Below are 72089 nucleotides of genomic sequence, written 5' to 3'. Positions count from 1 at the left end.
CCTGGGACCAAGCCCTTTGTCAGGCTCTGTACGCGGGGAGGAGAATGCTTGTCCCTCTCCCTCTTTCTCTGCCCCTCCCCGACTTGTGCACTCTCTGTCAAATAAAGTCCTTAAAGTAATAATTCTAGTAACAATAATAGTGGACAGATTTTGAGCGTTTAGTGTATCCCAGGAAATATGTTAAATTCTTCACATGACTCAGTTTACTAAATACTTGAAATTGCAGTCTGAGGTGAGTTACAGGCAGTGTCTTACAGCTCAATTCTCAATTCTCTCAAGTCTTTATTCTGTCCTTTGTTCTTCTCTTTGATTCCATATACCCAGGCTGTTCCTTCTGGAACATCTTTAACATTGGCCCCACAGTCCATACATCATTTATAGATTAACTCTCTGTGACCCGAATGTGATATTCGGACTACAGCAGAGCAAGACTTTGGTACTACTAGTTATATTAGTATGAACTCTGGTGCTAGATGGAATACAACCCTGGATCACCAACCAGTAGCTCTGGGAACTCTGATAAATGGCTTTTCTTTGTACCAGTTTTCCCATATGTTAAATGGGGGTAAAATCATATCTAGTTTATAGTATAGTTTTAAGGAATAAATAAATCAGTTCATAGTTAGACAAAGTGCCAGATGTATGGTGAACAGTCATTAAATTAGCTATTTCAATCCACAGTTTCAGTACCTCTTCAACTGATCACGCTCTGGCCTTGTTAACACTTTCTTTTCCTTAGTGACATCATTTTATGAGTTTAAATATTTTGGTCAATGCCCTTCCAAGAGTACAACACATGGACTTCATATAGCTTAAAGAAAATAATGACCCATTATCAGGGATTGACTTCTCCCAAAACAATAACATCAACAACAATAAATTTTCAAAACAAAACCCTGAGCATCTAATATTGGAGATTAACATTAAGTATCATTCTCACATGGACCTTTTTTTTTTTAAATTTTTTAATTTTGTTATAAACATATAATGTATTTTTAGCCCCAGGGGTACAGGTCTGTGAATCGCCAGGTTTACACACTTCACAGCACTCACCACAGCACACACCCACCCCAATGTCCATAACCCCACCACCCTCTCACGACCTCCTTCCCCCCAGCAACCCTCAGTTTGTTCTGCGAGATTAAGAGTTTCTTATGGTTTGTCTCCCTCCCGAACCCATCTTGTTTCATTTATTCTTTTCCTACCCCTCAAGCCCCGCACATTGCATCTCCACTTCCTCATATCAGGGAGATCATATGATAGTTGTTTTTCTCCAATTGATTAATTTCGCTGAGCATAATACCCTCTAGTTCCATCCATGTTGTTGCAAATGGCAAGATTTCGGGGTTTTTTGATGGCTGCATAGTATTCCATTGTGTATATATATACCACCTCTTCTTTATCCATTCATCTGTTGATGGACATCTAGGTTCTTTCCATAGTTTGGCTATTGTGGACATTGCTGCTATAAACATTCGGGTGCACGTGCCCCTTCGGATCACTACATTTGTATCTTTAGGGTAAATACCCAGTAGTGCAATTGCTGGGTCATAGGGGAGCTCTATTTTCAACTTTTTGAGGAAGCTCCATGCTGTTTTCCAGAGCGGTTGCACCAGCTTGCTTTCCCACCAAAAGTGTAGGAGGGTTCCCTTTTCTCCGCATCCTCGCCAGCATCTGTCCATGTCCTGACTTGTTAATTTTAGCCATTCTGACTGGTGTGAGGTGGTATCTCCTTGTGGTTTTAATTTGTATTTCCCTGATGCTGAGTGATGTGGAGCACTTTTTCATGTGTCTGTTGGCCATCTGGATGTCTACTTTGCAGAAATGTCTGTTCATGTCCTCTGCCCATTTCTTGATTGGATTATTTGTTCTTTGGGTGTTGAGTTTGCTAAGTTCTTTATAGATTTTGGATACTAGCCCTTTATCTGATATGTCGTTTGCAAATATCTTCTCCCTTTCTGTCAGTTGTCTTTTGGTTTTGTTAACTCTTTACTTTGCTGTACAAAAACTTTTGATATTGATGAAATCCTAATAGTTCATTTTTGCCCTTGCTTCCCTTGTCTTTCTGTGGACCTTTTTTTATCTAGAAAGCAACAGTAGAATGTCTCTGTCTCTGGCTGTGATCTGCCATTTATGCATTTCTTCTTAAAAGTTCTTTTTAATACTCATTTTAAACTGATTTTACTTCTCTAATATCTTAGGGTTTATATTGCTCAACACAGAGTGCTTTACTATTGAATTCACCCTTTGGGGAGAGGAAGGGGAAATAATTCTGGCCTTATTCTTACAATTGGCATTCTTTTTTAAAGATTTTATTTATTTATTTGACAGACAGAGATCACAAGTAGGCAGAGAGGCAGGCAGAGAGAGAGAGGAGAAAGCAGGCTCCCTGCTGAGCAGAGAGCCCGATGTGGGGCTCGATCCCAGGACCCCGGGATCATGACCAGAGCTGAAGGCAGAGGCTTTAACCCACTGAGCCACCCAGGCGCCCCTACAATTAGCATTTTTAACTAACCACCTTAAAAAAATTATTAAGAGCCTACAATTTGCTCCTCCCTGGGCAAGGTTGTGGTTATTTAGAATTGAAAATAATTCTTGCAATGTAATAAAAGTTCAAGAAAGAATGATACCAAGTTCAGTTTGTTGATAAAAAGAACAAGTCATCTGGATTATAATTTAAAATATGTTGCCTAGAGAACAGGAAGAGGTTTCTATATATGGTTTGATTGTTTATTTAAATATAATTGCATTGGATTATAACAGATTGATTCAGTTTGTTTTTTATGTTTGAAAAATATGCTATAATTATTTTAATTGTTTTGATTAATTAATTCTTAAATTAGATGGTTCTTGATCACTATTGTGGGTGAAAAAAGCAGGACATCAGAGAAATAGCAAATACTTAATGTTGGCTAGATAAAACTATGTGATTACATACATATATATAAAGCCCAAAGGGAATGCTTGTGGTTGGGATATGTTGTGTGGACCAATAAGTCTATGATACTTTAGGGAGCCATAAATAAAACAAAAGATTTTGCAAAGATTAATCATACAACAGCAGATGAAAATATACCTCTGACTTAAGAGAATTCAACTTCTAAAAAATATTTTTAATTAGAATTTTTAATAACTTGCATTTATCTCATTCATGTGAACATATTTTAGGTGGACATAAAACTTTAATCATTTTTTAATTATGTTAGTCACCATACATAATCATTGTTTGATAAAGATATATGCACATTGCTCCCCTAGATTAAACTTTCCTTTTCTGGAATGCCTCTTTTCCTTTAGAATTAGTCAAAATTATACCTCTGCTGCGTTTTAGGCAGTGACAGTTAAATTATTGCTTCCCCAGTATCCACATGCTGCTCTGCACTTCAGCCCTATGGATCTATATAACTCAGGTGGTATTTCACATGATATCACATGTGGTATATCACATGATTTCTTCCCATCAGAAGTAAGAGATAAAAAATGATGTGTCACTTCTGGTTAAAAATAGGAGTGTTAAAAAAAAATAGGAGTGTTAGAAACCTTCCCCTTGCTCATTCGGGCAACTAATAAAGGAAGGCTCCAGGATCACAGACTTGCAAGATGGAAACATAACTGGTCCCTTCACTGTTAAGGAAGAGCCACCAAGTTTCTGTGTGGTATGGTTAGAAAGAAACTTTTATTATGTTGACTTATTGGGATTTCATGATCTATTTGTTATTATTATTATTATTTACTATTAGAGCATGATCTTATTTAAGTAATATACAGGCATACTGTTACATTACTAGTGAGCATTAAAATGGATTTACCTGTTCCTTTTTTATCTTGAAAATCTACTCCTGGCACTATATCCCAAGAAGATATATAAAATGATGTGTATGCTACTTTCAGCCACTAAAACTATATTTATTGTATGATACCAGTTTTATTCTTAAAAACAGACTACACATCTCTACCCATAATTACATTTGCAAGTGTATATTTCAAAAGTTGGGACAAAATATACCAAATTACTCATTGTAATTTTGTTACTGGGACAGAAGATGGCAATAGAAATTACAGCATATTGTGTAATTTTCAAATTCCATTTAAAAAGATAACTTTTGTAATTAGAAAATAAAAAAAAACAAGTGTCACAAATGAAACATTTTAAAAGCTAAATTAAAATATAAACCAAAGAAGATGTAGATATGCCACTGCAGATGTATTCAACAACATTACTTATTAGGGAAATGCAAATTAAAACTATGACACAATACCACTATATACCTATTAAAATGGCTAAATTAAAAAATATATGTTGACAGTACTAATGTTGACTTTGTAGAACAGTTGGAATTCTCATCTATTGCTGGTGGAAATGTAAAATGGTACAGGCATTCTGGAAAAATGTTGGGCAGTTTCCCATAAAGTTAATGTTGGGTTACTAACTGTATGACCCAACTATCCCACTTCTAGGTATTTACCTTAAAAATAAAAAGCTGTATTCACACAAAAACCTCTACACAAACTTCTATGCCTACTTTAGTCACAAAACCTGAAAGTGATCCAGTGGACGAATGGATAAATTTTGGCATATCCATAAAGCACAATACTTCTCAGCAATAAAAATGAATGATACATTGGTACATGCAGCAATGCAGATTTATGGAAGGCATTGCACTGAGTAAAGGAGGTTCTAAAAGAAGGTTTTTGCATTTTAAAAAGTGCAAAAGGTTGCATACTGCATGATGCCATTTATATGACATTCTTGAAAAGACAAAGCTATGTCACAAAGCTACTGACAGATATGGGTTGTTGTCTGACGTTAGAGGTGGGAGAAGGGTGTGACTCCAAAGCGACAGTACTAGGAGGTGTTTTGGGGTGATGGAACTCTTTAGTATGCTGATTGTGGTGGAGGTAACACACATGTACATGAGTACATTGATAAAACTCTATCTGAAACAAGTTAATTTTATTCCATGTTAATTACCCATAAAACAAAAATAAATCAGAAAGAAAGTGCATAACTCCTATCCTTCAAGTTCTGCTGGCCTTCCCACACCCACTTTTGAAGTTCAGTGCAGTCCACATTGAGTTACCCTTTTCTTCCTCTGTTACTGAGGACATCATTTATCATTTGGTTCTTATCAACAATAGAACTCACTTTGTTGTTCAATAATAATACTTAGAATAACAGTATTTACTCCCTACATCATTTATCACTGGGCACTTATCAGTAATTGCTTTTGCACTCTTGCTCACCTCTCTCAGGTCGGCACATCTTATTTTTCCAGGAAAATTAAGGAAACTTACATTTATTGTTATGTATAATACTATTTATTCTATGTATATAACTCACCTTTTATGCAAAACAAGCCAGTGAGCCACTACTAGTATTGCCATTTTTTTTTTTTTTTTTTTTTTTTTTTTTGGTAAGAGGAAGCTAAATTTGGTAAAATTGCAGGAAGTGCCTGGAGTCACACAAACATTAAGAGGCAAAGCTGTCAATGAAGAATAGGCCTTGCTGACTCCCAAGCACATGGTCTTTTCTGTATGTCAGTGTGCTGTGCCACAACCAGTTGGCACAGTACCATAGGTGGAAACTGTGGCTTACACTTCAGAATCCCCATCATTCATCCAGAACTTCTGGACATTTGAATGGGGGGAAAATTATATTTAGTTCTGTTCTGTCGGATAGTTTTTGGTGCTTGAACATTCTAGTTGGGCTCCCCCAACTTACACCTCCAGTTCTGTTGGACTTATGTTGCCAGATGTGAGGTGGTTAAACTTGTGTGAGTAGTTGGGAAAATGATGTCTAGGTTCAGATGCAAAGGCTAGGCTTGCTTCGTAGTAATTTCATCAGAAACTGAGAATGAATAGAAGAACAAAGAATAGAAAAAAAAGACCTGAGAGCTATGAGAATTGAGCTTTAATGTCATATGGTATTTATTGTATGTAATTAATTAATTCTCTCCTATGCTTTTGGAGTGTTACTAGTTGGTAGTGTCCGTGGAAAAACTGAAAAAATAGTGAACTCTAATTATTTTTCTCTTTTTTATAGTTCAAATGAGGATCCCCAGTTGAGAAATACCCGTGTTTGGGAATGTAGGGTCGTAGGAGAGAGGTTCGTGCCCTTATGTGCAAGAAAGGGAGTTTGGGATAGATGGAAGGGGAAAGTTGGATGAGTGACTCAGGAGACCAGTACTACCCTTAGACCTGTGTTGGTGAATGGTGGTGAACAGTGCTTTCATCTTGCTCTTTATTTCTGCTCATGGTATGTCATTATTAGATGAGGACAACCTGAGTTCAGTCAGTATCTAAGGCTTAAATCTAAGGCAAAGTATTTAGGTCTCAAAGTGCTGCTCCATTTGCTGAGATATTCACTGAGACAAAGATACAGCTAAGTAAAACTGCCCAGAAAGTTGTGCTTCTGTTAATAAACCAAAGTGTAAAGTCAGGGGTTTTATGTGAAATCTCTCCTCTTAATTATTTTGCTGCTGCTCAAGTATTCCAAAATCCAAAATAGTAGACTTTGTGATTTGGTGTTTCCTAGACACTTCACTGTCACTTTTAGAGGCTTTGGTCTCCTCTCCCACTTTGATGATATTTCATTCACATTGCAAGTGGCTGCTTTATTATCACTTTTCCTTCTTTCCCCTCAGCATCTGCCTTTGCATGCTAAGTTTTCCCAGATTTCCTTTATACAGCATATTTATATTTTATACAATGTGGTGATTTGTTTATAGTGGTCCCACAGCCCATTTTCTTTTTCTACACATAATTTCAAACTAGAAAGTTTACATTTTTTTTCTGTCTTCATGCCACTAGTGCCACATCTTAATTTTGTATCATTGGCACATGTAATTAATTTGCTGCTTACATTTTTTGGTTCATTAACAAAAAGACATTAAATAAATGTACCATATGTTACAAGTTATTCTATAACTTTCCACTTTTTTCTTTTTGAGTCTTCTTGATGTTTTCTGTTTTAAACATTCACTCTTAAAGACTCTGGACACTCGTATCAGCTGTAAGTATGTGGCTGGCTTTATGAGGTAGATTCCTATCTGTGTTATTTATGGAATATGGGGAGAAATCCCTAGCTTCAAAATAGCATTCCCTTTAGTATGAGTTTTGCTTTGGAAAATTACCTTGAATTCTGTCAACTTGGGAGCTGGATATACACGGAAAATGTTCTTTATATATTTGGAGCACTAATGTGGCTACAACCTTGATTAACCAAGTTAGATAATAACTTAATCCTTTTAATAAGCTGCTGGATTCTGTTTATTCATATTTGGTGAAGGATTTTTGCATTAAGGTTCATTAAAGATACTGATCTGTAGTTTTCTGGTAGCGTCTTTGGCTTTGGCATTAGGATTATGCTAGCTTTATAGAGTGAGTTATGAAGTATTCCCTTTTCTTTGACATTTTGCACAAGTTTGAGCAGGATTAGAATTAGTTCTTTAAATGTTTTGTAGAATTCACCAATAAAATCATCAAGCTCAGGGCTTTTTTCGTTGTTGTAAAATTTTTGAATACTGATTCAATCTCATTATTACCTTTAAGTCCAGTCAGATTCCACTTCTTCATAATTTAGTCTTGGTAGATTATGTGTTGTTAAGAATTTGTCCATTTCATCTACCTTACCCAATTTTTTGGCATATAGTTGTTCATAGTATCTCATATAATCCTTTTATTTCTGTAGCTTTGCTAATAATAACTCCATTTTTGTTTCAGATTTTTGCAATTTGGATTCTTCTGTTTTTTCTTAGTTCATTTAACTCATAGTTTGTCAATTTGTTGACCTTTTCAAAGAATCAAGTTTTGGTTTCCTTATTTTCTCTTTTTTTCTGTTGTCTCTTATCACTGCTTTCATCTTTATTATATCATTTCTTCTGCTAGCTTTAGGTTTAGTTTCTCTTATTTTGTGACTCCATAATTTGTAAACCTAGGTTCTTGATTTGACAACTTTTTTTTTTTTAATGTAAGCATTTATAGCTATAAATTTTTCTCTCAGCACCATTTTCGCTGAGTCCCACAAATTTTGGTATATTTCATTTTCATCCATCCTAAGTACTTTCTAATTTCCCCTGAGATTTTTCTTTGATCCACTGGTCATTTAAAAGTATATTGTTTAGGTGACCTGGATGGCTCAGTCAGTTAAGTGGCTGCCTTCAGCTCAGGTCATGATCCCAGGGTCCTGGGATTGAGTCCCACACTGGGCTTCCTGCTCAACAGGGAGCCTTTTTGAGGAGGAAGTCTTTTTCTCCCTCTGCCTGCTTCTCCCTCTGCATGCTATTCCCCCTGTTTGTACTTTCTCTCTCTGTCAAATAAATAAAAATCTTTTTTTTTAAGTATATTGTTTAATATTTACATACTTGTAAGTTTTTCAATTTTACTTTTTTTATTGATTTTTTAACTTCATCTCACTGTGGTCAGAGAAATACTTCATAGCACTTTTAAAATCTATTAAGACTTAATTTGTGACCTAATATATGGTCTATCCTGTGAAATGTTTCATGTGCACTTGAGAGGAATGTGACTACTGTTAATGGTTGGATAAAGTATTCTTTACCTGTTTCTTAGATCTAGTTGGCTTTTTGTGTTGTTTAAGTCCTCTACTTTCTTATTTTTCTTTTCTCTGACATTTCTATCCATCGCTGAGACAGGAGTATTGAAGTCTCTTACTATTGTTGTAGAATTATCTATTTCACCCTTCAGTTGTGTCAGTTTTTGTTTCATATGGTTTTTTGTTTGTTTTTAGATGCATAAGTGTTTTTCGTTGATATATCTTCTGACTATATTTGACACAGTATAGGAAAAGTGAGAGGGACTTAACTGCTGTAAAGCCACAGGTCTGGGGCAAGGTTTAAAAGTTTCCATATGCTTAGAGAAAAATACCTCCTTCTAGGAAAGCAAACAAACAAGAGTAATGGTTATCTAGGCAAAATTAGAAGTAACAATTTAAAACCTGCTTGCACAAGTATTGCTATTTTCCAAGAACCCAAAAAGAATATCAACCATTGAAAAAGACATTCTATGATTGTCTTGTGCCATTGAGAAGTAACAACCACAAGATAATGACCATGAAACTGAGGGACACTTCTCTCTTCCCAGCCCCTTACCCTTCAGAAAAGTGCCTTTATAAAACCTTGCATTCTGTGCCTGTCAGCTCCCTTGTACACAACTATCTCTGATAAACTCCACCTAGTTTCTATTTCTCAGGTTCAGTATTCATTTCTATAACACTGAGACATAAGAACCTGTTACGGGGGTATGGTAGCATATCGAACCTTTTATTAATATTTAATGTCCTTTTTTGTCTCTTATAAAAAGTTTTTTACAGTTTGTATTATTTGATATTACTCTAGACACCCCTGCTTGTTTCTCGATACTCTTTTTGTGGGATCTTTTCATGGGATATCTTTTTCCATCCTTTACTTTCAGTCTGTTTGTGTCTGGATCTAAAGTGAGTCCTTTGTAGATAACTTGTAGTTGGATCTTTTTTAATCCTTTCTGCCAATCTCTGTCTTTTGTTTGAGAAGTTTAATCCATTTACATTTAAAATAATGAGGGATTTATTTGTTCCTTTACTATTTGTTTTCTGTATGCCTTATAGCTTTTTCTGTTTCTCATTTCATGCATTATTGCCTTCTCTTGAGTTTAGTTAATTTTATGTAATGGAACATTTAAGTTTCTTTCTCATTTCCTTTTACATATTTTCTTTGTGATTACCATAGGCATTACATTTAACAGTGGCCAGTGGCCCCTTTGTCTTTGCTTCTGTGATCAGAAGCAGTAATCAGCTATTGGAGGACAGATCCCCTAAGTATTTGGAGTATATGGCCCTTTTTGCTTATCTTTGCTCCCACAACCTGTGTGCAAGCTATTTCAAGCATACATGCATAGCTGCCTGCCATGGGATTTGGGTTCTTAGCAGCTTCTGTACTAAGAGGTGAAATTGACTGAAATTAACCACAATTTATTATTCAATCCTTCCCCTGGAAATTGCAAACTGTCAATAGACTCCAGAGTTCCAAAATAGTTATATCAGAGGCTGCTGGTATAATTGTTGTCTGGATGGAGAGACAGATTTCCTTATGCTTCAAACTCTGTCGTCTTCCCTGAATAATTTCTTCATACGGACTTAAAAGGAAGAAGTCATGTCCACACTTAAAAGTTTATTCATACTTTAGTGCATTTCTAGACAGAGGCACTTACTTTTTTCTCACTCTTCTATCCCATCCCTGCTACCTTCTACTAGATTATTTTGATTTAAGATAGTTAGGGAAACAAAGAGAATATGGTAGGATATTTAATGTACTTGGGGGAATTAAAGAGAGAGAATGCTAATCACAAATATAGGAAACATTTTTAGAATAGTCTACACAACTTTATGCAATATGGCCTCTATTTGCTCACACTGATTTCTTGCCAATGATATTTTTGTTAGGTATTGAATATATTTTGGAGTATTCCTCCTTGTACACTGTGATTTCACACTATCAAACTACTTGCATTTAAATTAACACACTTTACTTTTTCCATTTCTTCCTGCTTATGGATTTGTTATTCCCTATGTTTGTCATGTTCCTCTTTAAATAACCATTCAACACATTCCTGTGTATCCTTCAAGACTTAGCATAAACATTGTAATTTATATGAGTTTATATCTCCTTTCTTCTTTGTACAAGTAGAGATAGTATTCCTTTCTTCTGCTTTTATTTTCCAACATTTGTTCATGCTTCTCTTACCTCATTATCATCCTGCAGAGGTGATTATTTGCCCATCTGTTTCCCATTTAGACCGAGAGACTATCCTTGAGGGAAAGGTTCTGTTTTACTCATATCAGCTCCCTAATCAGAAAGAGACAGCTCAATAAATGGTGAAAAAGAGGAAATTGGTAAGTAACTTCCTTTTCTGTGTAATGAAGGAGCCAGGACCTTTAGAAAATATAGACATCATGAAAATAAAATTAGAAATATAGACTTGTGAAGAAACTAGAAATTAAAAAATAATAACCACATTTAGAAAGGACTCTGAATTATAGGAGTTAAGAGATAAAATTATTTTCTGTGTAATTCTAAATTAACCAAAATATAAAATAAGTTGAACTCCCCTTGCCAAACTCACTGTGTGCTTTTCACAAAAATACGCATTACAGGACTCTCTTTTCTCACTCATAAAATTAGGGAATCAAGTTAAGGCCTCTGCTAGATGAAAATCCTGTTAGCTAGACGTTTTCCCAAACTTTCAGGAAACTTAGCTGGTCTCTGCTGTCCTTTCAGATAGCAGATGACAGCAGAGATTTACAGATGCGCTTTGAATTCCCAAATGATCTGAAATGAGAAGGGGAGAGCACACTGAGTGTTGCCATATTGAACAAAACAATTGCTTTTTGTTACTATTGCACCTTAGGGAGGGATGATTCTCTCTGGAGGATCTTTAGACTACTCATGTAAAATAGTTTATGAAATCAGTTTATTACTATTTTTTAGAAGCAACTCTTATGGAGTGACAATGGAAGAGAAGTTAACTTATTGTGGGTAAAATTTAATAACTGAGGCCACAGTGACAGGTATGAAAGGACACCTGGCCAGTGATTTATTAACATCTTCACATTGTGTGGAAGCAGATGGTGGTAATAAATCTGGAAAAAGACTTGGGATTGGAGATGAGAAATTTCCCTAAGTTTGGAGAAAATAAAAGGGTGAGACAAAGACATGATTTTTCTTAAACTGATCAGGGATTAAAGAGATGGAAAACTCTGTCTTTCTAATTGTGTGAATAGGGGTGTGTGACAATAAGTAATCCAGAGCCTCAGGTTATGGAAGAGGGGAGAAAAGCATGTATCATTGGGGTTTCTTGAAGTTTTTAGTTTTAGGTACCACAGGGTGAGTTATTAACCCTTTATATTTTATGACATGATGGTTTTGCAAGTTTTATTTTTGCCTTTTGGCCACAGGAATGGTTTCATTGTCAGGGAAGAATTTTTAGTAAGAAATACTTTTCTTAATTCTTAAAAGTGACATCTTAACAGTAAGGGGTTAGATAATGAAGCAACTTAGAGAAGAGGCTGATAGTATGAATTATCTGGCACTGTGAAAGGAGGCAGGTAAAGGTTTCCAGGGCCTTTAGTTTCTCAGCAATAAATTTTGGTACCACCTCTCCTGATAAAGCGAATGCACTCCAGAGACAGACTTCTTGTTTAAAAGTCTTTTGCCCCAAGCAGAAAGTCAAGCTCTGGTATACATATCTCACTAATTACTAATTAACAATATGAATGTTCTTGGGCTATAGAAAATATACTTCTGGAGGTCTTGGTCCTAGGAGATTGTTAAAGAGATAGGGAAGCAGACCCCCAACTATGATTGGTGTTCAAGTAATTTAAGTAAATCAGTAAAAATAAGACCTATAGGGAAGATTACAGATGAGCAAGAAGTAGTAATAGGAGCCTACTTTGCTTCACTCTAAGTAATGATAACTATAGAGAGAAACCCAGAAGGTTAGAATTTAGACATTCTTTTCTGGTTCTCCGTACAGTCTTTTTTACTCTATGTCATCCACCCAAATTAGGAAGATGAAGTAGGTTTCTCCTGAAATTTATCCAGCCATTTTTACAGTTTCACCCATTTGCTAGGTGAAATTCATTTGACATTTGACAACATATAAGGCCTTAACTGTTACATAACTGGAGGAAAGACTACACACCTCACCAGTTGGGAAAAACTTCAACTGAATATTTTTTCCTAAGATTATATTTGTTTTTACATGTATGGATAAATTTGGTACTTTTCCTCATTACCTCCCCAATCTTTTAGTCATATTGCTACTGAAATTTTTTTGATTGGTGACAATTTATATTTCAGAGCTTAGGATTTCTAGGAATCACTCTTGATAAGATAAGAGAAGAAAGTTGTTTTAGCAAACCCTGAAGGATCCTTATGTTGATGTGTGTATTTGTGTCTCTGTGTGTGTGTATCTGTGTGTTTACTAATTTTTTTCTTGAAAATACAACTTATTTTTTTGCTATTAGATGCAATTCTTTAAGGCTGTCAAGGTGTTTGAGTTGTTTGGAATGGATATCCATAAATGATATCATCAGCAGTTATTAAACTTTTTTTAAGTTTGTATTTTATTTAAGTTTTATTTTAGTTACGTTTGTATTTTATTTGAGTTTGTATTAGAACATTTGAGTATCTTTTTCACTAGGGTTGAAAGTCCTCTTATCTTACCATTCATTACATGAGCACCAGTGCTTATTTTGATATAAAGAGGGCCAGGTGTTACCTACATACTCAGTAGAGTTGTATTACAGAGAGAAATCCTAAACTTAGAGAACCCAAGTCTTTCATAATGGCCAGTGAGCCTTCCTACCCTTTACTTTGAAGCAGATTAGTGTCTCTTAATTTTCAGACTTTCCTATGTTCTTGTTGATGGTCCTGACTGGCACGGTGGCAAAACCACTGAATCTCACATGGGTTGATCTCATAGCCTACGTGCACTGAATTCAAATCACATGGTATAAAATTCTCGGACCTGATTATGGTAGTATTTATCTCCCACCTAGGTAGCTGTATCACCAGTTTGAATTTTGCATTCTTTTGACTTACAAGATATATAATATCTTCCTGCCAAATCTAAAACAACTTTGAACTTGACAGAATCTTATATTTTCCTCTCATGCATTTCCTATTTGTTTGAGGCACATAATTTTGCATAATAAATAATATCTTAAATCTGGAGATTCATCATAGTTCTATTTGACTTACCTTCATATCTTTCTAGGATATTTGACTGGCACTAATAAAATATGTTTGTTGTCAGAGAGCCTATCGCTATAAACTTCAGGAAATAATTTCTTTTTCAAGTTCAAGTAGCTGAGTAAAATGTACATAAAAAGGAATAATATTCATTGAGTTTGATTTCTTTACATGAGTGACAGCTTTTTTCTCCCATCTTTCTTAAGAATATAAATCTAAAGTGTAGTTAGTTACTTCATTGAGTGCTGAGCTTGTATTTCCCATTTTATCTTTTATCTGCTTTGTGGCAGATAGCTTATAAAATTTGTTTAATATGGTTTCACAAATTCCATGGTTTCGCTGGCAGGTGTCTCTAAATCACTTACTGTTACCTCAAGTTGTAATAAATCTAAAAGGAGCTTTTAAAAAAAATTATTTTTCAGGGTGCCTGGGTGGCTCAGTGGGTTAAGCCTCTGCCTTTGGCCTGAGTTGTGATCTCAGGGTTTTGGGATAAAGCCCCACATCTGGCTCTCTGTTCAGCACGGAGCCCACTTCCTTCTCTCTCTCTGCCTGCCTCTCTGCCTACTTGTGATCTCTCTCTCTCTCTGTGTCAAATTAAGAAAAAATTACTTTTCAGTAACAGAACTGTCTCGGGTTGATAGCATCTATTGCTTTACACACAGTAAAACATTTAAATAGAACACAAAGGATAAGGTGAAAAACAAGTCTCCCTCCTGTACTGGGTCCCATGCTTTCTTTTTTATCAAGTACCACTTAGATAAAAGAATTCTGTATATTCTTTCAGAAATTTCACACACACACACACACACACACACACACTTTTATATAAGGACTGTAAGAATTTTGAACACATACCCTTTGCTTTTTATACTTTATTATAATGATTTTGATTATCATTTATATACAATATGATGCATGGATCTTGAGTTTTTAGTTGTGACTTTTGAGAATTGTGTGCACTTATGAAATCACTGAACAAATAATGATTAAAAGAACAATTCCATAACTCCAGAAAATTCTTATATGCTCTTGTGACATTCTTCTGATTATTTGATTCTTCAAATACTATTTTCTATCACCACAGATTGATTTACTTGTTCTTAGAGTTATAAATAAAATCATACTCATCAAGAGATAATATTTTTTCTGTTTTTTAAAAAGATTTTATTTTATTAATTAGAGAGAGAGAGAAAATAAGCAGGGGGAGGGGCAGGAGGAGGGGGAGAATCAGACTCCTCACTGAACAGGGAGCCTGATGTGTCTGAACCCAGGACCCTAAGGTCATGACCTAAGCCGAAGGCAGATGCTTAACCAACTGAGTACCCAGGTGCCCCTATTTCTTGTTATTTATAATATTAAGTCCTCTTGAATTATTTGTGTCTATGAAGGGAAGTAGGTACATATATCAATATATGACATATGTAAGATAAGCTTTCTCTTATTCTGTTGATCATATTTGTTAGAAGTTTTGTCTATTACAGTTATCTTTTCAAAGAACCAGGTTTTATATTTCTTATTTCCTCCATTTTTTTCTTTGTTTTTTAATTTGTTAATTTCTCAATTTTCTTTAGTTTCTGTATTTATTTCTGTATTTTATTACTCTGTAAAATTACAAACTGAATGGGAAATATACATACAAATACCCTATAACATGCAATAATCAATGTTTTCCTTACATACTGGCAATAATCAAATAGAAAATTTGAAATTATAAGAGAAATAGAGACATAAGTACTTATGGAAGTGTATATTAGTTCCCTTTGTATCACAACCTTGTGTCTTAACACAATGCAACTTGCTGTCTTACAGTTCTTCAGGTTTTAAGTCCAGCATGGATTTCACTGGGCAAAAATCAAGGTGATAAACTGGGCTGGATTCCTCTCTGGAGGCTCCAGGGGAAAATTTATTTCCTTGACTTTCCCATTTTTAGAAACTGCTCACATTCCTTAGTTAATGCTCTTCTCCATTATCACAGGCAGAAACAACGTGGGTCCTTCTCATGTTAACCATTTGAACTGCTTTTATCATCACCTCCCTGTCTCTGATTCTGACCCCTCTTCTACTTCCCTCTTCCACTTCTAAAATTCCTTATGATTATATTAGGTCCATCCCAGATAACCCAGGATAATCTCACCATTTTAAGATCAGCTGATCAGCAATCTTAATTCCATCTGCAACCTTAAGTCCACTTTACCCTGTAACTTAACTTGTTCAAAGGTTCTGGAGAATAGATATGGCTATTTGGGGAGACCTTTATTCTGCCTACCAATACAAAATATTAAGGAACACATCTAACAAAATATATGTAATACTTTTGAGGAGCAGAATGCTTTTAAAGGTCTATGATCTTTAAAAGACCTGGATGAATGAACAGCTATACCACATTCAGATATGGGAAACTTAGCAATGTAAAGTTGTTAAATTCTTCAAATAATCTATGTTTAAAAAATTGTTTTACATAAAATTCAGCAAGCTGTCACCAAAAATCCAGTGGAGTATAAAAAGTAAAGAATATTGAAGATAATTTTGAAGTAAAAGGTGATGGGATTTGTCTTAGTGTACATAAAGACCTGTTTCAAACTGTAATAATAATGGTACTATGGCATGAGTGCAATGACAATCACAATAGAGGATCCAGAAAAAGAAGTGCTTTTTATGAAGACTTAGAATAAAACCTGGGTAACGTGTCTTAATAAATTAGTAGGAAAAGGATAGAGTATTCTAAAATACCTATTTGTTAAGTTGTTAGAAGATTTTAAACATCCTTACCACATGCCATGCACAAAACTAAAATTCAAAAGCTTAAAACAACAAATGTTAAGGAAAATATTATCAGCACCCCTGGGTGACTCAGTCAGTTGAGTGTCTGCCTTCAGCTCAGGTCATGATCCACTCATGCTCTCTCTTTCTCTCTCTTGCTCAAATAAATAAGTAAAACCTTAAGAAAGAAAAAAGAAATATATGTATATTACATAACATAAATATGTATATATAAATATGCAGAGTAGAAAGGTAACTAAGATTTGGCTATATAATAATTTACATATTGTAATTATCATATGATATCTCTGATATGAGGGATTTGAGAGGCAGGGCCGGGGGACGTGGGGGAGGGAAGAGAGGGAAAATTGAAACAAGGTGGGACTGGGGAGGGAGACAAACTTTAAGAGACTCTTAATCTAAGAAAATGAGGGTTGCTGGGTGGGGGGTGGGGAGGGAAATGGTGGCTGGGTTGTGGACATTGGGGAGGGTATGTGCTATGAATTGTGTAAGACTGATGATTCACAGACCTGTATCCCTGAAACAAATAATACATTATATGTTAATAAAAAATTTTTTTAAAGGAATTTACATGTTGTATTGCAAAAGACATTATAGAAATCATCAAAATATAAATGATTGTCCAATAAAAAAAAACCTGTAATACTGTATGACTGGAAGATGGTGGTGGAATAGGAGGACCCTAGACTTGTCTCATCCCATGAACACAGCTAGGTAACTACCAGATCATTCTAAATATCTTAGAAATCAAGCTGAAGACTGACAGAACAAACTTCACAACTAAAAGGAGAGAAGAGGCCACATCGAAGAAGGAAGAAAGTGTAGAGACTAGGTTTAGGGGAGAAACAGATTGTGATTACTGCAGAGGGGAGCAAGCCATGGTCACAGAAAGGGCAAGAGAGAAGAAGGGGGTAAGGGGGAGCACACAAGAAGAACATTTCCCCAAAGACATTGCTGGGAAAATACGAGGAGGTGATTTCCATGAGTTCTTGAAACCGGCAGGGAATGAAGTCTAGAGTTTTAGAGGTCCATGGGCTTGGCTGAGACAGAGCCTGAAGGGCACAGTGCTGCTCTTTGGAGAGAAGCAAGGCAAAAAAAAAAACAGAGGCAGACAGTATGGAAATAACAATCTGAAAAATGCCTGGGACACACAGTAGAGAGATTATATGTCCTCTTCAGAATGCTACCCTCATGGGCAGTGTTCAAAGGAGCTGACTAGTGCTCTTTCCCTCCCCTGCCACTCAGCTTAAACACAGAGCCACCTTTAGGGAAGCAGCACAGCACCAACAAAGGTTGTGGCAATTGCTTACACCAAGTCCCTTACTCCTACCCTCTGGAGAGCCTACCCTTCTCAGCCAAGCTTGCCTCAATCCCAGTCCAGGGGGCCTCCTTCCCAGAAGATGAGCAGAAACTCCTCTGCACACCACATCACCTGACTACAGGTTTCTGCAGGGCTTCTGTTCTAGTGGAAATAGCAGGTCTCATTTAACAAGGAGACCAGAGCACACCTGCTGAAGGACCCAACACTGCCCACTGCAGGAAGGAGAGACTCTGCAGATGACTGGCCTGAAGATAGAGCAGCCAGAACACAAGAACAGAGCACATACCAGAGACACTCCCTGAAGAGCCAAGCCCTGGACACTCCATGACCTTTTCTTCATAAAGCTATTACTCTCAGGAGCAGGAAGCATAACTGCTTTTTCTAACACAGGGAAGAAAGCAGAGACTTAGACAAGATGCCATGATGGAGGAATATCATCCCAAATGAAAGAACAAGATAAGGTCATGGCCAGAAATCAAAGCAACACAGATGTAAGTAACATGCTTGATGGAAAATTTAAAATGAGAATCGTAAGAATACTCTCTGGACTTGAGAAAAGAGTGCAAGACATCAGTGAGACCCTTACCACAGAGACAAGAGAGTTTAAAAAGAATCTGTCAGAAATGAAGAATACAAGAACTCAGATTGGAAATAGGCTTGATGCAATGGACAGCAGTCTGGAAGAAGCAGAGGTACAAATAGATAATATAGAAGATAAAATAATGGAAAATTATGAAGCTGAACAAAGAAAAGAAGAATTATGGAAAACAAGAGTAGACTTAGGGAACTCAGTGACTCCATCAAACATAATTACATTCATATCACATGAGTCCCAAAAGAAGAAGAGAGAGAAAAGGGGACAGGGAATTAATTTGAGGAAATACTAGCTGAAAACTTCCCTAATCTAGGGAAGGAAACAGACATCCAGATCCAGAACGCACAGAGAACTCTCATCAAAATCCACAAAAGCAGTCCAATACCAACACATACTATAATTAAATTTGCAAAATATAGTGATAAAGACAAAATCTTAAAAGCAGCAAGACAAAAGAAGTCTTTAACTTAGAAGAAAGTGTAGAGACTAAGGCCAACTGCAGATTTCTCAAAAGAAACTTGGCAAGCCATAAGACACTGGCATGATATATTTAAAGTGCTGAATGGGGGAAATCTTCAGTCAAAAAGACTCTGCCCTGCAACACTATCACTCAGAATAGAAGGAGAGATGAAGAGTTTCACAGACAAATAAAACTAAAGGAGTTTGTGACCACTAAACCAGCTCTGAAAGAAATATTTTTTTAAAGATTTTATTTGTTTCCTTGCCAGAGAGAGAGCACAAACAGAGGGAGCAGGAGGCAGGGGGAGAAGCAAACTCTCTGCTGAGCAGGGAACCTGATATGGGACTCGATCCCAGGATGCGGGGATAATGACCTGAGCCAAAGCCAGATGCTTAACCAACGGAGCCACCCAGGCATTTCTCTTTAAGAAATATTAAAGCGGGGACGCCTGGGTGGCTCAGTGGGTTAAGCCGCTGCCTTCGGCTCAGGTCATGATCTCAGGGTCCTGGGATCGAGTCCCGCATCGGGCTCTCTGCTCAGCAGGGAGCCTGCTTCCCTTCCCCTCTCTCTGCCTGCTTCTCTGCCTACTTGTAATCTCTCTCCGTCAAATAAATAAATAAAATCTTTAAAAAAAAAAAAGAAATATTAAAGCGAATTCTATAAGTGGGAAGGAGAGGCCAAAAATGACAAAGACAAGAAAAGATAAAGGAAAATACCCAACAACAAAACAAGTCATAAAATGGCACTAAACACATATCTAACAGTAATTACCCTAAATGTAAATGGACTAAACGCTCCAATCAAAAGATATAGAATATCATAATAAATTAAAACAAAAGAACAACAAAAACACAAGACCCGGCTATATGTTGCCTACCAGAGACTCATTTTAGAGGTAAAGACGCTTACAGATTGAAAGTGAGTGTATGAAGAAACATGTATCATGCAATTGGATGTCAGAAGAAAGCTGGAGTAGCAATACTTACAACAGACAAACTAAACTTTAAACCAAAGACTGTAACAAGAGATGAAGAAGGGCACTCTATTATAATGAAGGGGACTGTCCAATGAGAAGATCTAACAGTTGTAAATTTTTATGCAGCCAATATAGGAGCACCCAAATACAGAAAATAATAACAAACATAAAGGAACTCATTGATAATAATACAATCACAGTAGGGGACTTTAACACCCCGCTTACATCAATAGAAAGATCATCTAAACAGAAATTAAATGAGGAAACATGAGATTTGAATGACACAGTAGACGAGATGGACTTAATAGATGTAGTTGGAGCATTTCAGCAGAATACTATTTTTTTTCAAGTGTACATGGGACACTTTCCAGAATAGGTCACATAATTGGTCACAAATACAGAAAGACTGATATCAAACCATGCATATTTTTCTGACTACAGTGCTATGAAACAGTCATCCACAAGAAAAAATTTGGGAAGATAACCACAAATACATGGAGATTAGACAGCAGGCTACTAAGCAATGAATGAGTCAACCAGAAAACCAAAGAAGAAATTTTTTAAAATACATGGAAACAAATGAAAATGAAAACACAATGGTCCAAAATCTTTGGGAGAAGCAAAAATGACCCTAAGAGGTAAGTATATAGCTATCTAAGAAGCAGGAAAAATCTTAAATAAACAACCTAGCCTTGCACTTAAAGGAGCTATAAAAAAAGAAAAAAAAAAAAAAAGGAAGCCTAAAGCTAGGAGAAGGGAGGGAATAATAAATATGAGAGCAGAAATAAATTATAACAAAACTAAAAAACAAACAAACAAAAAAACCAATAAAACCGATTAATGACCAGGAGCTGGTTCTTTGAAAAAATTAATAAAACTGATAAACCCCTAGTCTGACTTATCAAAACAACAAAGAAAGGACCCAAAGAAATAAAATCACAAACAAGAGAAGAGAAATATAACCAACATCACAGAAATACACACAATTTTAAGAGAATATTGTTAAAAACTATATGCCAACAAATTGGACAACATGAAAGAAATGGATGAATTCCTAGAAACCTGTGAACTACCAAAACTGAAGCAGGAATAAGTAGAAACTTTAAACAGACCAATTACCAGCAAGGAGATTGAGTCAGTAATCAAAAATCTCCAAATAAATAAAAGTCCAGGGCCACATTTCTTCACAGGTGAATTCTACCAAACATTTAAAGAAGAGTTAATACCCATTCTTCTCAAACTATTCCAAAAAATTAGAAGAGGAAGGAAAACACCCAAATTTATTCTATGAAGCCAGCATTCTCTGATACCAGAATCAGATAAAGACACATAAAAAGAGAACCATAGGACAATATCCATGATGAGCATTGTGCAAAAATTCTCAAATACTACCAAATTGGATCCAACAACACATTTAAAGAATCATTTACCATAATCAAGTGGGATTTATTCCTGGGTTTCAAGGGTTGTTCAGTATTCACAAATCAATCAACATGATACACCACATTAATAAAAGAAAGGATAAGTACCATATGATCCCCTTAATAGATGCAGAAAAAGCATTTGAGACAGTATAACATCCATAATTGATTAAAAAAAAACCCTCAATACAGTAGGTTTAGAGTGAACAAAGCTCATCTATTTAAAAACAAAACAAAACAAAACGAACCACAGTTAATATCATCCTCAATGGGGAAAAACAGAGATTTTCCTCTATGATCAGGAAGAAAACAGGGATGTCCATTCTCACCACTCTTATTTAATATAGTCCTGGAAGTTGTAGCCACAGCAGTCAGACAATGGAATGAAACAAAAGGCATCCAAATTGGCAAAGAAAAAGTCAAACTTTCATTCCTTAAGATGACATGATACCCCATGTAGAAAACCCAAGGGGCACCTGAGTGGCTCAGCCAGTTAAGCAGCTGACTCTTGGTTTCTCCTCAGGTCATGACCTCAGGGTCATGAGATAGAACCCTGCAGGACTCCATGCTTAGCAGGAAGTCTGCTGGGGATTCTCTTTCCTTCTCCCTCTTCCCCTTCCCTCACTCACACTCTTTCTTTCTTTAAAATAAATAGATTTTTTTTAAGTCTCCACCAAGAAATTGCTAAAACTGATACAGAAATCCAGTAGTCTCAGGATGCAAAAACAATGTACAGAAATCTGCTACATTTCTATATACCAATAATGAAGCAGCAGAAAGAGAAATTAAGGAATCTATCTCATTTATAATTTCACCAAAAACCATAAGATAACTAGGAATAAATACCTGTACTCTGAAAACTATAAAACACTGATGAAAGAAACTGGTGAAGAGAAAAAAAATGAAAAGAAATTGAAGAGGACACAAAGAAATGGAAAGACATTCCATGCTCATGGATTTGAAGAACAAATACTGTTAAATTGTCTATACTCCCCAAAGCAATCTACATATTTAATGCCATCCCTATCAAAGTTCCATCAGCATTTTTCACAGAGCTAGAACAAACATCCTAAAATTTTATATGGAACCACAAAGACCCTAAATAGCCAAAGTAATATTGAAAAAGAAAAAGAAAGCTGGAGGCATCACAATTCCAGAAGTCAAGTTATATTACAAAGCTGTAGTCATCAAAATAGTATGGTTCTGGCACAAAAATAGACACATAGATCAATGAAACAGAATAGAAAACCCAATAATGAACCCACAACTATATGGACAATTAATCTTTGACAAAGCAGGAAAGAATAACCAATGGTAACAAGACAGTCTATTCAACAAATACTGTTGGGAAAATTGGACGCCAACATGCAAAGAATGAAAGTGGACCACTTTCTTACACCATACACAGAAATAAATTCAAAATGGATAAAAAGGGACGCCTGGGTGGCTCAGTTGGTTAAGCAGCTGCCTTCGGCTCAGGTCATGATCCCAGCGTCCTGGGATTGAGTCCCACATCAGGCTCCTTGCTCAGCAGGGAGCCTGCTTCTCCCTCTGCCTCTGCCTGCCATTCTGTCTGCCTGTGCTCGCTCTCTCCCCCTCTCTCTGATAAATAAATAAAAAAAAATCTTAAAAAAAAAAAATAAAATAAAATAAAATAAAATAAATGGATAAAAGACCTAAATGTGAGACATGAAACCATTAAAATCCTAGAGCCAAATACGGGCAGTAACCTCTTTGACACTGACCATGGCAACTTTTTACTAGATATGTCTCCTGAGGCAAGGGAAACAAAAGCAAAAATAAACCATTAGGACTTCATCAAAATAAAAAGCTATTACACAGCAATGGAAACAATTAGCAAAACTAAAAGACAACCTATGGAATGGGAGAAGGTATTCACAAATGACATATCTGATACAAGTTTAGTATTCAAAATATATAAAGAACTTATAAAACTCTACAACCTTACAAAGAATAATCAAGTTTAAAAAGTTATAGAAGATATGAATAGGTATTTTTCCAAAGAAGACAAACAGATGACCAACAGACACATGAAAAGATGCTCAGCATCACTTATCGTCAGGGAAATACAAATCAAAAGTACAATGAGATACCACCTCACACCTGCCCGAATGGCTAAAATCAACACAAGAAACAACAGGTATTGGTGGGGATGTCAAAAAGAGGAATACTATTGCACTGTTGGTGGGAATGCAAACTGGTGCAGCCACTGAGGAAAACCGTACAGAGTATCCTCAAAAAGTTAAAAATAGAACTGCCCTATGAACCAGCAATTGCACTACTAGGTAATTACCCAAAGAATACAAAAATACTAATTCAAAGGAATGCATGCACTTTGGTGTTTATAGAAGATATAGATCTATCTATCTATCTAATGGAATATTTCTCAGCCATCTAAAAGAATGAAATCTTGTCATTTGTAGTGATGTGGATGGAGCTAGAGAAAGTATTATGTTAAGTGATATAAATGAGGAAAACACAAATGCCATATGATTTCACTCATGTGGAATTGAAGAACCAAGCAAAAGGGGGCAAAAAAAGGAGAGAGGCAAATCAAGAAACACACTCTTAACTACAGAGAACATACTGATGGTTACCAGAGGAGAGGTGCCCTGGGGTTGGGTTGGAGGAGGTAAGAGGGGCTAGGGTGAAATAGATGATGGGGATTAAGGAGTGTACTTGTAATGAGCACCAGGTTTTGTACGGATGTGTCAAATCACTATATTGAACACCTGAAACTAATATTACACTGTGTGTTAACTAACTGTATTTTAAAGATCACAAAAACAAGAAAATACCTGTGATACATATTAAAGACAAGAGAATAAATATTCTTTTTTTTTTAAAGATTTTATTTATTTATTTGACACAGAGAGATCACAAGTAGACGGAGAGAGGCAGGCAGAGAGAGAGATAGAGGGAAGCAGGCTCCCCGCTGAGCAGAGAGCCCGATGCGGGACTCGATCCCAGGACCCTGAGATCATGACCTGAGCCGAAGGCAGTGGCTTAACCCACTGAGCCACCCAGGCACCCCGAGAATAAATATTCTTAATATATGAAGAGTTTCTGTGCGTTTATAAATCAAGCAGATGTTTAATATGAGATAATTTTAACAAAAGGTATATATGTGTATATATATATATATATATACACACACACACACATATATATAAAGGTATATATAATGTGTATATATATAATGCATATATGTATGTATGTACGTACATATAATATATATAACCTTCATGTATATAAACAATATATAAAAACTTTCCACCATGCATTTCTTTTTTCTTTCTTTCTTAGGGTCCACATAATAGTTATTTTCGTTGGTTCAGGGAGATTCTAGGATAGGAAATTGTTGGTAAGGCAAACATGGTATATTTTGGGCCATTAAGCTTTTTTTTTTTTTTTTTAAGATTTTTTTAATTTATTTGACAGGCAGAGATCACAAGTAGGCTGAGAGGCAGGCAGAGAGAGAGAAGGAGGAAGTAGGCTCCCCACTGAGCAGAGAGCCCGATGCGGGGCTCGATCCCAGGACCCCGGGATCATGACCTGAGCTGAAGGCAGAGGCTTTAACCCACTGAGCCAACCAGGCGCCCCCCCTTTTTTAAGATTTTATTTATTTATTTGACAGAGAGAGGGATCACAAATAGGCAGAGAGGCAGGCAGAGAGAGAGAAGGAAGCAAGCTCCACACCAAGCAGAGAGCCCAATATGGGGCTCGATCCCAGGACCTTGAGATCATGACCTGAGCTGAAGGCAGAGGCTTAACCCACTGAGCCACCCAGGCGCCCTGGCCATTAAGCTTTAACACAAACATTATTGTTGAAATGTGTTAACCAGTTTTATTATTAAATAGGAAAAAGGCCAGCTGGCACTTTCCATTGAGTAAGTATTCTGCTCTTTCTTTTGTTTAGTTTCAGGTGTAGGAAGAAGATAGTCAGTATTTATATACATTATTAAATGGTCACTGCAGTATAGTTACAATCTGTTGCCTTAATAGAGCTGTTAAAATATTACTGACTGTATTCCCTGGGCTGCATATTATATCCCTGTGTCTCATTTATTTTATAAGTTGAAAAATGTAACTCTTAATCCACTCACCTATTTTATCCATCCTCCCATCCTCTTCCCCTCTGGCAACCATCAGTTTGTTCTCTGTATCTATGAGTTTCTGTGTTGTTTTGTTTGTTCATTTTTTGGTTTGTTTGTTTATTTTTAGATTCTACATGTAAGTGAAGTCATATGGTATTTGTCTTTCTCAGTATGACTTTTTTCACTTAGCATAATAACCTGTAGGTCCATCCATGTTGTCACAGATGACAAGATTTTTATTTTATTTATTATTGAATAATGTGTGTGTATCTATGTGTGTGTGTATACACACCACATTTGCTTTATCCATTGATAGACATTTAGTCTGCATGTATATCTTGACTACTGTAAATCATGCCACAGTGAACATAAGGCTGTATATGTATTTTTGAATTAGTGTTTTCATTATCTTTGGATAAATACTTGGAAGAGGAATTGCTGGATCATAGGTGGTTCTATTTTTTATTATTTATTTATTTATTTATTTATTTATTTTTAAATAAACATATAATGTATTTTTATCCCCAGGAGTACAGGTCTGTGAATCGCCAGGTTTACACATTTCACAGCACTCATCATAGCACATACCCTCCCCAATGTCCATATCCCCACCACCATCTCCCCTCCCCCCAGCAACCCTCAGTCTGTTTTTTGAGATTGAGTCTTTTATGGTTTGTCTCCCTCCCAATCCCATCTTCTTTCATTTTTTTCTTTTCCTATTCCACAACCCCCCCACATTGCATCTCCACTTCCTGATATCAGGGAGATCATGTAATAGTTGTCTTTCTCCAACTGACTTATTTCGCTAAGCATAATACCCTCTAGTTCCATCCATGTCATCGCAAATAGCAAGATTTCGTTTCTTTTGATGGCTGCATAGTATTCCATTGTGTATATATACCACCTCTTCTTTATCCATTCATCTGTTGATGGACATCTAGGTTCTTTCCATAGTTTGGCTATTGTGGACGTTGCTGCTATAAACATTCAGGTGCACTCGCCCCTTTGGAGCACCACATTTGTATCTTTAGGATATATACCCAGTAGTGCAATTGCTGGGTCATAGGGGAGCTCTATTTTCAGTTTTTTGAGGAACCTCCACACTGTTTTCCAGAGTGGTTGCACCAGCTTGCATTCCCACCAACAGTGTAGGAGGGTTCTCCTCTCTCCACATCCTTGCCAGCATCTGTCATTTCTTGACTTGTTGATTTTAGCCGTTGTGACTGGTGTGAGGTGGTATCTCATTGTGGTTTTAATTTGTATTTCCCTGATGCTGAGTGATGTGGAGCATTTTTTCATGTGTCTGTTGGCCATCTGGATGTCTTCTTTGCATGTCCTCTGCCCATTTCTTGATTGGATTATTTGTTCTTTGGGTGTTGAGTTTGCTAAGCTCTTTATAGATTTTGGATACTAGCCCTTTATCTGATATGTCGTTTGCAAATATCTTCTCCCATTCTGTTAGTTGTCTTTTGGTTTTGTTTACTCTTTTCTTTGCTGTGCAAAAGCTTTTGATCTTGATGAAATCCCAATAATTCATTTTTGCCCTTCCTTCTGTTGTCTTTGGCAATGTTCCCAGGAAGAAGTTGCTGCGGTTGAGGTCAAAGAAGTTGCTGCCTGTATTCTCCTCAAGGATTTTAATGAATTCCTTTCTCACATTGAGGTCCTTCATCCATTTTGAGTCTATTTTTGTGTGTGGTGTAAGGAAATAGTCCAATTCATTTTTCTGCATGGGGCTGTCCAATTTTCCCAGCACCATTTGTTGAAGAGGCTGTCTTTTTTACATTGGACATTCCTTCCTGCTTTGTCGAAGATTAGTTGACCATAGAGTTGAGGGTCTATTTCTGGGCTCTCTATTCTGTTCCATTGATCTATGTGTCTGTTTTTGTGCCTGTACCATACTGTCTTGATGATGACAGTTTTGTAATAGAGCTTGAAGTCTGGAATTGTGATGCCACCAACTTTGGCTTTCTTTTTCAATATTCCTTTGACTATTCGAGGTCTTTTCTGGTTCCATATAAATTTTTAGATTGTTTGTTCTATTTCTTTGAAAAAAATGGATGGATGGGATTTTGATAGGGATTCCATTAAATGTGTAGATTGCTTTAGGTAGAATAGACATTTTCACAATATTTGTTCTTCCAATCCAGGAGCATGAACATTTTCCCATTTCTTTGTGTCTTCCTCGATTTCTTTCATGAGTACTTTATAGTTTTCTGAGTATAGATTCTTTGCCTCTTTGGCTAGGTTTATTCCTAGGTGTCTTATGGTTTTGTGTGCAACTGTAAATGGGACTGACTCCTTAATTTCTCTTTCTTCTGTCTTGTTGTTAGTATAAAGAAATTCAACTGATTTCTGTGCATTGATTTTATATCCTGACACTTTACTGAATTCCTGTACAAGTTCTAGCAGTTTTTGGAGTGGAGCCTTTTGGGTTTTCCACATATAGTATCATATCATCTGCAAAGAGTGATAGTTTGACTTCTTCTTTGCCAATTTGGATGCCTTTAATTTCTTTTTGTTGTCTGATTGCTGAGGCTAGGACTTCTAGTACTATGTTGAATAGCAGTGGTGATAGTGGACATCCCAGCTATGTTCCTGACCTTAGCAGAAAAGCTTTCAGTTTTTCTTTATTTAGAATGATGTTTGAAGTGGGTTTTTCATTGTTGGCTTTGATAATATTGAGGTGTGTGCCTTCTATCCCTACATTTTGAAGAGTTTTAATCAGGAAGGGATGCTGCACTTTGTCAAATGCTTTTTCAGCATCTAGTAAAAGTTCTTATTCTTTCTTTTATTAATGTATCACATTGATTTATTTGAGGATGTTGAAGCAAACTTGCAGTGGGATGTTGAACCCACTTGGTTGTGGTGAATTATCCTTTTAATGTACTGTTAGATCCTATTGGCTAGTATTTTGGTGAGAATTTTCGCATCTGTGTTCATCAAGGATATTGGTCTGTAATTCTCTTTTTTGATGGGTTCCTTGTCTGGTTTTGGGATCAAGGTGATGCTGGCCTCATAAAATGAGTTTGGAAGTTTTCCTTCCATTTCTTTTTTTGGAACAGTTTCAGGAGAATAGGAATTAATTCTTCTTTAAATGTTTGGTAGAATTCCTCTGGGAAGCCATCTAGACCTGGACTTTTGTTTGTTTGGAGATTTTTGATGACTGTTTCAATCTCCTTACTAGTTATGGGTCTGTTCAAGTTTTCTATTTCTTCCTGGTTCGGTTGTGGTAGTTTATATGTCTCTAGAAACGTATCCATTTCTTCCAGATTGTCGAATTTGTTGGCATAGAGTTGCTCAGAGTATGTTCTTATAATAGTTTGTATTTCTTTGGTAGTTGGTTGTGATCTCTCCTCTTTCATTCATGATTTAATTTATTTGGGTCCTTTCTCTTTTCTTTTTGATAAGTCTGGCCAGGGGTTTGTCAATCTTATTAATTCTTTCAAAGAACCAGCTCCTAGTTTCGTTGATGTATTCTATTGTTTTTTTAGTTTCTATTTCATTGATTTCTGCTCTGATCTTTATGATTTCTCTTCTCCTGTTGGGTTTAGGCTTTCTTTGTTGTTCTTTCTCCAGTTCCTTTAGGTGTAGGGTTAGGTTGTATATTTGAGACCTTTCTTGTTTCTTGAGAAAGGCTTGTACCGCTATATATTTTCCTCTCAGGACTGCCTTTGTTGTGTCCCACAGATTTTGAACCGTTGTGTTTTCATTATCATTTGTTTCCATGAATTTTTTCAATTCTTCTTTAATTTCCTGGTTGACCCATTCATTCTTTAGAAGGATGCTGTTTAGTCTCCATGTATTTGGGTTCTTTCCAAACTTCCTTTTGTGGTTGAGTTCTAGCTTCAGAGCATTGTGGTCTGAAAATATGCAGGGAATGATCCCAATCTTTTGATACTGGTTGAGACCTGATTTATGACCCAGCATGTGGTCTATTCTGGAGAATGTTCCATGTGCACTAGAGAAGAATGTATATTCTGTTGCTTTGGGATGGAATGTTCAGAATATATCTGTGATGTCCATCTGGTCCAGTGTGTCATTTAAGGTCTTTATTTCCTTGTTGACATTTTGCTTAGATGACCTGTCCATTTCAGTGAGAGGGATGTTAACGCCCCCTACTATTATTGTATTATTGTTGATGTATTTCTTTGATTTTGTTATTAATTGTTTATATAGTTAGCTGCTCCCATGTTAGGGGCATAGATATTTAAAATTGTTAGATCTTCTTGTTGGCAGACCCTTTGAGTATGATATAGTGTCCTTTCTCATCTCTTATTATAGACTTTGGCTTAAAATCTATTGATCTGATATAAGGATTGCCACCCCAGCTTTCTTCTGATGTCCATTATAATGGTACATTGTTTTCCACCCCCTCACTTTAAATCTGGAGGTGTCTTCGGGTCTAAAATGAGTTTCTTGTAGGCAGCATATTGATGGGTTTTGTTTTTTTTATCCATTCTGATACCCTGTGTCTTTTGATTGGGGCATTTAGCCCATTAACATTCAGGGTAACTATTGAGAGATATGAATTTAGTGCCATTGTATTGCCTGTAAGGTGACTGTTACTGTATATTGTCTCTGTTTCTTTCTGATCTACTACTTTTAGGGTCTCTCTTTGCTTAGAGGACCCCTTTCAATATTTCCTGTAGAGCTGGTTTGGTGTTTGCAAATTCTTTCAGTTTTTGTTTGTCCTGGAAGCTTTTAATCTCTCCTTCTATTTTCAATGATAGCCTAGCTGGATATAGTATTCTTGTTTGCATGTTTTTGTCATTTAGTGCTCTGAATATATCATGCCAGTTCTTTCTGGCCTGCCAGGTCTCTGTGGATAGGTCCACTGCCAATCTAATGTTTTTACCCTTTTATGTTACAGACTTCTTTTCCCAGGCTGCTTTCAGGATTTTCTCTTTGTCGCTAAGACTTGTAAATTTTACTATCAGGTGACTAGATGTGGACCTATTTTTATTGATTTTGAGGGGCGTTTTTAGCATCTCCTGGATTTTGATGTTTGTTTCCTTTGCCATATTAAGGAAATTCTCTACAATAATTCTCTCCAATATACCTTCTGCTCCCCTCTCTCTTTCTTCTTCTTCTGGAATCCCAATTATTCTAATGTTGTGTTGTCTTACGGTGTCACTTACCTCTCAAATTCTCTCCTTGTGGTCCAGTATTTGTTTGTCCCTCTTTTGCTCAGCTTCTTTATTCTCTGTCATTTGGTCTTCTATGTCACTAATTCTTTCTTCTGCCTCATTTATCCTAGCAGTAAGAGCTTCCATTTTTTATTGCACCTCATTAATAGCTTTTTAAATTTCAACCTGGTTAGATTTTAGTTCTTTTATTTCTCCAGAAAGGGCTTTTATCTCTCCAGAGAAGGTTTCTCTAATATCTTCTATGCCTTTTTAGAGCCTGGCTAGAACCTTGAGAATTGTCATTCTGAACTCTAGATCTGACATATTACCAAAGTCTGTATTGATTAGGTCCCCAGCCTTCAGTGCTGCCTCTTGTTCTTTTTTCTGTGGCGAGTTTTTCTGCCTTGTCATTTTGTCCAGATAAGATTTGCTTTCTCTGGCACCTAATCTCAGCTGGTCCGCCCGAGACCCCCTGAGCGCCAACCCTAGTCCCCCGCGCGGTCCCATTTCCGCTCCAACAAGATGAAAGAAACTATCATGAACCAGGAGAAACTCACCAAACTGCAAGCACAAGTGCGCATTGGTGGGAAAGGAACTGCTCGCCGAAAGAAGAGGGTGGTTCATAGAACAGCTACAGCAGATGATAAAAAACTTCAGTTCTCCTTAAAGAAGTTAGGGGTAAACAATATCTCTGGTATTGAAGAAGTGAATATGTTCACAAACCAAGGAACAGTGATCCACTTTAACAACCCCAAAGTTCAGGCATCGCTGGCAGCGAACACTTTCACCATTACAGGCCATGCTGAGACAAAGCAGCTGACAGAAATGCTACCCAGTATCTTAAACCAACTTGGTGCAGACAGTCTGACTAGTTTAAGAAGACTGGCTGAAGCTCTGCCCAAACAATCTGTGGATGGAAAAGCACCACTTGCTACCGGAGAGGATGATGATCATGAAGTTCCAGATCTTGTGGAGAATTTTGATGAAGCTTCCAAGAATGAAGCAAACTGAATTGAGTCAACTTCTGAAGAAGATAAAACTTAAAGAAGTTACTGGGAGCTGCTATTTTATATTATGACTGCTTTTTAAAATTTTGTTTATGGATCTATAAAATCTAGATCTCTAATATTTTTAAGCCCAAGCCCCTTGGACACTGCAGCTCTTTTCAGTTTTTGCTTATACACAATTCATTCTTTGCAGCTTATTAAGCTGAAGAAGCCTGGGAATAAAGTTTGAAACAAGATTAATAAAGTTCTTTGCCTAGGAAAAAAAAAAAGATTTGCTTTCTCCTCCTTTGGAATTCCGCTGTTCTCCTTTGTGAGTGAAGTTGGTCTTGGCTGGGTTTCTTGTTGATCTTCTGGGGGAGGGGCCTGTTGTAGTGATTCTCAAGTGTCTTTGCCCCAGGCGGAATTGTACCGCCCTTACCAGGGGCCGGGCTGAGTAATCTGCTCCGGTTTGCTTTCAGAAGCTTTTGTTCCCTGAGCGCTTTCCGTAGAGTTCTGGAGGACGGGAATGAAGATGGTGGCCTCCAAATCTCCAGCCGGGAGGAGATGAGAGCCCGGGATGCCGCTCCTCAGTGTGCCCTCAGAGAAAAGCGCCCAATCGCTCCCGTCTCCCTGGCCTCTGGTTGGGCTTGGAGGAAAGCGCTCAATCGCTCGCACTTGGAGAAAAGCACCCGGTCGCTTCCGTCTCTGTGGCCTCTGGCCACACTCTGAGCTCACCCAGCCTGCGACCGGTTCAAGGTAAGCCCGAGGTGATAGTTTACTCCTCAGCTTTGTCACTGTAGCCAGCTTCCCCACTCTAATACCTGCAAGCTCTGCGACACTCAGACACCCCTGGTCCTTCTGTGACCCTGCGTAACCTGGGGTTACACTGACCCCGCGTGGGCTTCCCCCTGGTTTAGCCTCTGGAGCGATGTCCCTCCATGGAGTGGACTTTTAAAAGCCCTGATTTTGTGCTCCGTCGCTCTGCTGCTTTCCGGGAGCCGGCCCCTCCCCCCGCGGTCTATCTCCCTGTTGCTTTGGATTCACTTCTCCGCCGGTCCTAACTTTCAGAAAGTGGTTGATTTTCTGTTCATAGAATTGCTGTTCTTCTTCTCTCAATCTCCCGTTGGATTTGTAGTTGTTTGCAATGGTTTGATAAGCTATCTAGCTGATCTCCTGCTACCTGATGTCATCTCAGCCTGCTACTTCTCCGCCATCTTGACTTCTCCCGTATTTTTGATTTTTTGAGGAGCCTCCCTACTGTTCTCTGTAATGGCTGCACCAGTTTACACTCCTACAGTGAATGAGAATTCCCTTTTCTCCACATCCTTGCCAACACTTGCTGTTTCTTATCTTTCTGATAATAGCCATTCTGCCAGGTATTGAAATGCCGTATGGTTTTGAAATGCATTTTTCTGATCGTGTGATCCTTTGTATTTCTGTGTTATCAGTTATAACTTTTTTATTTATAAGCCCTCTTTCTGTTTTTCTTGATGAGGTTTGTCAAGTTGTGCTTACTTTTTCAAAGAACCAGCTCTGAGTTTCATTAATCTTTTGTGGGTTTTTTAGTCTCTTTTCCATTTATATCTACTTTGATCTTTACTATTTACTTCTTTTTTCTTCCTTTGGACTTTGTTTTTTAGTTCCTTTAGGTGTAAGGTTAGATATTTTTGAGCTTTTCCTTCCCAGGGAGGGTAGGACTCAGATACATGAAGAATCTCTGGGATTTTCAAAAAGGATATGGTCATAGGAATATATGGTAAAATCAGTATCATTAAAGGCTCCTATTTATTTACTAATTGTGTCCTGCTGTGATGTCAGAGACTTTATAGGAGAGGGTGTTTCTCAGGTGTCAGATAAGGACTTGAGCCAAAGAAAGGTACTAATTACACAAGGGAAAACCAAAGCCTAAATTGGCATAACAACTACAGAGATAAAATGAGATTTACATTCTCTTTAAGCATTTCCTGTATAGCCATTTGTAGAACTGAAAAGACATTGAAAAAACAAAATTTTAGAGGAGAAACTTGGACTATATTGTAACAACTTTGCTTCAGATATTCAGAATTGACCTTGTAAATTCCAAACTGAAGACTTCTGTGTTAAGTGATTTCTTTTTTTTTTTTTAATTAATTTTTTATTTTTTATAAACATATATTTTTATCCCCAGGGGTACAGGTCTGTGAATCACCAGGTTTACACACTTCACAGCACTCACCAAAGCACATACCCTCCCCAATGTCCATAATCCCACCCCCTTCTCCCAAACCCCCTCCCCCCAGCAACCCTCAGTTTGTTTTGTGAGATTAAGAGTCACTTATGGTTTGTCTCCCTCCCAATCCCATCTTGTTTCATTTATTCTTCTCCTACCCACTTAAGCCCCCATGTTGCATCACCACTTCCTCATATCAGGGAGATCATATGATAGTTGTCTTTCTCTGCTTGACTTATTTCGCTAAGCATGATACGCTCTAGTTCCATCCATGTTGTCGCAAATGGCAAGATTTCATTTCTTTTGATGGCTGCATAGTATTCCATTGTGTATATATACCACATCTTCTGCAGCAATGTCCACAATAGCCAAACTATGGAAAGAACCTAGATGTCCATCAACAGATGAATGGATTAAGAAGTGATTTCTATTAGTGCATGTTCTATTAGAGGGAGTAAGAATATCTGTTTTTCATTACAGGAGTTACATAAGTATTTACAACTATGTTATTCAAGAGTAGAAAGATTGGAAAGCAATTACATTTAATATTCCAAATTTGGAGAATTGAGATATTGCTAATAGGAGAGGAAATTGAAAAAATTTAAAGCTTTTCAGTGTTATGTTGCCTTATCTGAAGATCATTGGAAGCCATTAAAACTTGTTCTTAGACTTTGAGTAATCTAAATACCAGGAGTGTATACATGGCTGTTTAACCAGCAAGAATAAATGGATGAAATTTAACAATGGTTTGAACTTGTGACATTTTATGGAAAATGAGTACCAAACTGTAGAGCTGTCTTTTTGTAGCCCCCTTAGATTGGAAGATTAATTTTGATGTATTATAGCACATTTTCTTTTTTTTTTTTAAAGATTTTATTTATTTATTTGACAGAGAGAGATCACAAGTAGGCAGAGAGGCAGGCAGAGAGAGAGAGAGGAGGAAGCAGGCTCCCTGCTGAGCAGAGAGCCTGATGCGGGCCTCGATCCCAGGACCCCAAGATCGTGACCTGAGCTGAAGGCAGCGGCTTAACCCACTGAGCCACCCAGGTGCCCTATAGCACATTTTCTATGACTGCTAGCAGGGACAGAGAACAACAAAGTTTGCTTGAAAGATAATATTCTTGAATAAGTCACTTTGAGACTTAGTTACTTTATTTACAAAGTTAATAGTATCTGGCCATTCCTCCTGAAAAAGAGGAGTGGATGTTGAATAATATGGCCTGAGAAAAGATCAACAATGTATCTTGCATATTGCCTTTAAAAATAATGCTTTGTGTATATAGCAAACATGTCCCAATTTTTTTTAGACAACTGTGTCATTAATATTGCTTTCCTAGCATTCATTCCTTTTCCCTGATTTTAGGTTTAACAATAGTAACTATCTTTACACAGTTTATTTACACAGGAGCCACAGTTTTTGAAGATTCATTATTCGTTGTGCATGCAGTGAATAACAATGAGGAGTTTTACAAGAGTTATCCTTTTGCTTTGTGAATAAATTCTGACTAACAGGATTAGCACTTACTTTTAAGTTTTGATTAATCTTAAGCTTTTTCTAGGCAGTTTGTAAGGAGTGTGAGCTGGATTAGAAAGAGGAATATCAAAAGATTAGGAAGGGAAGAATATTGGCATAAAATTTTATGTTAGACTTTTATCCATATCAAAACTACTAAAATAAAATCAAACCTATTAGAATAGGAAGATAATAATAATAATAAAATAACAACAGCAATGGCAACAACACTTTGGAAAAGCCAATTTATTGAATATTACATTTGTTTTTTTTCTTCCAAGCATAGCTATGGTTGTATTTTTCTGTTTTTCCAGTGTCTTAGTTCATACTTACTATAATTTACTGAATTTACCAGATATGAGGAAATACGCTTATTTGGAGATGCAACCACCAGGAGTCCTGCATGTTCCTGCATGTTCTTGCTGGCAAATCCAAAACGCAATGCCCTAACCACTCTTTACCGAGGTCATTTCTCAGGGTTATGTTTGCAGCAAGTAACCGTGACAGATGTAGTAATGTCTCTCCCTTGACAAAGAGCAGGGTTTCTTCGTTTTTCTGTAAAAATAGTGAATATTGTAAGCTCGGTGTTCCTCTCCTGCAATGCAACCCAATAAGACAGGGAAAGAGAAAGCAATTAAGAATGTATCTACACATGACCCAGTAATTTTGCTCAAGTAATTTAACTCATTTTGAAAAATAATAAATATATAGCTTCCTTGATCATCCTTATTCAGTGTATTGTTTGTGATGGCAGGAAACCTAAGATGATTTGAGTGTCTTTTTCTGTAGATGAGTAGGTCAAATGTAAAGGATGTACATCAGGGAGTCCAGTGTTGCACTTAGAAGCAACAGACTAGGGGCCCCTGGGTGGCTCAGTGGGTTCAGCCACTGCCTTCGGCTCAGGTCATGATCTCAGGGTCCTGGGATCGAGTCCCGCATCAGACTCTCTGCTCAGCGGGGACCCTGCTTTCCTCCCTCTCTCTCTCTGCCTGCCTCTCCGTCTACTTGTGATTTCTCTCTGTCAAATAAATAAATAAAATCTTAAAACAAAAAAAAGCAACAGACTAGATACACAGCAATATGATCAAAGTAAGAGTTAATGAAAATAACACATATCACTTGCACACATTAGAAATACATACACTCAAAACTTCCATTTTGTAAGAACTCATGTATTTATGAATGTTAAATACATGAGAAATTATTTCTGTGGTGGCTGAAATGAAAGATGAAAGAAAAGAATAAAAAGATGAGAGAAAAGAAATAACTGTGTTAAAGCAAGAGAAAATTCTTGTTTAATAAGATTCTTAATAAGCCAGAAACTGAGTATTAGTATAGCACTCTATGCCCAAGGTTTAAAAATGCTCTTGTATTTATATGTGCTAAGTTACAAATACTAGGAGCTCCAATAGGTAGTGTGGATGGTTCAGGCTTGGTGAGGGTTATCCAGTCCTTCTGGTGAATACTCTCTCTCCCTCTTTAAAAACATGTTCTTGTGTTAAGAATACTTAATGGGGGATGTATCCACCACACACTTTAAGTGTACAATACATTATTGTTGACTATAGGTATAATGTATAGTAGTCTCTTCATCTTCATTAACTGAAAGTTTATGCCTGTTGACTAATAACTATCCATTTCACCCTCCCTCCAACCCATAAAACCACCATTCCACATGGTTGGTCTTTGAGGACATTATGCTAAGTGTAATAAGACAGGAACATAAAGACAAATTCTGCATGATGATGCTTGAATGGGGTTATATTACGAAGCTGTAATAATCAAAACAGTGTAGTATTTGCATACATACAGTCACAAAGATCAACAGAGCAGAATAGAAGGCCCAGAAATAACCAATAATTATATAGGTAATTAATCTTTGACGAAGGAAGAAATAAAATCTAATGGGAAAAAGACAGTCTCTTCAACAAACTGTGTTGGGAAAATTGGACAGCTACATGCAAAAGAATGAAACTGGACTACTTTCTTACACTATACACAAAAATAAACTCAAAATGGATTAAAGACCTAAATGTGAGACCTGAAACCAATAAAACTTCTGGAAAAGAGCAGAGGCAGTAACTTCTCAGACACTAGCTATAGCAACATCTTTCTAGATATGTGTCCTGAGGAAAGGGAAATAAAAGCAAAAATAAACTATTGAGACATCATCACAATAAGCAGCTTCTGCACAGCAAAGAAAACAATCAACAAAACTAAAAAGCAAACTATGGAATGGGAGAAAATATTCACAAATGACATATCCAAAAAAGGGTTAATATTCAAAATATATAAAGAAATGATATAACTCAAATAACTCAATATCACAAAATCAAATAATCTAATAAAAAATGGGCAGAAGACATGAACAGAAATTTCTCCTGAGAAGATATCCAGATGGCCACAGATGCATGAAAATATGTTCAACATCACTTACCACCAGGGAAATGCAAATCAAAACTGCAATGAGGCATCACCTGAAACCTGTCAGAAAGGCTAAAATCAATAACACAAAAAACAACAGGGGTTGGTGAGGATGTGGAGAAAGGGAACCCTCGTGCACTACTGGTGGGAACACATACTGTTCAGCCACTGTGGAAAACAGTATGGAGGTCCCTTAAAAAATTAAAAATAGAACTACCCTATGATCCAGTAATTGCACTACTAGATATTTACCCCAAAACAAGAAAACACTAATTCAAAGGGATACATCCATCCCTATGTTTATTGCAGCATTAATTGACAGTTGTCAAATTATGGAAGCAACCCAAATGCGCATGCACAGATGAATGGATAAAGATGTGGTAAATATACAATGGAATATTATTCAGCCACAAAACAAAATGGAGTCCTGGCATTTGCAAGGACATGGATGCAGTTATACAGCAGAATGCTAAGCAAAATAAGACAGAGAAAGAAAAATACTTTATGATTTTACTCATGTGTGGAATGTAAGAAAACAAAAATGAGCAAAGGAAAAAAAGAGAGAGACAAGAAACAGACTCTTAACTAGAGGGAATAAACTAATGGTTATCATAAGGGGAGGTGGGTAAGGGGATGGGTGAAAAGGTGATGGGAATTAAAAGTATACTTATCATGATGAACATTTAGTATTGTAAAGAATTGTTGAATAACTCTGTTGTACACCTAAAATTAATATAGCACTGTATGTTAACTATACTGGAGTTAAAATTAAAAACTTAATAAAAAATAAATTAAAAAATAAGTGTTCCTAGCAAAATGGAATTCTTCCAATTCCATTAAAATAGTTCCCTCCCTTTTTTCAAAGATTTTATTTCTTTGATAAAGACAGAGAGAGAGAAGGAGCAGGGAGAGGGGCAGAGAGAGAAGCCGACTCCCCATTGAGCAAGGAGCCCAACACAGGGCTTGATCCCAGGACCCTGAGATCATGATGTTAGCTGAAGAGAGATGCTTAACTGACTGAGCCACCCAGGCACCCTTCCCACTATCTTTGTTATAAACCTCAAATCCTTTCAAATAAAACTGAATAAGAAAGTGCATAAAGCTATGGGCATTTCAAATGTACTTTTAGGACGTATGTAATATGTAGTATATGCCAGGCCATGTTCAAAGTGCTTTTAAATACTAACTCATCTATTACTTCTAATAACCCCACCAGGTAGACACTGTTTCTATTATACCCATTCAGGGATGAAGGGGGAAGATGAGGCACAAAGAGGTGAACTGAAATTAGTTCCAAATCAAATCAAAACGCAATTGAAGAGTTATGCACTAGAAATGCAAATACCGCTCTCACCTCAACCTCTCCCTCCACCACCAACTGGGGCCTTAAGTAGATGCCTAATATTTGACACTCTTGAAATAAAATGTTCCTAGGTGATGAATATTCTCTAAATAAAAGTAAATTTCTTCATGTGTTTATTTTCAATCCTAAAGCAGAGAATTTCCTAGTAAGTACAAATTTTCAAGCCAATTATTCTTTAAAAGCTATTTTGGTACAATTTAGTCCCTTCTTCCATTCAGGAGACCTTGGCTTCATTTCCATTCTGCTCCTACTCACCACAGTAAATACGTTAGCTCTTACTACTTCATAGAGTAGGAGGGGTTCTTTCAGTGGACTTAGAGGAGGAAATAAATCACCTGTGTGTGTGTGTGTGTGTATGTATTTATTTACTTACTGTGGTAATAACCATCATTTCAGTGTTCGATTTCATTAATTTGACTATTTTAGATACCCCATTCAAGCATCATCATGCAGAATTTGTCTTTATGTTCCTGTCTTATTACACTTAGCATACAGTAGTAAATAAAATAAATATATTTTTTTAAAAAGTTGAGACAATGAGAAATACTTTATAAATACTTTATAAATATGGAATATGGAATATGCCATTTGTTTATTGAATTATCTTAATTCTCTTTTGTATGTGAAATTTTTAAAACTTTTAATTTGTTCAAACCTCTTAACCAAAACTATGAGAATACAATTAAAGTATTTAATACACTTAAAAATAGAGTTAAAGTATTTAACATCAAAAAACATGTTGTTTTGCAAAATGCTTTAGTCAATGTGTAGTAGCCTATGGAAACAATGACTTGTTAACACTGCGTTAGAGTAACGAGAAAGCCATCTAAGAAATGCCCTGATAAAAGATTAGAATGTCCAGGTTTAGTCAGTGTTAATATGAAAAAGATGACACTGGCAAAAAGTAAAACTTTGGACTTAGGGAAATGCTTCCAATACGGAAGCTGCTGTGGCTTTGATTTTATTTTCTAGGTCATTGTTTCCCAAACTAGATGCTGAACTCCCAGTGGGACTGTGAAGGTACTGTGAGTGTTCTTGGTGATCAGAGCAGAAGGGATCCAACAGTGGTAGATAGCAGTGAGAGACTGCAGGCAATTATATAAATGAACCCGATGCCTTCTCTTCTGGTCCCTCTCTCAGTAGCTCCAAATCAACATGCTTTTAGTCTTTTTAGATCTTCTGCCTTCCTGAAAGAGAGATGAGTGCTCTCCCTTTTTCCCCCTTCTCCTTAATAATTATAGCTAATGACTATTGAGCGATTACTTTGTGCTATGAGTCGGTGTAGTGTATGTGCATTAGATAGATTATTTCATTTAAACCTCAGCATAGTTCTGTGAAATAGGTATTAATCGGTTTTTTTTTTCCTCCAGATTATAAATGGAGAAGCTGAACCTTGGGAAGTTTTAGTGATTTCAAAGTCATTCAGCTAAAAAGAGATGCTGCAGATTTTCACCACAGGCAGCTCGAATGTGGAACCCCCAATCTTTTCTCTCTATTCTCCTTTTGCTTTCATTATTAAATCATATTGGACGAAATGCCTAAGGACCATTTCTCTATCATTATGAACTAGGTGGAGGACGGAGAGTAAGCCACTTCAGTGGGGCAACTCAAATAAATATTCTGGTCTTTTCCAAATGGCAAAAATGTTTCCTACACAGATTAAGAAATGCCCTTTAGAATCCTCAAACTCTGATTAAGAATTACTTCCTCTAGGAAAGAAGGAGAAATTTTTAAAATGCAGCAGATATGGGAAGGACATAGAGGTTGATAAAAAGTTAGGGACCTTGTTAGTTAATTCTCTAGCTGCTCAGACTGCCTTGACCCAGTTAAACATTTTGGGCAAAGATGTCATCATTGTGGAAGAATTTTTCAGTCTTTTTGAAAAAGATGCTAAAGTGTCTCTGTCTCACCTTCTCTTTGCTTCCTTCTGCTATCTCCTGCTTCTTATGAAGATAATTCTGCAATACTGTCATCTAACAGCATATTTAACAGCTGAATTCTTCCAAATGAATTCCAAACTTAATAGAAATGAGATTTCTAGTAGTGGTGGCAAAAAGAGTTGGGGCATGTTCTTCCACAGTTTTTTTTTTAAAAACCAGACAGTACTATTAAAGACAGGTAGTGGAAGGCACTGGACAATATTCGAAAGCAAACAGAAACTTAGGGGGAAAAAATACGTTTGAAAGACTGGTATTGCATTTGTGAAGAGCTACGCATTTGTGACTTTTGCACCTGGGGTGCTCTCCAGTGCCAGCCATGACATAAGAAAACCTCAGCCTTCCTAGTGTAAAGAAGGAAGAATTCAGGTTTGGAGCAACAGAGACACTGGTATGTTATGGGGGGATTTAGGAGAAAAACACATTTACCTAACAAATTTTTTCACTTTTCCCCTCAGATAGGATTTGGGGCTGTCTTCCTACTGACAGACCATTCTCTCAGTGCTCTGAGATCATCTGTTATCTCATATATTGTGCTTATATTATTTGTTTTTTAAAAATAAATTACTTGTTTGACCTAGAAGGAGTCCTTGGGCTGCTGAGGCAAAGGTCAGATGAACAAAAACCTTGTTGCCTGGTACTATCCTCCCTTTAGTACTTACTGACTAAAAAACTTAACACTGATACAAACTAAAACAAATGGGCTCAATTGTACTAAATAAAGCTGTATGTGTCTAATGATGTGGTTGCACAACCATATGAATATACTGAAAACCAGTGAATTGTATATGAAATGGCAGATTTTATGGTACTTGAATTATATTTCAGTTGAAAACAAAGGTGCCCCAAATAAGCAGAGGTGAAGATAAATAATGAAAAACCTTAAGACGCAAGTAAGTGAAACCATATGATAATTGACTCTCTCTGCTTGACTTATTTCACTCAGGATAATCTCTTCCAGTCCTATCCTATTCAGGCTTTCAATGAATTGGATGAGGCCCATTCACATGGGAGAGAAGGCATTGCATTTTACTCAGTCTACCAATTTGAATGTTAATCTCATCCAAAAACACTCTCTCAGAAACACTCAGAACAGTGTTTAACCCAGGATTCTGGCAGCTCATGGTCCAGTCAAAGTGACATATAAAATTAACCATCATAGTAATCTATAGTGAACAAGGTCTATCTGGTTAATCTCTTTGGCCTCAGAGCTGACCTTGATTAGAAACTCACACCTCATAACCTCATGTTTCTGGTTTGGTGTAGGTTGGGCTGGACTAAATTCTTCTTACCCAATGATTCAATAACTGCTATAGTGAGGATATTACAAAGCCACCCAGGCAAAAATAGAAACTGATTAGCATTCCCAGGTAATACTTGCTCCCCCACAAAAAAAATGTCTTCTAGATAAATGCCGTGAGCATATTAAAATCTGGTTGGAAAAATGCCAAGTTGACTGTAACATAGGACAACCTTGGCAAGGGCCATAATAAAGAAAAAAAAATGCTATGAGAATACAGGATAAGGGATAGAGAAAGGCATTTTAATTGTGTCTTGAGATTTTTCATTATTTATCTTCACCTTTGCTTATTTGGGGCACCTTTGTTTTCAACTGAAATATAATTCAAGTACCATAAAATCTGCCATTTCATATTATACAATTCACTGATTTTCAGTATATTCATATGGTTGTGCAACCACATCATTATCTAATGCCAGAATATTTTTTTTTACCCTCAGGGCAGCTCTTTGCTACATATAATGTTTTCTTGAATTTCACCATCCTATACAAATCTAAAGGCATATACAAATGCTCCAGAATGAATTTATTGGTGAAATATGTTAACTCATCAATGTGGACAGAGAAGCAGTTGCTTTTTAATTTATTATACAAAACCTTTTGCCTCATATGGTTATGTCATCAATAAGTCATCAATTTGGACTACATGAGAATGAAACTATCAACTTCTCCTACTGCATCTTTGCCCTAACATTTTTGTACAGATTTACATGTTCATGTTATTTTCTGTCAACTGTGTGACTTCTCCTTTTTAGGGACACAAGTTCAGTTACTAAATAAGTTACTTCCTAAGCCTTTTTAGTAATACTTTCTTCTGTTTTGGGATTCCGGTTGCCTTTGAAAATAATCAACATCTTTACTTGTTAAATGGCTGTAATTTGTGGTCAGGGTCTCCTCAGTTTTGCTGCAGCAATCACAGCTGTTTAAAGCTCTTTCCACCAGACTACATGCAATGGAAGATCGATTTGGATCACCAACCCATGTAAAATCCTTTGATAAGTATCAGTCATTAATTATAAAAATGAATTTTGTTTTCTGTCCATGACTTTTGTTGCATTAGGACAGCAAAATGACTCAGATTATAAATAATTACTTATCACTAACTGTAACAGAATTGTTCATACACCTAGGCCTAGGAATCTCCTTTTTTTCACCTCAAAGCTTGTCTCCAAAATTCATCACATTGCACTGTCTGCAGAACACAAGAAAGTGCTATGTAAAACAGAAGAGCATGATAAATAACCAAATATCAAATTTTTAAAACATACAGCGTGACCGTACAATTTACTTCCAGTTGACCCAATCTTTGCTTTGCAATGTTTGCAGGAGCAGGGTGTCAAGGAGAAAACTGAGCTATAGCCTGTAAAAATCCCTTCTTTAGAGTAAGGTCTCCCTTTGATTCTCTGTTACAATATTAGAAATTGTTGGCCTTGGGTAAAGGGAGAGTGGGGCAGGTGATGGGAAGAGGAGGCTCTCATCAATCTATTGTCCTCTCTCTGTGCCATCTGCCCCATTTATTATTGGCTATCCCTTTCGTGTATCAGTACCAGAAAAGGACCCAAACAAGTTTTGTCTTACTAATTTCTAATAATGTTATATTTGTTTAATAGTCAATGTGGATAACCTTGACCCGTCATCAGTAGGAGATACATTTTGAGTTATTTTTCTGCTGGAGCTAAACTGTCTTGCCTTGGAAGCTGTGTGCTCAACAGTATTTGACCTAGATGGCGTCTTCAAGCTGCTGAGGCAAAGGTCAGATGAATAAAATCCTCCTTGTCTGGTACTAACCTCCTTTAGTACTTACCAACTCTAATTGCCTTTTTACTTGTTTTCCCCCACTGAACTGGATGTTCCATGAAGGAATGTTTTTTCCTGATTTACTATTAATTCCCCAATATTTTATGTAATAACCTATAAAGCAAATATTTCCTAAGTGTTTACATCTTGAGTTAACGCTGAACCTCTAAAACGTCTTTGCATCCTCCTGCTTCATGTTTATTTGTGAAGACAACTACTCTCACAGAATGTTCATAGCAGTCTTATTTTAATAGTGGCAAACCCCAGGAGGCACTGAGCAAGAGCCTAACTCAAAAATACATTAAAGTCCTGCTCTGTTGATGGCAGAATCAATGTAATTTTTTCTGGTGAAACAGAAACAACTCAAGTACCAGTCAGTATATTTTTGTGTGTATTTTGGCCCATGGGCTACAAACAAATGAAAAGTAATTTTATCCCAGCTGAAGCAATCACCTTTGAGGAATCTCAGAGCCTGTGGTATCTTGAATTACTGAAAATATCTCAACTCTGGTGTCTCCTTAAGACATACATCTGTAGATGGTGCTCTGCCAGTGGGGATTATTTAGTCATTTGTGATGATGCATCATAGGAAGGGCACAGAATGTTGTCCTTCCTCTACCTCAGACTCTGGGGATATTTGCAGGAAATTAGATACTTTACTTTTGAGAAAATTCATTGGGTCTAGTTATTTGTTTCCTAATTCAAAGCATTCCTTTGCCTCTGCCATGGGATATTATGGAAATTCCCAGGGCAATTTTTTTTTTTTTTTTGGTCAGAGCCACCCCTGTTGTCTTTTACTCTCAAGAGAAAGTCATAGCATTGGCGTGACATTTAAAAGCCAGTTGACCCTTTCTTTGTCCTAACATTAACAGTTGTCACCTGAGAGTGACATGCTACAATTTATCACAGCCTTAGTTAGTACAATTGAGCCCAACTGTTTTCCTGCATCTCTCTGATATCCTCGAGATCACATTACTAATAGTCATCATTGCTTTCTTATGAGTCTCTATTACCGTTTCTTTGCGAGTATTTCTTGTTTCTTTTTCTTGTGTTGATTATCATTCAGACTCACTATGTCTACTTTCATATGGTACTTCCTTTTTTTTTTAGGTCCCCATTTTCCCCCTACCTTTTGGATTTTTTCTTTTCAGAGTCTTACTTTGCATAAACTCTTTGGTCACGATGGCCTACTTCCACTGAGCTCGTGTTTAAGATCCACTTGATTGAGAAACTTTTCCGGAACCACATTACACCAAAATTATGTGGATGACTACAAAAAATACTGTCGGAGCTTCAGAATATTTTTAAAAGGGCTTCTGTGGTTATTTCTGTTCCCTGAAGTTGCTCAGCATTTGCTAAATGATCTTCTTAACTAACTCTGTGTAAAATTGGCCTTCCTCAGAATGGTATGAAGGATGAGAGGGAAGGAATAACTCATCTTTTCTCCTATATAAATATGTAGTGGAGAGTCCTTAAGAACTCTTATGATATAGCTATTATGAATCACATCATTTTACAGCTGAGATAACCAAGTCCTAGAATGAAGTTTAATCTCCAATCTACACAGCTAACAAAGAAGGAACCAGCACTCCAAGCCAGGCAATAGAATTTCCAATCCTGGGCGCCTGGGTGACTCAGTGGGTTAAGCCTCTGCCTTCGGCTCAGGTCATGATCTCAGGGTCCTGGGATCGAGCCATGCATCTCAGGGTCCTGGGATTGAGCCCTGCATCGGGCTCTCTGCTCAGCGGGAACCTGCTTCCCCCTCTCTCTCTGCCTACTTGTGATCTCTCTCTCTGTCAAATAAATAAATAAAATCTTAAAAAAAAATTTTCCACTCCCAAACTCTACAAATTAAATGTAGTTTGGTCGCTGGGTTAGGTTTAAAATGTTATAATTTTCCAGTGTTATAATTTTAAAAAATACTTGGGAGAGGAGGTGGGGGAAGAAATAAGTTATGTAATGATATATGAAGATCTTATTAATATCAATTGGGTCTTACTTATAGAAGCTGGGGATATGTCAAGGGACACTCACACTAGCCTTGTCCAATATTGTCATTTCCATTCATAAGTTAATAGAGATAATGGTCAGAGCTCTGAGAGAAATAAAGCAAGATGATTTGATGGTAACTGTGGAGTAATGCTATCTTAGATGGGGGTCCTGAGAAGGCTTTTCAGAGGAGGTGACATTAGTACTGAGAATTCAGTAGTTCATATTTTATTCATTATTATTAAGAATTAGAAATAAATGGGCACCTGGTTGGCTTAGTGGGTTAAGCCTCTGCTTTCAGCTCAGGTCATGATCTCAGGGTCCTGGAATCGAGCCCTGCATCAGGCTCTCTGCTCAGCAGGGAGCCTGCTTCCCCCTCTCTCTCTGGCTGCCTCTCTGCCTACTTGCGATCTCTCTCTGTCAAATAAATAAATGCAATCTTTAAAAAAAATGAATTAGAAATAAATGTTTCAAAATGTGTCAAAAATTTGAAAACAATATGAAATCCTTCCAAAGCCAAAACAAAACAAAAACAAAACTTAGTTAAGCATCCTCTTATTAAAAAACAGTTAAAAGTAAAAAAAAAAACAATTTCCAGGACTCTTTTTTCTCTCTTTTTTCCTTCTCTTGCCCTACCTTTTTTTTTCAGGATTCAAGAGACATTTATTTTTTCACTATGCTTTTATCAAGTTACGTATAGACAGAGTTTAAGAAGTTGAATAGTTTTGAAAAAGCTTAACAGGAAAAAGAACTGTCTTTGGTTACACTCATCCCCACCTGTAGTGCCCACATCTCAGAGACAACCACCTTCAATCTTTGCTCTTTTCTCAGGCTTTTCCCTTCATTACTTCAAAATAATAGGTTTATACAGTTCATTGATTTTTCAGTTTACTATGTTATGTATTGATTTGTTCTATGGAAAATTACATTTTAACTTTCCTACTCTCTCCTTCCACATTTCCTCTGTCTTTTAAAAAGAGTTATGCCATTAGTTTTAATTTGAGCAATTGAGAGCTATTAAATCTTTAATCAATTAGATCATTAGCGTTAATGGCTCTGAGTTTACATTATGATGGGGAATGAGATAAATGCTATTCACATATGAACCATGTAGCTATGATTGCCTTTCCTTTCTTGTATATTCTTTTGTCTTCCCAAGTGTTAATGATTGACTTACTTGTTTATTTATTTAAATTTATTTATTTATTTGAGAGAGAGAACACAAGCAGGAAGGGCAGAGGGAGAGAGAATCTCCAGCAGACTTTTCAGAGCATAGAGCCCCATGTGGGGCTCAGTCTCACAACCCTGAGATCATGACCTGAGCCAGAGCAAAGAGTTAGAGGCTTAACTAACTGAGCCACACAGGCACCCCGACTCATTTTAAATTTTGTTTTTTACGTATGTATCATTAATTTGTACCCAAACTCTCCCTTAGAACTATAAATCTCCTTTCAAACGTTCAAATACATTCAGTAGTCTATCCATTTTACTGTTTTCTTGGAAATATTTCTCCTTGAGGCTGCATTCTCTTGCTGTAATCTGAACTGGTTGATTTCTCATCATTCTGAGACTCCCCATTTTCCTTTTTTTTTTTTTTAAATGGGAAGCTGTGTATCTTGGATTTCATGTCTTCCGTTTTTCTTGGGTTGGTAGGCCAGATAATGGCCATTCAAATATGTGCCCATTCTAACCTCAGGAGCTTGTGTACATGCTACTTCACATGGTAAAAGCGACTTTGTAGTTGTGATTAAGAACCTTGAACTGGAGAGACTGTTCTGGATTTTCCAGGTGGGCCCATCATAATTACATTAGTCTTTATAAGTAAAAGCGGGAAGCATCAAAGTCAAAGAGAGATTTGAAGATGTTTTGCTGCTGGCTTTGAAGATGGAGGAAGGGACCATGAGCCAAGGATGGTAGGCAGCATCTCAAAGCTGAAAAAGGCGATGCAGCAGTTTTCCTAAAGCCTCCTTCAGGAACATAACTCTGCCTACACCTTGATTTTAGTACTTGTGACTTCAGAATTGTAAGATAATAAATTTGTATCATTTTAAACCATGAAGTTGTGGTATTTAATTATAGCAGGAATAGGAAACTATATGTTAGGTTACTCTAATTTTGGTAGGGCACTTACTCTAGCATCTTGAAAACATTACATGCAAGATAGAATTTCTCAATGCCTCATATGCCAAAAGTACCTTTATATTTATCTAAGAGTTCTTAAGGACGGAAATAATTTTCCCTCAGGATTTTGAAAGTGTTATGCTGCTATAGGGCATCTTCCAGTGAGAAGTTTAATGTCATTATGAGGCCTGATCCCTTTGCCCTGTTTTACTCATTTTTCTCTTAGAAAGCTTTTGACTTACTCTTTTTGTCCCCACTCTTGAGATATTTCCTGGTGATGTGCTTTGCTTTAGTATAGGTCTTCTTCTGTCTATGATATTAAGGCTTTGTAATTAAACTTACTCAGTTCTGGACCATTTTCTGAATCATTTATTTGATAATTTCCTTCCCACTCTGTTCTCTGTTGTCTCTTTCTGGAACTTCTGCTCCTTGGCTGGTGGACATTCTGAACTGACCTTCAAAGTTTTCTTGTTTTATCTCCTGTTTTCTGTTTCCATCTTTGCTCTACTTTGTAGAGATTTCCTTAACCATATCGTCTAACTCTTCTTAAGCTTGTCATTTCCTCTATCTGATTTTTAATTTCCAAGACCTCTTTCTTGATTTTTTAGTATTCCTTAAGATTTTGCCATTTTTTAAAATAAATGTAGTATTTTCTTTTCCCTTTTTAAAGAAAATATTTAAAATATCTGGCTCCTGTTATGATATCTCTTTCTTGACCTTTACTTCATATAAGAGGCTTTACTGAAGTGTTTGATGCTTCTTACCTACCTGTTCACATTTAAGAGTGAGGCCCTAGAAAGATGATAGGGAGATCTGTATCAGTTTGTGTGTTGGGGTTGGGGGTGGGAGGCAGACCGAGGCTGCTGTTGATGTTCTTCCCTGAAATGTTCTTTGGCTTGGCTCTTTCTGGAATACAATTTTGATGATTATTGTACGTCATCACCAGATATGCTGATCATTGATTTCTGAGATAGACACTTTAATCTCTGTCTGCTGGTGTTCTTGAAGACAAATAGGAGAATGGCCATATATCTCATTGCTCATTGTGTAGACTTTCACTTAATCCTTCTGTTTTTCAATTTGCCTGGGATCCTCTTATAGTCTCCCTGATTTTTTTTTTTTTTAAAGATTTTATTTATTTATTTGACAGACAGAAATCACAAGTAGGCAGAGAGGCAGGCAGAGAGAGAGAGAGGAGGAAGCAGGCTTCCCGCTGAGCAGAGAGCCCGATGCGGGGCTCGATCCCAGGACCCTGGGATCACGACCCGAGCCGAAGGCAGAGGCTTTAACCCTCTGAGCCACCCAGGCGCCCCTAGTCTCCCTGATTTAATCTCTCCAAGTCCACTGTGTGGATGGAGGACAGAATCCATGTTGTTGTTGTTTTTTTAAAATATTTTATTTATTTATTTGACAGAGAGTATGCAGAGAGGCAGGCAGAGAGAGAGGAAGGGAAGCAGTCTCCCCGCTGAGCAGAGAGCCCGATGTGGGACTCGATTCCAGGACCCTGAGATCATGACCTGAGCCGAAGGCAGCGGCTTAACCCACTGAGCCACCCAGGTGCCCCCAGAATCCATGTTTTTAACAGCTTCTTTTGATAAATTCTCTAACAGTCCTCTGTATCAAATCCAGTCACCCTTCTAGGATGTCTCTTAATTTCTGAGAATTTCTTGGATTTTGAGGCCCCAAATAGCCAGCTTCTGGTTTCTCCCATTTGGGGTTTTTCTTGCTCTCTAATATTTTTTCTGACTTCTAAAACTAGGTCACAGTCACCCTTTCTTAGATTCATTTTATTCTTGTGCTCCTCTCTAAATCTTTTCACTATCGTTTTAGTGAATTTCAGGACAGAGCAGTGGAAATGAAATGTGTTCAGTCTTTCATGTTAAACTGAAGTTCGAAAATTTATTTATTTTTTATAGTTATATTGATTTTTAACAAAAACACATTTTCTGGACTCTAACACTCAGCCCTTAATTTAGATCTGGAAGTCACTCCCCTGTTTACTGAAGTACATGACAAAGTAACTGATGAGCCTGTAAAATTATACAGTTCTACCAATTTTCTGGCTGTGTTGGTGATTGGTATTTAAAGTATCCATGGCTGGAGCGCCTGGGTGGCTCAGTGGATTTAAAGCCTCTACCAATTTTCTGGCTGTGTTGGTGATTGGTATTTAAAGTATCCATGGCTGGAGCGCCTGGGTGGCTCAGTGGATTTAAAGCCTCTGCCTTCGGCTCCGGGCATGATCCCAGGCCCCGCATCGGGTTCTCTGCTCCATGGGGAGCCTGCTTCCTCCTCTCTCTCTCTGCCTGCCTCTCTACCTACTTGTGATCTCTGTCTGTCAAATAAATAAATAAAATCTTAAAAAATAAATAAATAAAGTATCCATGGCTTCTCTGAGAGCACCTTGTGCTGTGCCATTGCATATCCACATGTCATAAAAGAACTGTTGGGAAATTAGTGATGGTTCAACATTAGTGCGCTTTTCTTTACTTTTTTAATTTAAATTCAATTAATTAACATATATTATTGGCTTAAGAGGTAGAGGTCAACGATTCATCAGTCTTATATAATATCCGTACTAATTACTTCATGGGCCCTCCTTAATGCCCGTTACCCAGTTACCTCATCCCCTCTCCATCCTGCCCCTCCAACAACCTTCAGTTTGTTTCCTGTGGTTAAAAGTCTCTTATAGTTTGTCTCCCTCTCTGATTTCATCTTGTTTTACATTTTGTTTCTTAAATCAGGAAGACAAAGGCAATTATTGCATGATCTCACTCATATGTGGAATCTAGTTAGCATTTCTGAAAGGTGTATTTTGTTCAATGACTATGAAAGATAACAGTTTGTTTTCATGGTGCTGAGAGACACCTCCCACTGTCTTCTTCTTTCATTAATAGAATTTTGTTTTTAAAAAAGGGAATTCAAAGAATTTTCCTGGAACTGCAACCCAGCACAGTCTTCTTTGTTTTGTTAACTTTAATTTCACATTCTTCTGAATTTATATCATCTGATTAAGTGGAGATACTTTTTACACTGGGCCACTATGTAAAGTATTTGTCCTAAAATTTCTCTTTTAAGTTTTAAGAGAGTACCTAGTTCTGATATTTTGGACAAACTGAAGAAATCCATGCTTATTTTATCCATGTTTCTGAAGATATTTATTTCCGTGACTCTTTAATCTTGGTCTTTTTATAAAGGAGAGTCTTAATTATTTTAGTCTGTGTTCAAACTGGTATCTTTTATTATTTTAATTTTGTGTCTTTGGACATTCTCCAGCTTCATTATATTTATTTTGAGATTCATTAACTAGAAAGTCATGTGATACTTCTGGTGTGAATTCTTTACAAGTTTTTAATCAGGATAAAGTTTTGTTTTCTATTTGGCTCAGTGTATTTCCTGATGAGGTTTAGAGATTTTCTTCTTCTAGACTTCATTTCAAAGTCTTCAGAGCATCTATAATGGTAACTGGATTGATTTTCAGGACAAAGATATGATCTTTAGTTCTGTCATTTTTATTTATTTACTGAATAAAAATCAGTAGCAACTAGAAGATTCTTTAGAAGTTATATTGCAAAGCTCCATGTGAGGAAACAAAACCCACAAGGAGCTCATGTATCTAGGGTATAGATTGCCCAAGAAACCTGGACTCTTGAATCATGACCAGGAATTTCTCTTGGCATACTTCTGCCTAGTAAATAATGTCCATCTTATCTAAATTTAGGTCAAATCCCTGTTTTAGATGAGTTAGGAGAGTCCTATGTACACCCTCTTCTTTCCTTACCTATTATTACCTCTATTGCTTTTGTCATCCCCAATTTCCTTCCCCCAAGTGTGTCTATACTTCTTACAATTTTCTCTTAATCCCATCTACTATTTCCATACCTTCTCTCAGTGCTATCTGCTTTGAATCTATAATCAGCGGTGAGTTTTGTTCTCTCTCAGAAGAGGGTTAAAAACCATAGCTCCAGTCTGCTGTGTTTCTGATTTTGCCCCTCTCCTGTCTGTGGCACACAGCAGCTTGTTCTGTACAAAACCATCTGTGGAGAAAGAGGAAAAAATAAAGCAGATTTACTAAGATAAGTTGGGACTGGAGTTGGAGAGAAAACCAAGGTACCTCTCCAGTTCTTTATAGAACTCAGCTATTCCCCCCTTGTCTTGGGGTTGCATAAAACATCCCTCCATCCTTCTAATAAATCTTACTTCTGTACTTGTAAGAGCTCATGTTCATTTCTGCAACTGCCAGCTGCAACTGCAATTGTCCTAGCTAATACCATATGTTTAAATAAAGTGGTAACACTACTTGAATGTTCATATTATGTGTTGAAATAATTTTATCAGCTAAACTTTACATCTTAAGCACCACCTTTAACATTGTGTCTATAGGGAAAAATTTGTGTTCAAATAATATAAATTACTATTGGGAATAAAGCCTAAATTTTAAATTTGGGATTTTTTTTAATCTATTAGTTTTTATTAATTATCCATGTTTTTGTCAATTATACTTTTAAAAAACACACATTTGTATCTCATAAGATAAGACTCTGGCTCTGGTTCTAAGAGGCAATCTTTAGCTATTGTTGACTATAAGTAATTCTCCCTATGTCACTGGTCTGTGCCAATGAACCTCTTGACATTTTTCAGTCAGAGTTTTTGTAGGAATAAATTCAATACCAGTTAAAAATTTGTTATGTGAAGAAACAACACAGTGCTGGAGGGGGAAAGGCTTTTACAGCATTCACTTCTCTCAAAAGAATAAATCTACTAACCCGAAAATCCTCTTTGCCGTAAAGTTTTAAAAATGCAAAGTGAAAGGAAAAAAAAGTTGAAAAATCTGGTCTTTAAATCAGTCAAATTGGTTTAGTTAATAAGTAGTTTCTGAATGTTCAAGCATGCTTTTAGGTAGCTGAGTGTGTGTGTGTGTGTGTGTGTGTGTGTGTGTGTGTGTCTATTGTAGGCTTTGAGCTGCTGGTAGTAAAGCATTTTAAGTCAGATAAGGAAAAAATAGATAAATATGGTCCGTTAATTGCTGAGGCAGTAGCCAGTGAACATCAATTAAAACAGAAGGCTTTGAAATCAGGGAAAAATAATTTTAAAGAGGGCTGTTGTTTTTGTTAATTACAGAGTAAGAATGAGCCTAATTCACTGCTTCCCTCCAACCCCCAGCCATAGATAAAGGAATCCCAATAGCATATCATTCAGTACAAGAACTTTACCATCAGTTTTATTCATCAGTGAAACCAAAGAAACAATTGCAGGATGTTCTCTATTATTTAGCATGGAATGCCTTTATCACTTTATGTCCTTGCCTGACATTCCTCCTTGTTTGTTGCCATTAAATGCTTGGCTTTTAGTCACATAGTGCCCTGCCAAATAAGTCACTGTGTAGGAGTTTATATTACTTAGAGGGTTACAGCAGTGTCCCCCTCTTTCTTTTTTTTTTTTTTTTAAGATTTTATTTATTTATTTGACAGACAGAGATCATATTGGCAGAGAGGCAGGCAGAGAGAGAGAGGGGGGTAAGCAGGCTCCCTGCTGAGCAGAGAGCCCGATGTGGGGCTCCATCCCAGGACCCTGAGATCATGACCCAAGTCAAAGGCAGAGGCTTAGCCCACTGAGCCACCCAGGCACCCTCGTTTTATTTTTGTTGTTTTATTTTAATTCCAATGTAATTAACATACAATGTTATATTAGTTTCTAGTGCACAAGATAGCGAGTGATTCAACACTTCTATACATTACTCAGTGTCACCTATTTCTTAAAACAGTTTATCAGCACTGCCTACCAAGTTGAGTGCAGAGGAACTCGTAATATGAGGCCATATTGATCACCATGAGAAGCAAAATAAATAAGGAACTATATAAAAAGTAATACTGAGATTCTGCTGCTCTCCTTGGTATTGAAACTGCCGTCCTTGGTAGGTGAACTTGGTCTCGGCTGGATTTCTTGATGATCTTCTGGGGGAGGGGCCTTTCAGAAAGTGGTTGTTTTTCTGTTTCCAGAATTGCTGCTCTTCTTCTCTTCGATCTGCCGATGGATTTTCAGGTGTTTGCAATCTTTAGATAAGCTATCTAGCTGATCTCCGGCTAGCTGAAGTAGTCTCAGCCTGCTGCTTCTCCGCCATCTTGACTCCTCCTCCCGCTCCATATCACTCGGCATCAGGGAAATACAAATCAAAACCACAATGAGATATCACCTCACACCAGTCAGAATGGCTAAAATCAACAAGTCAGGAAATGACAGATGCTGGCGAGGATGCGGAGAAAGGGGAACTCTCCTACACTGTTGTTGGGAATGCAAGCTGGTGCAGCCACTCTGGAAAACAGCATGGAGGTTCCTCAAAATGTTGAAAATAGAACTGCCCTATGACCCAGCAATTGCACTATTGGGTATTTACCCTAAAGATACAAACGTAGTGATCCAAAGGGGCACGTGCACCCGAATGTTTATAGCAGCAATGTCCACAATAGCCAAACTATGGAAAGAACCTAGATGTCCATCAACAGATGAATGGATCAAGAAGATGTGGTATATATACACAATGGAATACTATGCAGCCATCAAAAGAAATGAAATCTTGCCATTTGGGACAACATGGATGGAACTAGAGCGTATCATGCTTAGCGAAATAAGTCAAGCAGAGAAAGACAACTATCATATGATCTCCCTGATATGAGGAAGTGGTGATGCAACATGGGGGCTTAAGTGTGTAGAAGAAGAATCAATGAAACAAGATGGAATTGGGAGGGAGACAAACCATAAGTGACTCTTAATCTCACAAAACAAACTGAGGGTTGCTGGGGGGAGGGGGTTTGGGAGAAGGGGGTGGGATTATGGACACTGGGGAGGGTATGTGCTTTGGTGAGTGCTGTGAAGTGTGTAAACCTGGTGATTCACAGACCTGTACCCCTGGGGATAAAAACATATGTTTATAAAAATAAAAAATTAAAAAAAAAAAGTGATACTGAGAATGAATTGATTGGCATACTACTTGATTTCATTGATGATTTCAAATTTAAAAGGTATGAAAAACCCTGTAGTGTTCTGTGGTGATAACATTAAAAGTTACATTTTCCCACTGTTAGCTGCCTGCCTGAAAGTGAAAGCAGATGCTTTTAGGGGGGAGTGCATGTTTTTCTTTTTTGTATTTAATCAGTTGACTTTTCTGTAGATAGGAACAATTAACCTGGGCAGGGTAATCACTCTGCTGTCATTTTCTAAATTATTCTAATGTGATTTTCAGAGCATGGCTTCCATAGATCATTTATTCATTTAGTAGTAATGCTTTATGGAAGTAGATAAGCTGCATTTCCTTATGTGATTTTATAATTTATAAGGACAATTTGGCAATGATAAGTTTGGATGCTTTCCTAAGACACTTTGGCTATCTTCCCCTAACCATATGATGAGCCTCATTTCACATCTTTCAAATCTCTCCTTTAAATCTTTTGCTTTGGGCATAATTTTTAGGTATAGTAAGAACAGTTTGCTTCTGAAGGTGGCTGCTGCTTGGCAGTTAATTCTCTTTCTTCCTCTGTGGACTGTAAGTGGAATGTCCTTGAAATAATGATGATGCATGACTTTTTGCTATCATGTCCAGTATATTCCTGGTAATTTTAAGTTTTATTATTTATTGATAAATGTACCAGATATACCTGTAGTAATTAGTTCTGGGTACCCTTCTTAGCTTTTTCTTACCTCTGAAATTAAAAGAGCCAAATTACAGACACGCTGAAGCCTGTCTGAATGCGACTGGATTTTTGTTGTTGTTGTTGTTGTTGTTTTTTTTTAAAGAATTTATGTATTTATTTGACTGAGAGAGAGATCACAAGTAGGCAGAGAGTGGGGCGGGGGGCGGGGAGCAGACTCCCTGCTGACTGGGTTTTAAATAAGGGCCTACAAATAATTGCTTTGCCTGTAACACATTTTCATTTACAAATCTGTGTGTCATGTTTTATAGTCTCTGCATTTCAGAAATAAATAATCAGTTTGAGGTTCCTTAAGGTTGCTGATATTTGTTTATAACTTATATGTTTTTAAACATTTATGTAAGACTATATCTGGGCATTTCTTATCTTGGATGATTATTTCTGTGGTTTTTGATGGCAGAAGTTCCTTTTTATCTAGAGCTAATTATCATGAATACAGGTTTTGGTCCCACTTAACACTACTTTATTTTAGAGGTTCCTTTTTTAAGACTAAAACTACATATTTCTCCTAGATGAGAATTAGTTTCCAGAGGTTTGCACCATTATTGAGTCACTAAATAATTCTTGAATTGACTATACTATATTCCCCTTGTCTGTTCATTCTCCCACATGATGTTTTCATATTATAGGTTCATTCTCCCATATGATAATTTCATATAATGCTTCTTCCTTCAGCTCACTCTCAGCTTTTTATTTCACTGAGAGAAATAAAAACAATCAGAAGAAAACTTAAAACACCCACTATAGCTACTTACCTACTTGTATTTGTCCCCATATATTCTGTTTTCTCTCCTATTTACTCTAAATAACAATTTATGTTCCTAGCAAATGCCAACATCCCTGTTCTGACAAGCTTCCTTTTTTCTTTTTCTTTTTTTTTTTTTTTAACGTATATGAAGAAATTTAGGAATCTTTGTCTTGTCTCTCAATGATAAGTTTTTCTTCCCAAGTGGATCATTCTTATCTGTCTATAAAAATGAAGATATATATCCAATTTAAAATAACTCTCTTTTGACTCCACATCTTCCTATGCTTATTAACTTGTTTATTTTTTAAGTTTTAAAATTTATAAATAATAAAATTCACTCTCTCTCTCTGTTTTCTAGTTACTGTATCATTTTGCATTGCTACCAGCAATGTGTGAGATTTTCAGTTGCTCTGTTTTCTTGCCAGCTCTTGGGATTATCAGTTTCTTTCCCTGTTTCCTTTTTTTCTCTTTCTTCTTGTCCTCCTCCTCTACCTTCCTGTTCCTTTGTAGACATGGTAGTAAGTGTATAGTGATATCTCACTGCTACTGATTGACATTTTGCCAGTGACTAATGATGTTAGTCACTTTCACGGAAAGATGAACTTATTTGCCATCCATATATTTTCTTTGGTTCAGTGTCTGTTCATATCTTTGGTCCATTTTATATTCTGCTGTTTGCTTTCTTACTACTGAGATTTGAGAAATTTTAATTAATTTTATATACAATTCCTCTCAGATATGTGTTTTGTGAATATTTTCTCTGAATTTTTAGCTTATTCTTTCACTCTCTTAACACTGTCTTTTTCAGAGAAAAAGTTTTTAATTTTAATAAAGCCCAATCTGTCTTTTTTTTTTTTTAAAGATTGTATTTATTTAATGACAGAGAGAGATCACAAGCAGGCAGAGAGGCAGGCAGAGAGAGAGAGAAGGAAGCAGGCTCCCGGCTGAGCAGAGAGCCCGATGCGGGGGCTCGATCCCAGAACCCTGGGATCATGACCTGAGCCAAAGGCAGAGGCTTTAACCCACTGAGCCACCCAGGTGCCCCCCAATTTGTCTTTTTTTATCATTTTGCTTCTCATGTCAAACCTACAAATTATTTGTTTAAACCAAGATCAAGAAAATTTTTCTTCTATTGTTTTCTAGTTTTATGGTTACATTGGATCTGTAGTCTATTTTAGCTAATTACTGAACAAGATGAGAGGTGTAGGTTGAGGTTAATTTCTTTTTCCATATGGTTGTTCAGTTGTTCCAGCACAATTTGTCAAAAAGACTACTTTTTTAACTGAATTCTCTTTGCACCTGTATTAGAAGCCCATCGTGTCCATATATGTGCAGATCTGTTTCCTAATTGGTTTGTATTTCCCTAGTGATTAGTGATGTTAAGCATCTTTTCATGTGCCTATTGACCGTCTGTATGTCTTTTAAAAAATATCTATTCGGTCCTGTGCCTATTGTTAAATCAGAGTATTTGTGCTTTTGCTATTGAGTTGTATGAGTTCTTTTTTTATATAAATGTTGCATATTAACCCCTTATCTGATACATGGTTTGAAAATACTTACTTCTATTCATAGATTGCCTTTTCATTTTGTTGATTGTTTCTTTGTCTGTGCAGAGCTTTTTAATTTGATGTAGTCCCACTTGTTTATTTTTCCTTCTGTCACTTATGTTTTTGGTGTCATGTCTAAGATATCAGTGAAAGTAACCATGCCAAGAAATTATTCTCCTCTTTTCTTCTAGCATTTTTATAGTTTCAGGTCTTCTACATTTAAGTCTTTAATCTATTTTGGTTTAATTTTTGTGTACGGATCTGATTTCATTATTTCTCATGTTTTCCCAGAACCATTTATTGAAGAAACTACCTTTCCGCATTGATTATTCTTAGCTTCCTGCCAAATATTAATTGATCATACACATAGGCTGATTTCTGGGCCCTCAATTCTGTTCTATTGGTCTGTGTGTCTGTTTTAATGCCAGTACCATACTGTTTTGGTTACTATAGCTTTGTAATACAGATTGAAATCAGGAAGTGTGATTCTTCCAGGTTTTTTTTTTCCCCCCCTCAATGTTCCTTTGGCTCTTTGGAGTCTTTTATAGTTCCATACACATTTTAGGATTGCTTTTTCTATTTTTGTGAAAAAACTTCTACTGAAATTTTGGTAGGAATTGCATTGACTCTATAGATGGTTTTGGGTAGTTTAGACATTTTAACAATAGTAATTTTCAGATCCACCAGCATGGGATATCTTACCATTTATTTGTATCTCCTTCAGTTTCTCTCATCAGTGTCTTACAATTATCAGAGTATAGATCTTTCACCTCCTTAGTCAAATTTATTCCTAAGTATTTTATTGGTTTTGATGCTATCTTAAATGGGATTGGTTTATTTTTCTTTTAGATATTTTGTTGTTAACATATAGAAATGGCAAATGATTTTTGCAAGCGGATTTTAATCTGTCAACTTTACTGAATTTGTTGATTATTTCAAACAGTTTTTTGGTGGAGTATCATCTACAAACAGAGACATTTTATTTCCTTCTTACTGATATGGATGCCTTTTCTTTCTCTTTCTCGGCTTAACATGCTGCTTAGGACTTATAGAACTATTTTGAGTAAGAGTGGTGCATGTGAACATTTTTGTTCCTGATCTTAGAGGAAAAGCTTTTGGTTTTTCACTACTGAGTATATTAACTGTGGGTTTGTCACATATGCCTTATATTATGTTGAGGTCCATTCTTTTTGTACCCAATTTGTTGAGAGTTTTTATGATAGAAGGGTGTTAAATTCTGTCACATGCTTTTTATATATCTATTGAGAGAATCGTGTACTTTTTATCCTTCATTCTATTAATATGATAGGTCATATTTATTGATTTGTGGATAGTGAACCATTTTTGCATTCAAGAAATAAATCCCATTTTATTTTTGTTTGATCCTTTTAATGTGCTGTTGAATTCACTATGCTAGAATTTTATTGAGAATTTTTGCATCTATATTTATTAGGGATATATGCCTATATTTTCAGTTCTTGTAATGTATCTGGCTTTCATATCAGGGTAACACTGGCCTCATAAAATGAGTGGTAGTATTCCCTCCTCTTCATTTTTTGGAAGAGTTTGAGAAGGATTCGCATTAATTTTTCTTTAAATGCTTGGTAGAATCACCAATGAAACCATCTGGTCTTGAGGAGGTGTGTTCTTTTTTGGGAGGTTTTTGATTACTGCTTCAATCTCCTTACTTGTTATCAGCTGTTCAGACATTTTATTTCTGCATACTTCAGTCTTCGCATGGTGTTTGTCTGTAGGAATTTATTCCTGGTTATCAAACTTGTTGCTGGTTTTTGTTTGTTTGTTATTGTTGTTTTTTGATTTTTTGGTGTGTTTTTGTTTTTTCCATTTTGAAGTGATACATTTAATTGGAACAGAGTTATTTATATTATTATTCTGTGTATTTCTGTTTTGTCAGTTGTAATAACTTCTCTTTCATTAATAATTTTTTTTTGAGGCCTCTTTTTTTCTTGGTTAGTCTAGCTGAAGTTTTGTCAATTTTGTTTATCTTTTCAAAAAACGAACTCAGTTTTATGATATTTTCATTTTTTTGGTCTATAAATCACTTATTTCTGCTCTAATATTTGTTATTCCTTCTGATGCCTTTGGGTTTAGTTTAGTTTTTTTTGTTTTTGTTTTCGTTTTCTTTCTGATTCTTTGAGATGTAAAGTTGGATTATTTATTTGAGACATTTCATTTTTCTTTATGTAGGCTTTTATTGCTATAAAATTCCTTCTTAGAAATGTTTTTGTGGCATCTTATAAGTTTTGGTATGTTGTATTTTCATTTTCATTTGCCTCAAGATACTTACTGATTTTTTAAGCTCATTTACTTATTTATTTTCAATTAATCTCTGTACCCAGAATGAGGCTCAAACTCACGACCCTGAGATCAAGAGTTGTATGTTCTTCTGACTAAGCCAGGTGCCCCACTTTCTGATTTTTTTTTTTCTTTGATCCCTTGATTGTTCAGGAGTGTGTTGTGTTGTTGCCACATATTGGTAAATTTTCAGTTTTCCTCTTATTACTGATTTCTCATTTCATACCATTATAGTTGGAAAAGATAATAGAGATTATTTCTATTTTCTTAGATTTGTTAAGGCTTGCTTGATGGCACAACATATGATCTATCCTTGAAAATGTTCTCTCAAAAGATGGCTTTTGATTGCTTTCTAAGTATTTTTTGGACGAAAGAATGAATCTATTTTTATTTATCTTATTTCTAAGACAAATTCCTTAGCAGTTCATTCTCCACGTAAGAGCCACTGTGATGTTTTAGAAATACAAACTCAAAGAAATCCTTATCACTTGAAATGAAAATAAAATCCTTTACTGGGCTTGCAAAGCACTGAATGATCTGACCCCTTCTTACCTCAAAGACTTCATCTTGCTTTACTCACATCCTGGTTCACAACGGTAGACACCTGCCTTTCTTAAGGTTCTTTGAGGACGCCATGGTCTTCCCCAGCCTCAGGGCTTGCACATGCACCATTGCTTCTGCTCAGATGATCCCCACCTGCTACTTGGTTCTTGGGGTAACTTTACTTTCAGTCTAGTCTCAGTTTTCAAATGCAAACTCCTTATTGTTACCACTGGTTTTTAAGTTAAAAGTGATAAAATAGCCTCAGAAAATCAGAAAACCTGATGATTTTCCTAGCTCTGTTAAATTACTTTTATTTGGATTATTTAATACTTCTTATATTTATTGAGAATTTAATGTATTATTTAACAACAATATAGATTTTCACCTTGGTGTACTTACAGATTCAAGAGAGGATCTCTTTTTTTGGGTGAGAGATTGAAATAAGGAAGGGAAGAGTCTGGAGGGATGGAGAGAATCAAAGAGGTAGATTCTATATTAACGCATCTCCTACTGAAGCTAACAATATAAAGAAGAAGGTAGTGCAATTTCTGCAAACAAAAAGGAGCATCTTTTATGTTCTAATCTTAAAAATGCCAGGTAATATTACTTTATAGATCCTTGCAAGGTCAGTAAAGTAGGTGTTAGCATTGTGAGTTGCAGTTGGAAAAGGCAAAGAGAAAGATAAAGAGAGCTTTGGAAGTGAGTTTGATGTTAAAAACTGAATAAAAGATAATTTATCACTCCTGCTGTGGTAGCTCTTGGATTTTGTTTGAATTCAATTTGATAAACAAGTATTAAATATATTTTTTCTGCAAGTATTTTGGGGATACAAAGTGAAATAAGTTAAGTCCTGCCTCCAAGGACATCTTAATCTAGATGGAGACGAACACCTGTAGTTAAGCACACATACTTTAAACCCTTTAGTCAGTGGATGCAGTAGGAAATACTATAGAATAGAAATGAGAAAACAATTCATTTGAGCTGAGGAGAATTCGGGAGTATTTTATAGTGGAGATGGTATTTGATCTTGGATTGACTGACATTCAATTTTTGATGAATGGAGACATGGAAGAAGAGCATTTTTTACTCCCCCAAAGTATGTGGAGTTATTAATGAGCATTATATATTTTGTGGAAGGGAGTAAAATCTGGTGCTACTGAAGCATGGAGTGGTGGAGGAGATGAGGTTTTTGGTTTTTTGTTTGTTTGTTTTTTAAAGGTTTTATTTATTTATTTGACAGACAAAGATCACAAGTAGGCAGAGAGGCAGGCAGAGAGAGAGGAGGAAGCAGGCTCCCCACTGAGCAGAGAGCCCAACGCGGGGCTCAATCCCAGAACCATGGGATCATGACCTGAGCTGAAGGCAGAGGCTTTAACCCACTGAGCCACCCAGGCACCCCGAGACGAGGTTTTTTACCATCTGCTTTCTTCCTTACAGGAAATTCCCTGCACTGGAGCATAACTCGTCCCCTTGTTCCTTGGGACATTTTCTCTGAATTGCCTTGTTGACCATGTGTTTCCATAGCACCTGCGTTTCCTCTTTCATCTATTTTTCTTAATCAATTAATTCATTCATTCTTTTTTTTTTAAGATTTTATTTATTTATTTGACAGAGAGAAATCACAAATAGATGGAGAGGCAGGCAGAGAGAGAGAGAGGGAAGCAGGCTCTCTGCTGAGCAGAGAGCCCGATGCGGGACTCGATCCCAGGACTCTGAGATCATGACCTGAGCCGAAGGCATCGGCTTAACCCACTGAGCCACCCAGGCGCCCTTCATTCTTTCTTTTATTCCTGTATGTAATAAACATTTAACTGATACAGTGTACCAGGCATTGTACTAAGTTAGTCTAAATAGACACAGTGTTGAAGAAGAGACATAGCCTCCACTGAAATTCAAAGCCTAGTATAAAAAGATAGAAACAAAAAACAAATACTCTTACAAATAACTAATTGAAATTGCAATGCATATAACTAGGAACAAAATGAACAAAAAACCCTCTGCTTCATGGGAACAGGTAATACAGAGATCTGACCTGATGGGACAGGTGAAGGAAAGCATCCCGTCTCCTGTAATGATATTTCAGTTAAAACTTGATTGTTATGTTGTCTTCTGTCTAGCATAGTATCAAGGTACTTATGAGATATTTATTATACAAATCAATACCAAAAGAAAGAATGATACTCCTATTCCTGTTACTACTTCTAGCTTATATTATTACATACTTATTGTGAGCCAATTTGTTAATGTGCTTTAGTGCAGTTTATTGTTTAATCCTTATAATAACCTTATAATGTAGGTACTGTTATTCTAGTATGCTAATGCAGAAATTGAGTCTTAGCGATATAAAGACTTTCTCCTAAGATCCCACAGCCTATAATTGTAAAAACTAGAATTTGAACCCATGTTTCTATGACTCAAAAGTGCACATGCATCTCAGCCACTAGATTTTATTGCCATCTATTGCACTTTCTATGAAATCCACATTTTGTCAACCTGGCCCTTGTCTCATGAGGTCCCTCTGAAAATAGGAAGTAAGGGTGTAGAGAAGACTTCTTAGGTATTGCATCTGCTATGTATATTCTCCATCCCTAGAAACCTCTGGATATCTCCCATGCACAGTTGGGTAATTAAAGATAGCAGCTCCAGGTTCCTAAGGAGGTGTGCTATAGAGATCCTGGGATCTGTGAATGAACTTTCTCCCCTGACTCTATTGACATCACTTGATGGATGGACCAATGCTAGTTTATAGGTCACTGGAGACAGAAAGCTTATCTATTTTACTCATGACTATTCCACAATATCAAAGTTGCTGAGTGAATGCAATCCAGTACTCTAAACCATAGACTGGGAGGGAAGTATGGCTCATCCTGAGATTGAATGCTCTTCTGTGAGGCTTTCAAACACACTTAAGAAATCAAAAAATTATGGAAACATTGCTTTACTTGAAATTTGGAAGCATGTTGCAATCCATTCTGATCATGAAAAGGTGAAAATTTTGAAGTGGCTTCTATTCAACTCATCTTAAAGACCCTTTGATGGGCCCAGAAGCTCAATTTTTTAATATCCATGGTACCCATAAGTGCCCTTCTCTGTCCTTAGAGAAGTCTCCTCCCTTTGTAGTTTCTCTCCTTTCCCCCACCCCTCTGTACATTTTACTTTTTGATTACCCTCTCTCCTTCATTTCATGCTACTCCTTTGAGAGTTCAGGCTCTTGAGGAATTGCTATGCATTGAATTTTATCTAGTCGTGATGAAGAACAGGGATATAGAAAGATTGACAAGTTAAGACCTTGCTGGGATTTCTCCTCAGGGTTTTATATAAAAGAAAATCCAGTTTATCAGGATCTAAAGGTTAACTTTCTTCCAACATGTCTCTTGTGTGTTACTTTTTCAAAGGAATGTCTGACTCCTTTATTTCCATGTCCTCAGCTCAGCTGCACTGTTAAAGACCCTTTTCCTAATCTTGAAATGGGCTAGAAAGATTCCAGGAAGAAAAAGAAGAGAAATAACACAAATAGATTAATCCCATCACAAAAACAGTTATAAAGTAAATGAAACAGTCTTCAAACAACTAGGAGAAATTAACATTTTTTACTGCTCTGTCAGAATTAAGGGAGCATAGGGAAAGTACTGGACATAGATGCTTTGATTTACAGTTCAAATCTGGAAGCCATAAGATGGCTAAATTGAATGCAGAAAGTAGATTTAAGCTAAAGTGTGTTTATTGTACATTTTTTTTGTGCCAGGTACTACATTAGATACAGGAGGCACTAAGATGAATAGATCCTTCCCTGGCCATGCCAATCGTAGTCTAATTGGGAACAAATTATGTAAACAGATTATTTCAATACACAATAATTTCAATATTCAGTAGAATTATTCCTAAGATGCCAAACTATACTCCAAAATAAATCAAAGAATGATTCCTGGAGAAAGTTATACTGAACCGAGTTCTAGCCAAAGTAATGAAGATAAGAAAAAAGACATATAAGCAAGGAAAATATGTTAAAGAAAGGGAACAAATTGTGAGAAGCAGAGTATTCACAGGAAACTCTGTTATTAGAGCATCAAGCTTTAAAGGAAAGAGTGACAGAAGGGGAACAGGGAGAGTGGATAGGGGCACGGTCTTGCAGGATCTTGTGTGTTATGCTAAGAAGCTTGTGCATGATGTATCATCAGTCAGTAAAGGCAATGCTTTGCTGTGATTACAAGTAATACCCCTTTTTCACTGACTTACAACAACAAAAGTTTCTTTTTCTTTCACTCCATGTTTCTCACAGGTCAGCCCGGAGATTCTGCGTTGTTGTCACTAAGGGACCCAGACTACTGAAGTATACAAATGGGACCAATTACATTGTCAGAAGGTAAAGAAAATTCTGGAGGGTTTTAGTCCACAAAAATTAGTGTCAGTTCAGAGTTAGTGTCTAGCTCTAAAAAATTTTACACAATCACTCTGACTTGGTAACAAGTCCATTTGGGGAGGGCTTGACCAAAGATTCATGGTTATTACATGTGGCAGTGCTGCAGGTTTTCTGTTTTGTTTCTTCTCTCCAAAGGACCTGTATTCCTTTTAAGAGGCTGTGATCTCATCATGTAGACTCAAGTCAAGGTTCTGGCCCCCAGATTTGAAGATTTTCCAGTTACATGGATCACATAATATTTTAATTTTTTTAATTTTTTTTTAATTTTTTATTTTTTATAAACATATATTTTTATCCCCAGGGGTACAGGTCTGTGAATCACAAGGTTTACACACTTCACAGGATCACATAATATTTTAATAGGCTACTCATCATTTTATTCCTGTAGATACTGTAATTAGTTAGCCACTGACAAAGAGCCTTGTGGCTAGACTTTCTGATTACCTCTTTGTCCTGCTTCTTTCTGAAGTCATTGCATTCCCCTTGTTTATGACAATTAAATACTACCCCTCAATTTCTGTCCCTGGGACTCCATCATTCCTGCTGAAGGCAGAGAGCCACTTTAGTGGGAGCATTGAGCTCATCTAGGATGTTGTTGCTCCTTTATTTAATGTATTTCTTAATCCTTTGGTGAAAGGAGTATTTTCTGGGACTTCTTGAGAGGAATTAATAGAGCGGAGATAGATGTGTAGTTGCACATCATACATCTACTTACCGTTCCAAAATTGCTGTCTCCTTAAGATATATTTATAAATATCTTTGTTGTTTTAAATTTGCATTCCAGGGAATTTTTGGCATCTCAGTCTCACATTAAATACATACCCTCTGGTAAATGTTCTCATATCACCTTGTTAGGCAACATTTAGTTATATTCCATCCTCCTTAGTCTGACACTCTGTTCTTGTATATTGTCCCGTTTTTTGTCAAAATAAATTAGCTAACTCTTATAATTGTCCTGGGGGTATAAATAATCTCCTTTCTTGTCAGTTTTTGCCCTTTCTTCCCTGTATCTTTATACGAAAGTTACAGCAGTAGAAGTAATAAGGGGTACAGGAGGTGGGCATCTTCTTGTAAGGTAATCTGTTCAGATGGGTTGTTATAGGGTTTTAAGCAAGAGAAGGCAAGTCTCCTCAGAAGAGACTCAGAGTGATTTTGAAGCTCATGAGTGTCATATTTATCTGCATCTACCTAGATGTTCTCATTTCATAGATCTGGGGCCTACTCTTTCCAACCGATGCCCTGACTTTAACAAAGGAGACTCTGTGGACCTGGGAAACAAGCTTCTATTGTAGTTCTTCAACCTGCACTATTAAATTTGGCATCTGATTTTAAGCAGTTTCTGTCCCACAGCTGTAAGAAATTTAAAAATTATCTTAGGACTGCCTTAAACTGAGAATTTAAAAATTCTGAGCTTGTTTACTTCTTTAAAGTTCTCCAACAGGAAAGAAGAAAGAAGGTAAGTCTCACCCCACAGTTTTGTTATCATTGCAAGCAAAGAAATTGGGTCTTGAGAAGGAATCTGCTCCTGGTGAAGATGCTATGAAGACTGTTAAAATGACAACAAAGGATTTAGGATATTACTTAAACTTAGTTGATTTTGAGAACTCAGCAGGTTTTGAGAAAATTGACCAGTTTTGAAGGAAATACGGAAATACTACTGTGGATAAAATGCTATCGACATGCTACACAGAAAAGTTTGAAAGCAAGAGTCAACAGATGTAGCAAACTTTATTGTTGTCTTATTTTTTTAAAAAGATTTTATTTGTCTGAGAGAGAGAGAGAGCACAAGCAAGGGGAGCTGCAGGCAGAGGGAGAAGCAGGCTCCCTGCGGAGCAAGTAGCCAGATGTGGAACTTAGTACTGGACCCCTGGAATCATGACCTGAACCAAAGGCAGACCTTTAACCTTTTGAGCCACCCGGGCATCCCCATTGTTGTCTTATTTTAAGAAATTACCACAGCCATCCTAGCCCTTAGAACCCACCACACTGATCCATCAGCACCCATCAGCATTGAGGCAAGAACTTCCTCCAACAAAATCATTACGTTGCACTGAAAAGATCAATGATGATTATCATTTTTAAATTTTATTTTGCTCTTTAAAATATTTTACTTATTTATTTATTTTTAAAATATTTTATTTATTTATTTGAGAGAGAGAGAGCACAAGCAGGGTTGGGGCAGAGGGAGAGAGAGAAGAAAACTCCCCAGCGAGCCAGGAGCCCAACATGGGGCTTGATCCCAGAACCCTGGGATTGTGACCTGAGTGGAAGGCAGCCAGTTAACTGACTGAGCCACCTTGGTGCCCCGTGATTATCATTTTTTAGTAAAAAAGTATTTCCTAATTAAGACTTGTTCAGTGTTTTAAATACAAAATGCTATTATACACTTAATATACTAAAGTGCAGTGTAAACATAACTTTTAAATGCACTGGGAAACTAAAAAATTAACTTGATTCACTTTATTGTAATACTCAGTAAATTCCAATGGTCCAGAACCAGTCCTGCAGTATCTCTGATATATGCCTGTACCCATTTAAATTTTCAAGTTGCTTAGCACAGCATTCAAGGCTAATGGCATAACCAAATCAGTCTAGGATTTTACCTTTGAGACTCTTGTTTCCTAACTTCCTTCATGTTGTCAATTGCTGTATCAGTTGGGTTCAGTTAGGAAAAAGAAATCACACTAGGTATTCCTATGCTATAGGTCTAACATTGAGAACTGAAGACATAGGTTTTGAAGAATTGATTTAAAAAATCCTAATGAGACTACCCAGATAAAACAAGTGCAGGAAGCAGATGCCATCCTTGAGACTGAGTGAAACAAGTTAGCATAACCTAAGACTTTGGACGAGAGACCCCACAGAATTGGATCTTAGCCCTTTGAGGAGCAGGTACATCTAGCTCTGCTCACATTTTGGAGGTTGATTGTGTGAGTGTTGAAACATACTGGTGTGTAGAGCCAACTACTGTTGCTGGGATGAATTGCCACTGCTGTGGTGACACAACAAACAAACGAAATAACCGTCTTTACTTCAGCTTTCCAGTCTCTTTTTCTCTCTCTCTCTCTCTCTGTTGCTTCTTGTTGACAGACTCTAACTTGAGCCACAGGAGGCAAAGGAGTCTGAAAATGATTTGCAGAGTCCCAGCTTAAGCATTATGTAAAGGAAAGTAGAAGAGTGGGTTCGGAGCTCAGCTGCAACTGGTCTATAACCAGTATTCATGCATTCCGTAAAGGTGTTAGAGAAGCACTAATGTTTAAGTTGTCATGTAAAGGATGGGAAGGAATTAGGCCAAGATGAGGGGAAAATATTTCAGTCAGAAGAACTGACCCATGCAAAGACCAGGAAGAAGAAAGACAAATTTGGGCAATTAAAAACTAAACTCAATGACATTTTCTTTATGTGTAACCCAGGAAAACTGATTAATGGGCATTCCTGGTTAAGGATTAATATCAAAACAATGGTTCTTAGGTTACTGATTGTAACCTAAAAATTGTATGTTTATACACCTTATATATTTCCCAAATTTAGCTCTTCAGAGAGCTTCAAAACAGTTTGGCTAATTCTTTTAATTCTGTCTTTGCTTTTTTTATTTTTTTTAATCTTATGTTTTGCTTATTTTTTTTATTGAGGTATAATTGACATACAACAGTCTGTTAGTTTCAGATGTACAGCATAATGATTTATTACTTATATGTATTGTGAAATGATCACCATAAGCCAATTAATTAATATCTGTCACCATATATAGTTACAAATTTTTTTCTCCTGATGAGGCTTTTTAAGATCTACTCTCTTAACAACTTTCAAATATGCAGTGTAGTATTATTAGTACTATAATTCTGTATACACATTATATCCCAAGGATTTAATTATTTTATAATTGGAAATTTGTACCTTTTGACCTCCTATCCATTTCTCCTGCCTCTCCATTTCCTGCCTCTGATAACCACCAGTTCATTCTCAGTAACTGTGAGCTTGGTTTGTTATTGTTGTTAAATTACACATGTTAATGAGATCCTATGGTACTTTTCTGTCTCTGTCAAGTCTTACTTCATTTAGCATAATGCCCCCAAGGTTCATCTACTTTACAAATAGAAAGGTTTCACTCTCAATGGCTGAGTAGTATTCTGTTGTATATATACCACATCTTCTATATCCATTCTTGTATCACTGAACACTTAGGTTGCTTCCATATCCTGGTATTATAAATAATGCTGCTGTAGGTAAAGTAAAACCTACATATATCTTTTAAAATTAGTGTTTTTATTTCCTTCAGATAAATACCCAGTGTATTTCATACGCTTTCCACAGTGGCTGACCCAGTTTGCATTTCTACCAACAGTGCACCAGGATTCCCTTCTCTCCACATCCTCATAAACACTTGTTATTTCTGTCTTTTTAGTAATATTCATGTTAATAGATGTGAGGTGATATCTCACTGTGGTTTTGATTTGCATTTCCCTGATGATTAATGATATTGAACATCTTTTTGTGTGGCTTGTTGGTCATCTGCTTGTCTCTTCTTTGGAAACCTGTCTATTCAGAGTCTCTGAAACTTTTTTGATTGGATCGTTTAGGGTTTGGTTTTTTTTTTTTTTTTTTTTTTGCTATTGAGTTATAGGAGTTCTTTATATATTTAGGATATTACCTTTTATCAGATTAATAAAATTTAACAATATTTAATTTAAATTAATTAATCAGATTAACCTCTTGTCAGATTATCAGCCTAATCCATAGGCTGCTTTTTCTTTTTGTTGATGTTTCCCTTTGCTGTGCAGAAGGTTTTTAGTTTGTAGTCCCATTTGTTTATTTATGCTTCTCCTGATTTTGCTTTTGAAATCAGATCCAGAAATTCATTGCCAAGACCAGTGTACAAGGAGCTTACTGCCTATGTTTTCTTTTTTTTTTTTTTAAGATTTTATTTATTTGTCAGAGAGAGAGAGGGGGAGAGAGCGAGCACAGGCAGACAGAATGGCAGGCAGAGGCAGAGGGAGAAGCAGGCTCCCTGCTGAGCAAGGAGCCCGATGTGGGACTTGATCCCAGGACGCTGGGATCATGACCTGAGCCGAAGGCAGCTGCTTAACCAACTGAGCCATCCAGGCGTCCCCTGCCTATGTTTTCTGTAAGTGGTTTTATGGTTTCAGGTCTTCCATGCAAGTCTTTAGTCCATTTTGAGTTGATTTTGTGTGTGGTGTGAGATAATAGTTCAGTTCTACTCCTTTGCATGTGGCTGGACAGTTTTCACAATACTATTTATTAAGGAGACCGTTCTTCGCCTTCTCTTCTTATTACTTCTCCCTGTGTGTTTGTATAATTTTTGACTTTAGAATAAAAACAGTGCAGCAAATCAATAAAAACCAGATTCATGGAGATTTTCCTTTTTCTGTGTTTGAGAGATTCATTTTTCATAGAAAATAGTCTATAAATGATAATATGTGTTATAGTTCAAAAGTTCGTATCTATTTCTTTTCTTTCCTGGTAAGAAGATCTATCTTATTCCCTTATATGATGTAAAGTGATTCATCTTATTTGGCTGCAACCTAGTGTTTTCAAAGGACTTTAATCGCCTCACGCTTTTAAGGAAATCAAAGACTAGATGTGTGGGGATAAGCCCCTGAGAACAAGGGATGTATTGCTGTATCTGCATGCTTGAGGAATGGGAAAAAATGCTCTGAGTGGTTGTCTTAGGCCACTGTGTTTTTATACTTAGATCTGTGCTTAAATAGAAATCTGGAATGGATATTTGGGCGCCAATAGCCTATGGCTATAGTGCCATGCAAGCCATTTCTGAATTTTACTCTCTTTAGAATGCCCTGAAGCTTCAAATTCCTCAGAGTTGGTTTGCTTTATGTACTCCGTACATGATACATGGCACATTAGCTATAGAATGATGTGCGGATTTATGGGTTTATGATTTTGTTTAATCATCTGTCATGACTAACTGTCAGAGGTAAAGGTCTAATGTGGTTCTGTGGCTTCCTGGTGTCTCTAGTTGAGGATCAAAAAAAATTTTACATTTTTCTTTCTTTAGTTTTTCTTATTATAAACTTGTAAGCATTAGATTTGGTTAATTAATGAGTGATTTTTCGACTCTACTATTTTATTTCCTTACACAGTTTGAAACCAAGGCATCCAGCTTACATAATTTTCTGTCTCATTATAAACAAAAGCTGAAAGCTCAATTAGAAAAAGAAAAGAACCCATCATGCTTCTTCCCAGGTATCTGTATGTGTTAGAAGAGACTGTCACAGAACTGAATGGGAGAAATGAAAACACATATTTTTGGATGATTGGGTGGGGGTCTTAGCCTGTGACTCTCTCTTGCTAGAGAGTATATTAAAGGCCACAATTGTTCTTAGTGATTGACCTTGAGTAATTAAAAGATTAATTAAGAAAAGGAGTAAGAATGTATTCAAATTCCAATGAAGAAAAATCACACAAATGACTAAATAAATATGTTCTGATGAATAAATGAACACATTTATGCTTTCTTACATCGTAATTTCAATGACAAGTACAGTGGTAGTCACCAAGCATTTATTAGTAATAGGTACATAGTATATATTGTATTCAGAACAAAAAACTATGTATTATTATATTCAATACAAAAGATTATATTCAAAG

General features: G+C 36.6%; 1 protein-coding gene across 1 annotated transcript; it reads left to right on the top strand.

Annotated features, from left to right (window-relative positions):
- The first annotated feature begins 30990 nt into the window (after positions 1–30990).
- LOC116586620 (transcription factor BTF3-like) lies at positions 30991–31822 on the top strand. Its single transcript, XM_032336827.1, has one exon. The coding sequence runs from the start codon at positions 31069–31071 to the stop codon at positions 31555–31557; it is 489 nt and encodes a 162-aa protein (XP_032192718.1). The 5' UTR covers positions 30991–31068; the 3' UTR covers positions 31558–31822.
- The last annotated feature ends 40267 nt before the right edge of the window (positions 31823–72089 follow it).

The sequence above is a fragment of the Mustela erminea genome, chromosome 3 (assembly GCF_009829155.1).
Source record: "Mustela erminea isolate mMusErm1 chromosome 3, mMusErm1.Pri, whole genome shotgun sequence".
In the NCBI taxonomy this organism is placed as follows: domain Eukaryota; kingdom Metazoa; phylum Chordata; class Mammalia; order Carnivora; family Mustelidae; genus Mustela; species Mustela erminea.
This window is presented reverse-complemented; position numbering and strand designations above follow the sequence as displayed.

Coding starts and splice junctions, on each gene's coding strand:
- LOC116586620 (XM_032336827.1), top strand. CDS start 31,069: ATGAAAGAAACTATCATGAACCAGGAGAAACTCACCAAACTGCAAGCA.